General features: G+C 50.4%; 1 protein-coding gene across 1 annotated transcript; it reads right to left on the minus strand.

The window, feature by feature from the left end:
* Window positions 1-2,902: 2,902 nt before the first annotated feature.
* Window positions 2,903-60,200, minus strand: LOC132385621 (C-C chemokine receptor type 7-like). The gene is made up of 5 exons (XM_059957795.1): window positions 60,129-60,200; window positions 59,413-59,816; window positions 54,614-54,758; window positions 9,331-9,381; window positions 2,903-3,958 (listed from the first exon to the last, which is right to left on the minus strand). Exons 1-5 carry the CDS (start codon window positions 60,198-60,200, stop codon window positions 2,903-2,905), a joined length of 1,728 nt encoding a protein of 575 aa, XP_059813778.1.
* Window positions 60,201-72,089: the final 11,889 nt, after the last annotated feature.

The following is a 72,089-nucleotide window of genomic DNA, read 5'->3' on the forward strand; positions in this document are numbered from 1 at the left end:
TCAATAACTCTACTGGGTGTTCCTTACAGGCTGCCTAATAGTAACAGGGACATCGAGGAGCAGATAGGGAGACAGATCCTGGAAAGGTGTAATAATAACAGAGTTGTTGTGGTGGGAAATTTTAATTTTTCCAAATATTGATTGGCATCTCCCTACAGAGAGGGGTTTAGATGGGGTGGAGTTTGTCAGGTGTGTTCAGAAAGGTTTCTTGACACAACATGTAGATAAGTCTACAAGAGGAGAGGCTGTACTTGATCTGGTATTGGGAAATGAACCTGGTCAGGTATCTGGTCTCTCAGTGGGAGAGCATTTTGGAGATAGTGATCACAGTTTTATCTCCTTTACCATAGCATTGGAGAGGGATAGGATCAGACAAGTTAGGAAAGCATTTAATTGAAGTAAGGGGAAATAGGAAGCTATCAAGCAGGAACTTGGAAACATAAATTAGAAACAGATGTTCTCAGGGAAACGTACTGAAGAAATGGGGCAAATGTTCGGAGGTATTTGCATGATGTTCTACATTGGTATGTTCCAATGAGACGGGGAAAGGACGGTCGGGTACAGGAACTGTGGCATACAAAGGCTGTTGCAAATCTGGTGGTGAAGAAACGAAGAGCTTACAAAAAGTTTAAAAAACTAGATGATGATAGAGATCTAGAAGATTATAAGGCTAGCAGGAAGCTTAAGAAAGAAATTAGGAGAGCCAGAAGGGGCCAAGAGAAGGCCTCGGCGAGCAGGATTAAGGAAAACCCCAAGGCATTCTACAAGTATGTGAAGAGCAAGAGATTAAGACATGAGAGAATAAGACCAATCAAATGTGACAGTGGAAAAGTGTGTATGTAATCAGAGGAAATAGCAGAGGTACTTAATGAAGACTTTGCTTCAGTATTCACTATGGAAAAGGATCTTGGTGATTGCAGTGATGACTTGCAGCAGACGGAAAAGCTTGAGCATGTAAATATTAAGAAAGGGGAGGTGCTGGAGCTTTTCGAAAGCATCACGTTGGATAAATCACTGGGACCAGACAAAATGTACCCCAGGCTACAGTGAGAAGAGAGGGAAGAGATTGTTGAACCTCTGGCAATGATCTTTGCATTATCAATGGGGATGGGAGAGGTTCCGGAGGATTGGAGGCTTGTGGATTTTGTTCCATTATTGAAGAAAGGGAGTAACAGATAACCCAGGAAATTACAGATCAGTGAGTCTTACTTCAGTAGATGGTAAGTTCATGGAGAAGATCTGAGAGGCAGGATTTATGAACATTTGGAGAGGCATAATATGATTAGCAATAGTCAGCATGGCTTTGTAAAGGGCAGGTCATGCCTCACAAGTCTGTTTGAATTTTTTGAGGATGTGTCTAAACACATTGATGAATGAAGAGCAGTAGATGTAGAGTATGTGAATTTCAGCAAGGCATTTGATAAGGTACCCCATGCAAGGCTTATTGAGAAAGTAAGGAGGCATGGGATCCAAGGGGACATTACTTTGTGGATCCAGAACTGGCTTGCCCACAGAAAGCAAAGAGTGGTTGTAGACATGTCATATTCTGCATGGAGGTCGGTCACCAGTGGTGTGCCTCAGGGATCTGTTCTGGGACCCTTATTCTTCATGATTTTTATAAATGACCTGGATGAGGAATGGAGGGGGGGATGGGTTAGTAAGTTTGTTGATGACACAAAAGTTGGGGGTGTTGCGGATAGTGTGGAGGACTATCAGAGGTTACAGCGGGACATTGATAGGATGCAAAACTGGGCTGAGAAGTGGCAGATGGAGTTCAACCTAGATAAATGTGAGGTGGTTCATTTTGGTAGGTCAAATATAATGGCAGAATATAGTATTAAGGGTAAGACTCTTGGCAGTGTGGAGGACCAGCGGGATCTTGGGGTCCGAGTCCATAGGACACAAAAGCTGCTGTGCAGGTTGACTCTGTGGTTAAGAAGGTATACGGTGCATTGGCCTTCATCAATCGTGGGGTTGAGTTTAGGAGCCGAGAGGTAATGTTGCAGCTATATCGGACCCTGGTCAGACCCCACTTGGAGTACTGTGCTCAGTTCTGGTCGCCTCACTACAGGAAGGGTGAAAGCCATAGAAAGGATGCAGAGGAGATTTACAAGGATGTTGCCTGGATTGGGGAGCATGGCTTATGAGAATAGGTTGAGTGAACTTGGTCTTTTCTCCTCGGAGCAACGGAGGATGAGAGGTGACCTGATAGAGGTGTACAAGATGATGAGAGGCATTGATTGTGTGGATAGTCAGAGGCTTTTTCCCAGGGCTGAAATGACTAGAACAAGAGGACACAAGGTTTAAGGAGCTGGGGAGTAGGTACAGAGGAGATGTCAGGGGGTAAGTTTTTTACTCAGAGAGTGGTGAGTGCGTAGAATGGGGTGCCGGCAACGGTGGTGGAGGTGGATACGATAGGGACTTTTAAAGGATTCTTGGTTAGGTACATGGAGCTCAGAAAAATAGAGGGCTATGGGTAACCCTGGGTAATTTCTAAAGCAAGGACATGTTCGGCACAGCATTGTGGGGCTGAAGGGCCTGTATCGGTTAAATATGTTTCTGTGCTCCCTGAAAGGTACAGTGGGACACGACGTTTGCCCCAGCGGCCGACACAGCCCACAACTCGCAAACCCTAACCCGTCCGTCGCTGGGACGTGAGAGGAACCCGGAGCGCCAGTGTGGGGGAGTCAGAGGTGTGGGGTGGGATGGGAGGTTGGGCTGCGCGGTTTCACCGAAGGAGCAAACTCGTTTAGTTTTGGCCCCTCTGCTTTTCCATCGAGCGAGAGCAAGGGGTGAACTCCCTGGCACCCTGAAACTAAAGTGCACCTGCGCTGCCGCCCCCGGCCGGGGCCCTTTCGCGACTTTGACGAGTGCCCGGTGGCCGTGGCCCGGGGAGCGGTACCTACACGGTCATGGCGCTGCTGGTGTCGGTCAGCGTGAGCATCCGGCTCTGGCTGTTCACAGCCGATGCGTCCGCTCCCCGCCAGGGCCCGCCCCGGCAGCGCGCCAGCCTGGCCAGGTTGTTGCGGAACTTCACCCCGACGAAGGCGTAGAGGATGGGGTTGAGGCAGCAGCGCGTGTAGGCCAGGCAGCTGGCGGCCTGCAGGGCCACATCCCGGCGCTTGCTCTCCTCGCAGCCCATGGTCCGGCTGCCCACCGCCTTGAGCAGCAACAGCGCGTTGTAGGGTGCCTGCGACAGTACGAAGACCAGCACCACTGCCAGGACCACCCGGATGGCCTTGTGCTTCTCGAAGTTGCGGGCCTGCAGCAGGGTCTTAATGATGACGGAGTAGCAGAAGGTCATGACCAGCAGGGGCAGGAGGAAGCCGAGGACCGCCTGGACCAGCTGGGTGGCGCCGCGCATCAGGACGTGCAGGTTCTCCGGGTAACTGTCCATGCAGATGTCGGTGGCACCGTTGGGGTGCCGTTCCACCTTGGTGTAGATGAGCTCGGGGAGGCAGAGCACAAAGGAGGAGAGCCAGACCAGCAGGCAGATGTGGCGGCTGTACCGCAGGTGCCTGAGGCGGAGCCTGTGCGCGGTGGTGGCGCAGACGATGGCGAAGTAGCGGTCGACGCTAACGCACATCAGCAGCAGGAGGCCGCTGTACAGGTTGACTTTGTACAGTATCCGGACCAGCACGCAGAGGACGGTGCCAAACACCCAGCCTACCCGCGAGCTGGCCGCCAGCAGCGGGAGGCTGAAGACGAAGAGGAGGTCGGCGCTGGCCAGGTTCAGAAGGTACACGTCCGTCATGGCCAGCAGGCGCTGGTGGTGGAGGTACGTCACCAGCACCAGGCCGTTACCCAGCACGCCCAGAATGAAGACCAGAGAGAAAATGCAAGGCTGCAGCAGGCTGACCATCGCCTGCACCTCGCTCTTCTCGCAGACTGAAGGAAAGCCGGAAAGATCCATACTACTGACATTTAATTCGTCATAGTCTTCGGTTGTAAAAGACATCTGCAAAAGACCACAGCACAAGCAACCATGTTGACTATAGTTCAGTATGGGCAGCATCCCCACACAGACCAGCAGAGACCACCAGAAACCAGCACATCCCCACACAGACCAGCAGAGACCACCAGAAACCAGCCCATCCCCGCACAGACCAGCAGTGACTAACTAAAACCAGCACATCCCCACACAGACCAGCAGAGACCACCAGAAACCAGCACATCCCCACACAGACCAGCAGAGACCAACGGAAACTAGCACATTCCACACAGACCAGCAGTGACTAACTAAAACCAGCACATCCCCACACAGACCAGCATAGACCAACAGAAACCAGCACATCCCCACACAGACCAGCAGAGACTACCAGAAACCAGCACATCCCCACACAGACCAGCAAAGACCAACGGAAACTAGCACATCCAACACAGACCAGCAGAGACCACCAGAAACCAGCACACCCCCACACAGACCAGCAGAGACCACCAGAAACCAGCACATCCCCACACAGACCAGCAGAGACCACCAGAAACCAGCCCATCCCCGCACAGACCAGCAGTGACTAACTAAAACCAGCACATCCCCACACAGACCAGCATAGACCAACAGAAACCAGCACATCCCCACACAGACCAGCAGAGACTACCAGAAACCAGCACATCCCCACACAGACCAGCAGAGACCACCAGAAACCAGCACATCCCCACACAGACCAGCAGAGACCAACGGAAACTAGCACATCCCACACAGACCAGCAGTGACTAACTAAAACCAGCACATCCCCACACAGACCAGCAGAGACCACCAGAAACCAGCACATCCCCACACAGAGCAGCAAAGACCACCAGAAACCAGCACATCCCCACACAGACCAGCAGAGACCACCAGAAACCAGCACATCCCCACACAGACCAGCAGAGACCAATGGAAACTAGCACATCCCACACAGACCAGCAGTGATTAACTAAAACCAGCACATCCCCACACAGACCAGCAGAGACCACCAGAAACCAGCACATCCCCACACAGACCAGCAGAGACCACCAGAAACCAGCACATCCCCACACAGACCAGCAGAGACTACCAGAAACCAGCACATCCCCACACAGACCAGCAGAGACCAACAGAAACCAGCACATCCCCACACAGACCAGCAGACTACCAGAAACCAGCACATCCCCACACAGACCAGCAGAGACCAACAGAAACCAGCACATCCCCACACAGACCAGCAGAGACCAACAGAAACCAGCCCATCCCCGCACAGACCAGCAGTGACTACCAGAAACCAGCACATCCCCACACAGACCAGCAGAGACCACCAGAAACCGGCACATCCCCACACAGACCAGCAAAGACCAACGGAAACTAGCACATCCCACACAGACTAGCAGAGACCAACAGAAACCAGCAGATCCCCACACAGACCAGCAGAGACCACCAGAAACCAGCCCATCCCTGCACAGACCAGCAGTGACTACCAGAAACCAGCACATCCCCACACAGACCAGCAGAGACTACCAGAAACCAGCACATCCCCACACAGACCAGCAAAGACCAACGGAAACTAGCACATCCCACACAGACCAGCAGAGACCAACAGAAACCAGCACATCCCACACAGACCAGCAGAGACCTCCAGCAACCAGCACATCCCCGCACAGACCAGCAAACAATTACATTCCAGCACATCCCCACACAGACCAGCAGAGACCAACAGAAACCAGCACATCCCCACACAGACCAGCAGAGACCAACAGAAACCAGCACATCCCCTCACAGACCAGCAAACAATTACATTCCAGCACATTCCCACATAGACCAGCACTGCACTGCTTAGTTCCTGCCTTTATCTCCACACTTCTATTGGCATCCATTACAAACATCCAGCTCCACCCATCTGGAACACCCCTGCCCCTATCCCTGAACACACACTTCCCATCCCTCTCTCCCTCCTCATCAACTACCTCCCAAATTTTGCTCACCACAACATCCCCACCCCCCACGTTCCTCCCTGTCTTCCAAGCTCCCTCTCTTTGACCTTTGACCAGCGGCCAGTCCAGGCATCGGAAGTTTGGAAAGGAGGGGACTTCAATCGGATCCACTGACCGCATTAAGGAGTTGGAGCTGGAACTGGATGAACTCTGGATCATTCAGGAGGCTGACGGGGTGATAGATAGGACGTATAGAGAGAGGCAGTTACACCCAAGATGCAGGGCATGGGAAACTGGGTGACAGGAAGGGGAAGGGTTAAGGAGCCAGTGCAGAGTACCCCTGTGGCCGCCCCCCTCAACAACAGGTATATCTCTTTAGATACTGTCGGGGGAATGACCTAACAGAGAAAAGTCATGTCTCTGGCACTGTCTGCCTCTGCGACTCAGAAGGGAAGGGGGAGAATGTGGTGACAGGGGACTCGTTAGCTAGAGGAACAGAAAGGGGGTTGTGTGGGCGAGAACGAGATTCCCGGATGGTATGTTGCCTCCTAGGCTCAGGGTCCAGGATATCTTGGATCGAATTCCCAACATTAAGTGGAAGGGTGAACGGCCAGAAGCCATTGTCCACGTAGGTACCAATGACAAGGGTAGGACGAGTGACGAGGCTCTGCATCAGGAGTTTGGGGAGTTAAATTCAGGGTGCTAACTTAAAGGCCAGGACCTCCAGGGTTGTGATCTCAGGATCGCTACCCGTGCCACATGCTAGTGAGGCCAGAACTAGGAGTGTTATACAGTTCAATACGTGGCTAAGGAGTTGGTGTTGGAGGGAGGGCACAAGATTTTTGGGTCACTGGGCTCTCTTCAGGGAAGGTGGGAGCTGAACTGGAGGGAGACTAATATCCTAGTGGGAAGGTTTTTAAATGGGGTCCAAACTGGAGTTGCAGGGAGATGGGAACCAGAGTGCCGGAACAGTTAGTGGAGAGGTTGTGAAGGCAGATGTCGGTCAGACCTCAGACAGAGTCAGGAATCTAAAGGTTGAGCTCGGTGTGAGAAAACTGAAAAGGATGAATACGGGACTGAGGGTGTTGTGTCTGAATCTGTGCAGTTTAAGGAGCAAGGTAGATAACTGGCAGCACGGCTGGAGATTGGCAGGCTTGATGTTGTAGGCATCACTGAATCACGGTTGAAAGATTATAGCTGGGAGCTTGAAGTCCACATTGTATCGAAAGAATAGCAGAAGGGGCGGACAGGGTTACTGAAGGTGGCAGAGGGTGTGGCTCTGTTGGTAAAATGTGAAATCAAATAATTAGAAAGAGGTGACATGGGGTCGGAAGGCATTGAACCTTTGTGTACAGAGCTAGGGAACTGAAAGGGTGAAAAGACCCTGATGGGAGTTGTATACAGACCCCCAAACAGTAGTAAGGATGTGGTCCACAAACTACAATGGGAGATGGAAGATGCAATGCATGCCAAAATGCATGGGGGTGGTGGGATTGGTTTCAATATGCAGGTAGATTGGGGAAAATCAGGCTGGTGTGGGATTCCCGGGGGGGGGGGGGGATTTCTAGAGGACCTATGAGATGGATTTTTAGAGCAGATCATGATTGAGCCCACATGAGGATCTGGGTGCTGTGCCATGAACCGGAATTGATTAGAGACCCCTGAGGAGAAAGTGATTATAATATGATCCAATTCACCCTGAAATCTGAGAGGGAGAAGCTGCAGTCAGATGTGTCAGAATTACAGAGGCATGAGAGAGAGGAGTCGGCCAGAATTGATTGGAAAAGGACACTGGCAGGGATGACGGCAGAGCAGCGATGGCTGGAATTTCCGGAAGCAAATCGGAAGGCTCAGGATATATACATCCCAAAGAGAAAGAAGTATTCAGAAGGAAACATGACACAACCTTGGCTAACATAAAGCCAAGATGAAAGCCAAAGAGAGGGCACATCATAGAGTGAAAATTGGTGGGAAGTTTGAGGATTGGGAAGCTTTTAAAAACCAACCAAAGGTAACTAATTAAGTCATTAAGAAGGTGAAGAGGGAATGCGAAAATAAGCCAGCCAATAATATTAAAGAGGATACCAAAAGTTCCTTCAGATACATAAAGTGCAAAAAAGAGGTGAGAGTGGACATCGGACCACTGGTAAATGATGCTGGAGAGGTAGTGATGGGGGGACAACCGAATAGCAGACGGACTGAATAAGTATTTTGCAACAGTCTTCACTGTGGAAAACACAAGTGGCATGGTGGAAGTTCCGGGTGTCAGGGGTCATGAAGTGTGTGAAGTTACCATAACTAGAGAGAAGATTCTTGAGAAACTGAAAGGTCTGAAGGTAGATAAGTCACCTGGACCAGATGGTCTACACCCCAGAGTTCCGAAAGAGGTGGCTGAAGAGATTGTGGAGGCATTAGAAATGATCTTTCAAGAATGACTAAATTCTGGGATGATTCTGGAAGACTGGAAAATTGCAAAAGTCACTTCTCTCTTCAGGAAGGGTGAGAGGGAGAAGAAAGGAAACTACAGGCCAGTTAGCCTGACCTAGGTGGTTGGGAAGATGTTGGGATCGATTATTAAGGATGAGGTCTCAGGTTACTGGGACGCAGGTTGGAATTCTTTGAAGAAGTAACAAGCAGGATAGGTGAAGGAGAACTGGTTGATGCTCTGTACTCAGATATTCAGAAGGCCTTCGACAAAATGCCACACATGAGGCTGCTTAACAAGCTACACACCCGTGGTATTACAGGAAAGACACTAGCATGGATAAAGCAGGAGGCACAGAGTGGGAATAAAGGGAGCCTCTTCTGACCAGCTGTCGGTGACTAGTGGTGTTCCACAGGGGTCTGTGGTTGGGATCAATTCTTTTTATGTTACATGTCAATGATTTGGATGATGGAATTGACGGGTTTGTTGCATAGTTTACGGATGATACAAAGATAGGTGGAGGAGCGGGTATTTTTGAGAAAGTAGAGAGGCTGCAGGAGGGCATTGACAGATTCAGATTCAGAGAGTGGGCAAAGAAATGGCAGATGGAATACAGTGTTGGGAAGTGTATGGGCCTGCACTTTGGGAGAAAAAAATTGAAAAGGTAGGCTATTCTCCAAATGGAGAGAAAATACATGAAACTGAGTTTCAAAGGGACTTGGGAGCCCTTGCGCAGGATTTCCTGAAGTCTAATTTGTACGTTGAGTCTGTGGCGAGGAAGGCAAATGCAATGTTAGCATTTAAAGAGAACGAGAATATAAAAGCAAGGATATAATGTTGGACCTGGGTGAGGCCTCACTTTTGAGTATTATGAGAAGTTTTGGGCCCCTTGTCTTAGGGATGTGCTGAAACTGCAGGGGGTTCCAACGAGGTTCGCAAGAACGATTCCAGGATTCAAAGGCTTGTCAGTTGAAGAGCGTTTGCTGGCTCTGGGCCTGTCTCACTAGAACTCAGAGGAATGAGGAATTGAAAGTGAAAGACTTTGACAGAGTGGATGTGGAGAGGATGTTTCCTATAGTGGGGGAGATTAGGACCAGAGGACACAGATAGAGTGGATGTGGAGAGGATGTTTCCTATAGTGGGGGAGTCTAGGACCAGAGAACACAGATAGAGTGGATGCGGAGAAGATGTTTCCTATAGTGGGGGAGTCTAGGACCAGAGGGCACAGATAGAGTGGATGTGGAGAAGATGTTTCCTATAGTGGGGGAGTCTAGGACCAGAGAACACAGATAGAGTGGATATGGAGAGGATGTTTCCTATAGAGGGGGAGTCTAGGACCAGAGGACACAGATGGAGTGGATGTGGAGAGGATGTTTCCTATAGTGGGGGAGTCTAGGACCAGAGAACACAGATAGAGTGGATGTGGAGAAGATGTTTCCTATAGTGGGGGAGTCTAGGACCAGAGGACACAGATAGAGTGGATGTGGAGAAGATGTTTCCTATAGTGGGGGAGTCTAGGACCAGAGGACACAGATAGAGTGGATGTGGAGAAGATGTTTCCTATAGTGGGGAGTCTAGGACCAGAGAACACAGATAGAGTGGATGTGGAGAGGATGTTTCCTATAGTGGGGGAGTCTAGGACCAGAGGACACAGATAGAGTGGATGTGGAGAGGATGTTTCCTATAGTGGGGGAGTCTAGGACCAGAGGACACAGATAGAGTGGATGTGGAGAGGATGTTTCCTATAGTGGGGGAGTCTAGGACCAGAGGACACAGATAGAGTGGATGTGGAGAGGATGTTTCCTATAGTGGGGGAGTTTAGGACCAGAGGACACAGATAGAGTGGATGTGGAGAGGGTGTTTCCTATAGTGGGGAGAGTCTAGGACCAGAGGACACAGATAGAGTGGATGTGGAGAGGGTGTTTCCTATAGTGGGGAGAGTCTAGGACCAGAGGGGACAGATAGAGAGGATGTGGAGAGGGTGTTTCCTATAGTGGGGGAGTCTAGGACCAGAGAACACAGATAGAGTGGATGTGGAGAGGATGTTTCCTATAGTGGGGAGTCTAGGACCAGAGGACACAGATAGAGTGGATGTGGAGAGGATGTTTCCTATAGTGGGGAGTCTAGGACCAGAGAACACAGATAGAGTGGATGTGGAGAGGATGTTTCCTGTGGTGGGGGAGTCTAGGACCAGAGGACACAGATAGAGTGGATGTGGAGAGGATGTTTCCTATAGTGGGGAGTCTAGGACCAGAGAACACAGATAGAGTGGATGTGGAGAGGATGTTTCCTATAGTGGGGGAGTCTAGGACCAGAGAACACAGATAGAGTGGATGTGGAGAGGATGTTTCCTATAGTGGGGAGTCTAGGACCAGAGAACACAGATAGAGTGGATGCGGAGAGGATGTTTCCTGTGGTGGGGGAGTCTAGGAGCAGAGGACACAGATAGAGTGGATGTGGAGAGGGTGTTTCCTATAGTGGGGGAGTCTAGGACCAGAGGACACAGATAGAGTGGATGTGGAAAGGATGTTTCCTATAGTGGGGAGAGTCTAGGACCAGAGGACACAGATAGAGTGGATGTGGAGAGGGTGTTTCCTATAGTGGGGGAGTCTAGGACCAGAGGACACAGATAGAGTGGATGTGGAGAGGGTGTTTCCTATAGTGGGGGAGTCTAGGACCAGAGGACACAGATAGAGTGGATGTGGAAAGGATGTTTCCTATAGTGGGGAGAGTCTAGGACCAGAGGACACAGATAGAGTGGATGTGGAGAGGGTGTTTCCTATAGTGGGGAGAGTCTAGGACCAGAGGACACAGATAGAGTGGATGTGGAGAGGATGTTTCCTGTGGTGGGGGAGTCTAGGACCAGAGAACACAGATAGAGTGGATGTGGAGAGGATGTTTCCTGTGGTGGGCAGAGTCTAGGACCAGAGGACACGGATAGAGTGGATGTGGAGAGGATGTTTCCTATAGTAGGAGAGTCTAGGACCAGAGAACACAGATAGAGTGGATGTGGAGAGGATGTTTCCTGTGGTGGGGGAGTCTAGGACCAGAGGACACAGATAGAGTGGATGTGGAGAGGATGTTTCCTATAGTGGGGAGAGTTTAGGACCAGAGGACACGGATAGAGTGGATGTGGAGAGGATGTTTCCTATAGTGGGGGAGTCTAGGACCAGAGAACACAAATAGAGTGGATGTGGAGAGGATGTTTCCTGTGGTGGGGGAGTCTAGGACCAGAGGACACAGATAGAGTGGATGTGGAGAGGATGTTTCCTATAGTGGGGAGAGTCTAGGACCAGAGGACACAGATAGAGTGGATGTGGAGAGGGTGTTTCCTATAGTGGGGAGAGTCTAGGACCAGAGGGGACAGATAGAGTGGATGTGGAGAGGGTGTTTCCTATAGTGGGGGAGTCTAGGACGAGAGACAACAGATAGAGTGGATGTGGAGAGGATGTTTCCTATAGTGGGGAGTCTAGGACCAGAGGACACAGATAGAGTGGATGTGGAGAGGATGTTTCCTATAGTGGGGAGTCTAGGACCAGAGAACACAGATAGAGTGGATGTGGAGAGGATGTTTCCTGTGGTGGGGGAGTCTAGGACCAGAGGACACAGATAGAGTGGAAGTGGAAAGGATGTTTCCTATAGTGGGGAGAGTCTAGGACCAGAGGACACAGATAGAGTGGATGTGGAGAGGATGTTTCCTGTGGTGGGGGAGTCTAGGACCAGAGGACACAGATAGAGTGGATGTGGAGAGGATGTTTCCTATAGTGGGGAGAGTCTAGGACCAGAGGACACGGATAGAGTGGATGTGGAGAGGATGTTTCCTATAGTGGGGGAGTCTAGGACCAGAGAACACAGATAGAGTGGAAGTGGAGAGGATGTTTCCTGTGGTGGGGGAGTCTAGGACCAGAGGACACAGATAGAGTGGATGTGGAGAGGATGTTTCCTATAGTGGGGAGAGTCTAGGACCAGAGGACACAGATAGAGTGGATGTGGAGAGGGTGTTTCCTATAGTGGGGAGAGTCTAGGACCAGAGGGGACAGATAGAGTGGATGTGGAGAGGGTGTTTCCTATAGTGGGGGAGTCTAGGACGAGAGACAACAGATAGAGTGGATGTGGAGAGGATGTTTCCTATAGTGGGGAGTCTAGGACCAGAGGACACAGATAGAGTGGATGTGGAGAAGATGTTTCCTATAGTGGGGAGTCTAGGACCAGAGAACACAGATAGAGTGGATGTGGAGAGGATGTTTCCTGTGGTGGGGGAGTCTAGGACCAGAGGACACAGATAGAGTGGAAGTGGAAAGGATGTTTCCTATAGTGGGGAGAGTCTAGGACCAGAGGACACAGATAGAGTGGATGTGGAGAGGGTGTTTCCTATAGTGGGGAGAGTCTAGGACCAGAGGACACAGATAGAGTGGATGTGGAGAGGGTGTTTCCTATTGTGGGGGAGTCTCGGACCAGAGGACACAGATAGAGTGGATGTGGAGAGGATGTTTCCTATTGTAGGGGAGTCTAGGACCAGAGAACACAGATAGAGTAGATCTGGAGAGGATGTTTCCTATAGTGGGGGAGTCTAGGACCAGAGGACACAGAGAGAGTGGATGTTGAGAGGATGTTTCCTGTAGTGGGGGAGTCTAGGACCAGAGGACACAGATAGAGTGGATGTGGCGAGGATGTTTCCTGTGGTGGGGGAGTCTTGGACCAGAGAACACAGATAGAGTGGATGTGGAGAGGATGTTTCCTATAGTGGGGAGTCTAGGACCAGAGAACACAGATAGAGTGGATGTGGAGAGGATGTTTCCTGTGGTGGGGGAGTCTAGGACCAGAGGACACAGATAGAGTGGATGTGGAGAGGATGTTTCCTGTGGTGGGGGAGTCTAGGACCAGAGGACACAGATAGAGTGGATGTGGAGAGGATGTTTCCTATAGTGGGGAGAGTCTAGGACCAGAGGACACAGATAGAGTGGATGTGGAGAGGGTGTTTCCTATAGTGGGGAGAGTCTAGGACCAGAGGGGACAGATAGAGTGGATGTGGAGAGGGTGTTTCCTATAGTGGGGGAGTCTAGGACGAGAGACAACAGATAGAGTGGATGTGGAGAGGATGTTTCCTATAGTGGGGAGTCTAGGACCAGAGGACACAGATAGAGTGGATGTGGAGAGGATGTTTCCTATAGTGGGGAGTCTAGGACCAGAGAACACAGATAGAGTGGATGTGGAGAGGATGTTTCCTGTGGTGGGGGAGTCTAGGACCAGAGGACACAGATAGAGTGGAAGTGGAAAGGATGTTTCCTATAGTGGGGAGAGTCTAGGACCAGAGGACACAGATAGAGTGGATGTGGAGAGGATGTTTCCTGTGGTGGGGGAGTCTAGGACCAGAGGACACAGATAGAGTGGATGTGGAGAGGATGTTTCCTATAGTGGGGAGAGTCTAGGACCAGAGGACATGGATAGAGTGGATGTGGAGAGGATGTTTCCTATAGTGGGGGAGTCTAGGACCAGAGAACACAGATAGAGTGGATGTGGAGAGGATGTTTCCTGTGGTGGGGGAGTCTAGGACCAGAGGACACAGATAGAGTGGATGTGGAGAGGATGTTTCCTATAGTGGGGAGAGTCTAGGACCAGAGGACACAGATAGAGTGGATGTGGAGAGGGTGTTTCCTATAGTGGGGAGAGTCTAGGACCAGAGGGGACAGATAGAGTGGATGTGGAGAGGGTGTTTCCTATAGTGGGGGAGTCTAGGACGAGAGACAACAGATAGAGTGGATGTGGAGAGGATGTTTCCTATAGTGGGGAGTCTAGGACCAGAGGACACAGATAGAGTGGATGTGGAGAGGATGTTTCCTATAGTGGGGAGTCTAGGACCAGAGAACACAGATAGAGTGGATGTGGAGAGGATGTTTCCTGTGGTGGGGGAGTCTAGGACCAGAGGACACAGATAGAGTGGAAGTGGAAAGGATGTTTCCTATAGTGGGGAGAGTCTAGGACCAGAGGACACAGATAGAGTGGATGTGGAGAGGGTGTTTCCTATAGTGGGGAGAGTCTAGGACCAGAGGACACAGATAGAGTGGATGTGGAGAGGGTGTTTCCTATTGTGGGGGAGTCTCGGACCAGAGGACACAGATAGAGTGGATGTGGAGAGGATGTTTCCTATTGTAGGGGAGTCTAGGACCAGAGAACACAGATAGAGTAGATCTGGAGAGGATGTTTCCTATAGTGGGGGAGTCTAGGACCAGAGGACACAGAGAGAGTGGATGTTGAGAGGATGTTTCCTGTAGTGGGGGAGTCTAGGACCAGAGGACACAGATAGAGTGGATGTGGCGAGGATGTTTCCTGTGGTGGGGGAGTCTTGGACCAGAGAACACAGATAGAGTGGATGTGGAGAGGATGTTTCCTATAGTGGGGAGTCTAGGACCAGAGAACACAGATAGAGTGGATGTGGAGAGGATGTTTCCTGTGGTGGGGGAGTCTAGGACCAGAGGACACAGATAGAGTGGATGTGGAGAGGATGTTTCCTATAGTGGGGAGTCTAGGACCAGAGAACACAGATAGAGTGGATGTGGAGAGGATGTTTCCTATAGTGGGGGAGTCTAGGACCAGAGAACACAGATAGAGTGGATGTGGAGAGGATGTTTCCTATTGTGGGGGAGTCTAGGACCAGAGAACACAGAGAGCGTGGATGTTGAGAGGATGTTTCCTATAGTGGGGGAGTCTAGGACCAGAGGACAGTGATAGAGAGGATGCGCAGAGGATGTTTCCTATAGTGGGGTAGTCTAGGATCATGGGACACAGATAGAGTGGATGCGGAGATGATGTTTCCTTTCGTGTGTGAGTCTAGGACCAGAGGACACAGAAAGCGTGGATGTGAGAGTATGTTTCCTGTGCTGGGGGAGTCTAGGAGTAGAGGGAACAGATAGAGTGCATGCGGAGAGGATGTTTCCTATATTGGGGGAGTCTCGGACCAGAGGACACAGATAGAGTGGATGTGGAGAGGATATTTCCTAAAGTGGGGGAGTCTAGGACCAGAAGACACAGATAGAGTGGATGTGGAGAGGACGTTTCCTATAGTCGGGGAGTCTAGGTCCAGAGGACTGTGATAGAGTGGATGTGGAGAGGATGTTTCCTATATTGGGGGAGTCTCGGACCAGAGGACACAGATAGAGTGGATGTGGAGAGGATATTTCCTAAAGTGGGGGAGTCTAGGACCAGAAGACACAGATAGAGTGGATGTGGAGAGGATGTTTCCTACAGTGGGGGAGTCTAGGACCAGACGGCACAGGAAGAGTGGATGTGGAGAGGATGTGTCCTATAGTGGGTGAGTCTGGGACCAGAGGACACAGATAGAGTGGATGTGGAGAGGATATTTCCTAAAGTGGGGGAGTCTAGGACCAGAAGACACAGATAGAGTGGATGTGGAGAGGACGTTTCCTATAGTCGGGGAGTCTAGGTCCAGAGGACTGTGATAGAGTGGATGTGGAGAGGATGTTTCCTATATTGGGGGAGTCTCGGACCAGAGGACACAGATAGAGTGGATGTGGAGAGGATATTTCCTAAAGTGGGGGAGTCTAGGACCAGAAGACACAGATAGAGTGGATGTGGAGAGGATGTTTCCTACAGTGGGGGAGTCTAGGACCAGAGGACACAGATAGAGTGGATGTGGAGAGGATGTTTCCTATAGTGGGGGAGTCTAGGACCAGACGGCACAGGAAGAGTGGATGTGGAGAGGATGTTTCCTATAGTGGGGGATTCTAGGACCAGACGGCACAGGAAGAGTGGATGTGGAGAGGATGTGTCCTATAGTGGGTGAGTCTGGGACCAGAGGACACAGATAGAGTGGATGTGGCGAGGATGTTTCCTATAGTGGGGGAGTCTAGGACCAGAGGGCACAGATAGAGTGGATGTCGAGAGGATGTTTCCTATAGTGGGGGAGTCTAGGACCAGAGGACACAGATAGCGTGGATGTGGAGAGGATGTTTCCTATAGTGGGGGAGTCTGGGACCACTGGACACAGATAGAGTGGATGTGGAAAGGATGTTTCGCATAGTGGGGGAGTCTAGGACCAGAGGACACAGAGAGAGTGGATGTTGAGAGGATGTTTCCTGTAGTGGGGGAGTCTAGGACCAGAGGACACAGATAGAGTGGATGTGGCGAGGATGTTTCCTGTGGTGGGGGAGTCTTGGACCAGAGAACACAGATAGAGTGGATGTGGAGAGGATGTTTCCTATAGTGGGGAGTCTAGGACCAGAGAACACAGATAGAGTGGATGTGGAGAGGATGTTTCCTGTGGTGGGGGAGTCTAGGACCAGAGGACACAGATAGAGTGGATGTGGAGAGGATGTTTCCTGTGGTGGGGGAGTCTAGGACCAGAGGACACAGATAGAGTGGATGTGGAGAGGATGTTTCCTATAGTGGGGAGAGTCTAGGACCAGAGGACACAGATAGAGTGGATGTGGAGAGGGTGTTTCCTATAGTGGGGAGAGTCTAGGACCAGAGGGGACAGATAGAGTGGATGTGGAGAGGGTGTTTCCTATAGTGGGGGAGTCTAGGACGAGAGACAACAGATAGAGTGGATGTGGAGAGGATGTTTCCTATAGTGGGGAGTCTAGGACCAGAGGACACAGATAGAGTGGATGTGGAGAGGATGTTTCCTATAGTGGGGAGTCTAGGACCAGAGAACACAGATAGAGTGGATGTGGAGAGGATGTTTCCTGTGGTGGGGGAGTCTAGGACCAGAGGACACAGATAGAGTGGAAGTGGAAAGGATGTTTCCTATAGTGGGGAGAGTCTAGGACCAGAGGACACAGATAGAGTGGATGTGGAGAGGATGTTTCCTGTGGTGGGGGAGTCTAGGACCAGAGGACACAGATAGAGTGGATGTGGAGAGGATGTTTCCTATAGTGGGGAGAGTCTAGGACCAGAGGACATGGATAGAGTGGATGTGGAGAGGATGTTTCCTATAGTGGGGGAGTCTAGGACCAGAGAACACAGATAGAGTGGATGTGGAGAGGATGTTTCCTGTGGTGGGGGAGTCTAGGACCAGAGGACACAGATAGAGTGGATGTGGAGAGGATGTTTCCTATAGTGGGGAGAGTCTAGGACCAGAGGACACAGATAGAGTGGATGTGGAGAGGGTGTTTCCTATAGTGGGGAGAGTCTAGGACCAGAGGGGACAGATAGAGTGGATGTGGAGAGGGTGTTTCCTATAGTGGGGGAGTCTAGGACGAGAGACAACAGATAGAGTGGATGTGGAGAGGATGTTTCCTATAGTGGGGAGTCTAGGACCAGAGGACACAGATAGAGTGGATGTGGAGAGGATGTTTCCTATAGTGGGGAGTCTAGGACCAGAGAACACAGATAGAGTGGATGTGGAGAGGATGTTTCCTGTGGTGGGGGAGTCTAGGACCAGAGGACACAGATAGAGTGGAAGTGGAAAGGATGTTTCCTATAGTGGGGAGAGTCTAGGACCAGAGGACACAGATAGAGTGGATGTGGAGAGGGTGTTTCCTATAGTGGGGAGAGTCTAGGACCAGAGGACACAGATAGAGTGGATGTGGAGAGGGTGTTTCCTATTGTGGGGGAGTCTCGGACCAGAGGACACGGATAGAGTGGATGTGGAGAGGATGTTTCCTATTGTAGGGGAGTCTAGGACCAGAGAACACAGATAGAGTAGATCTGGAGAGGATGTTTCCTATAGTGGGGGAGTCTAGGACCAGAGGACACAGAGAGAGTGGATGTTGAGAGGATGTTTCCTGTAGTGGGGGAGTCTAGGACCAGAGGACACAGATAGAGTGGATGTGGCGAGGATGTTTCCTGTGGTGGGGGAGTCTTGGACCAGAGAACACAGATAGAGTGGATGTGGAGAGGATGTTTCCTATAGTGGGGAGTCTAGGACCAGAGAACACAGATAGAGTGGATGTGGAGAGGATGTTTCCTGTGGTGGGGGAGTCTAGGACCAGAGGACACAGATAGAGTGGATGTGGAGAGGATGTTTCCTATAGTGGGGAGTCTAGGACCAGAGAACACAGATAGAGTGGATGTGGAGAGGATGTTTCCTATAGTGGGGGAGTCTAGGACCAGAGAACACAGATAGAGTGGATGTGGAGAGGATGTTTCCTATTGTGGGGGAGTCTAGGACCAGAGAACACAGAGAGCGTGGATGTTGAGAGGATGTTTCCTATAGTGGGGGAGTCTAGGACCAGAGGACAGTGATAGAGAGGATGCGCAGAGGATGTTTCCTATAGTGGGGTAGTCTAGGATCATGGGACACAGATAGAGTGGATGCGGAGATGATGTTTCCTTTCGTGTGTGAGTCTAGGACCAGAGGACACAGAAAGCGTGGATGTGAGAGTATGTTTCCTGTGCTGGGGGAGTCTAGGAGTAGAGGGAACAGATAGAGTGCATGCGGAGAGGATGTTTCCTATATTGGGGGAGTCTCGGACCAGAGGACACAGATAGAGTGGATGTGGAGAGGATATTTCCTAAAGTGGGGGAGTCTAGGACCAGAAGACACAGATAGAGTGGATGTGGAGAGGACGTTTCCTATAGTCGGGGAGTCTAGGTCCAGAGGACTGTGATAGAGTGGATGTGGAGAGGATGTTTCCTATATTGGGGGAGTCTCGGACCAGAGGACACAGATAGAGTGGATGTGGAGAGGATATTTCCTAAAGTGGGGGAGTCTAGGACCAGAAGACACAGATAGAGTGGATGTGGAGAGGACGTTTCCTATAGTGCGGGAGTCTAGGTCCAGAGGACTGTGATAGAGTGGATGTGGAGAGGATATTTCCTAAAGTGGGGGAGTCTAGGACCAGAAGACACAGATAGAGTGGATGTGGAGAGGATGTTTCCTACAGTGGGGGAGTCTAGGACCAGACGGCACAGGAAGAGTGGATGTGGAGAGGATGTGTCCTATAGTGGGTGAGTCTGGGACCAGAGGACACAGATAGAGTGGATGTGGAGAGGATATTTCCTAAAGTGGGGGAGTCTAGGACCAGAAGACACAGATAGAGTGGATGTGGAGAGGACGTTTCCTATAGTCGGGGAGTCTAGGTCCAGAGGACTGTGATAGAGTGGATGTGGAGAGGATGTTTCCTATATTGGGGGAGTCTCGGACCAGAGGACACAGATAGAGTGGATGTGGAGAGGATATTTCCTAAAGTGGGGGAGTCTAGGACCAGAAGACACAGATAGAGTGGATGTGGAGAGGATGTTTCCTACAGTGGGGGAGTCTAGGACCAGAGGACACAGATAGAGTGGATGTGGAGAGGATGTTTCCTATAGTGGGGGAGTCTAGGACCAGACGGCACAGGAAGAGTGGATGTGGAGAGGATGTTTCCTATAGTGGGGGATTCTAGGACCAGACGGCACAGGAAGAGTGGATGTGGAGAGGATGTGTCCTATAGTGGGTGAGTCTGGGACCAGAGGACACAGATAGAGTGGATGTGGCGAGGATGTTTCCTATAGTGGGGGAGTCTAGGACCAGAGGGCACAGATAGAGTGGATGTCGAGAGGATGTTTCCTATAGTGGGGGAGTCTAGGACCAGAGGACACAGATAGCGTGGATGTGGAGAGGATGTTTCCTATAGTGGGGGAGTCTGGGACCACTGGACACAGATAGAGTGGATGTGGAAAGGATGTTTCGCATAGTGGGGGAGTCTAGGACCAGAGGACACAGATAGAGTGGATGTGGAGAGGATGTTTCCTATAGTGGGGGAGTCTGGGACCACTGGACACAGATAGAGTGGATGTGGAAAGGATGTTTCGCACAGTGGGGGAGTCTAGGACCAGAGGACACAGGTAGAGTGGATGTGGAGAGGATGTTTCCTGTGGTGGGGGCGTCTAGGACCAGATGACACAGATAGAGTTGATGTGGAGAGGATGTTTCCTATAGTGGGGGTGTCTAGGACCGGAGGACACAGATAGAGTTGATGTGGAGAGGATGTTTCCTATAGTGGGGGTGTCTAGGACCGGAGGACACAGATAGAGTTGATGTGGAGAGGATGTTTCCTATAGTGGGGGTGTCTAGGACCGGAGGACACAGATAGAGTTGATGTGGAGAGGATGTTTCCTATAGTGGGGGAGTCTAGGACCAGAGGACACCGATAGAGTGGATATGGAGAAGATGTTTCCTATAGTGGGGGAGTCTAGGACCAGAGGTCACAGATAGGGTGGATGTGTAGAGGATGTTTCCTATAGTGGGGCAGTCCAGCATGAGAGGACACAGATAGAGTGGATGTGGAGAGGATATTTCCTACAGTGGGGGAGTCTAGGTCCAGAGGACTGTGATAGAGTGGATGTGGAGAGGATGTTTCCTATATTGGGGGAGTCTCGGACCAGAGGACACAGATAGAGTGGATGTGGAGAGGATATTTCCTAAAGTGGGGGAGTCTAGGACCAGAAGACACAGATAGAGTGGATGTGGAGAGGACGTTTCCTATAGTGGGGGAGTCTAGGACCAGAGGACACAGATAGAGTGGATGTGGAGAGGACGTTTCCTATAGTGGGGGAGTCTAGGACCAGAAGACACAGATAGAGTGGATGTGGAGAGGACGTTTCCTATAGTGGGGGAGTCTAGGACCAGAGGACACAGATAGAGTGGATGTGGTGAGGATGTTTCCTATCGTGGGGGATTCTAGGACCAGACGGCACAGGAAGAGTGGATGTGGTGAGGATGTTTCCTATAGTGGGGGATTCTAGGACCAGACGGCACAGGAAGAGTGGATGTGGAGAGGATGTTTCCTATAGTGGGGGATTCTAGGACCAGACGGCACAGGAAGAGTGGATGTGGAGAGGATGTGTCCTATAGTGGGTGAGTCTGGGACCAGACGGCACAGGAAGAGTGGATGTGGAGAGGATGTTTCCTATAGTGGGGGATTCTAGGACCAGACGGCACAGGAAGAGTGGATGTGGAGAGGATGTGTCCTATAGTGGGTGAGTCTAGGACCAGAGGACACAGATAGAGTGGATGTGGAGAGGATGTTTCTCATAGTGGGGGAGTCTAGGATCAGAGGACACAGATAGAGTGGATGTCGAGAGGATGTTTCCTATAGTGGGGGAGTCTAGGACCAGAGGACACAGATAGCGTGGATGTGGAGAGGATGTTTCCTATAGTGGGGGAGTCTGGGACCACTGGACACAGATAGAGTGGATGTGGAAAGGATGTTTCGCATAGTGGGGGAGTCTAGGACCAGAGGACACAGATAGAGTGGATGTGGAGAGGATGTGTCCTATAGTGGGTGAGTCTGGGACCAGAGGACACAGATAGAGTGGATGTGGAGAGGATGTTTCTCATAGTGGGGGAGTCTAGGATCAGAGGACACAGATAGAGTGGATGTCGAGAGGATGTTTCCTATAGTGGGGGAGTCTAGGACCAGAGGACACAGATAGCGTGGATGTGGAGAGGATGTTTCCTATAGTGGGGGAGTCTGGGACCACTGGACACAGATAGAATGGATGTGGAAAGGATGTTTCGCATAGTGGGGGAGTCTAGGACCAGAGGACACAGATAGAGTGGATGTGGAGAGGATGTTTCCTATAGTGGGGGAGTCCCGGAGCACAGGACACAGGTAGAGTGGATGTAGAGTGGTTTTTTCCTGTTGTGGGGGATCTAGGACCTGAGGTCACAGAAAGAGTGGATGTGGCGAGGACGTTTCCTGTGGTGGGGGAATCTAAATCCAGAGGAAACAGATTGAGTGGATGTGGAGACAATGTTTCCTACAGTGGGGGAGTCTAGGACCAGAGGACACGGAACAATTTGATGTGGAGAGGATGTTTCCTATAGTGGGGGATTCGAGGACCAGACGGCACAGGAAGAGTGGATGTGGAGAGGATGTTTTCTATAGTGGGGGAGGATAGGACCAGAGGACACAGATAGAGCGGATGTGGAGAGGATTTTTCCTGTGGTGGGCGAGTCTTGGACCAGAGGATACTGATATAGTGGATGTTGGGAGGATGTCTCTTGAGGTGGGGGAGTCTAGGACCAGAGGACATAGGTAGAGTGGCTAAGGAGAGGATGTTTCCTGTGGTGGGGGAGTCTTGGAGCAGAGGACACAGATAGGGTGGATGTGGATGATGTTTCCTGTGGTGGTGGAGTCTAGGAGCACAGTACACAGATAGTGTGGATGTGGAGAGGATGTTTCTTGTGGTGGGGGAATCTAGGATCAGAGTAGACAGATAGAGTGGATGTGGAGAGGATGTTTCCTATAGTGGGGAAGTCTAGGACCAGAGGACACAGGTAGAGTGGATGTGGCGAGGATGTTTCCTGTGGTGGGGGAGTCTAGGGCCACAGGACACAGGTAGAGATGATGTGGAGAGGTTTTTTCCTGTGGTGGGGGAGTTTTGGACCAGAGGATACAGATATAGTGGATGTTGGGAGGATGTTTCCTGTGGTGGGAAAGTCTCGGACCACAGGACACAGATAGAGAGGATGTGGATAGGATGTTTCCTGTGCTGGGGGAGTCTAGGAACAGAGGGCAATGAGAGAGTGGATATGCAGAGGATGTATCCTGTGTTGGGGAGTCTAGGTCCACAGGACACAGATGGAGTGGATATGGAGAGGAGTTTTCCTATAGTGGGGGAGTCCAGCACGAGAGGACACAGATAGAGTGGATGTTGAGAGGATGTTTCCTGTGGTGGTGGAGTCTAGGATCAGAGTACACAGATAGTGTGGATGTGGAGAGGATGTTTCTTGTGGTGGGGGAGTCTAGGATCAGAGTAGACAGATAGTGTGGATGTGGAGAGGATGTTTCTTGTGGTAGGGGAGTCTAGGACCAAAGGACACAAAGACAGTGCATGTGTAGTGTATGTTTCCTGGGGTGGGGGAGTCCCGGAGCACAGGACACAGGTAGAGTGGATGTAGAGTGGTTTTTTCCTGTTGTGGGGGATCTAGGACCAGAGGTCACAGAAAGAGTGGATGTGGCGAGGATGTTTCCAGTGGTGGGGGAGTCTAGGACCAGAGGACACAGATAGAGTGAATGTGGAGAGGATGTTTCCTACAGTGGGGGAGTCTAGGACCAGAGGACACGGAAAAATTTGATGTGGAGAGGATGTTTCCTGTAGTGGGGGATTCTAGGACCAGAGGGCACATGTAGAGTGGATGTGGAGAGGATGTTTTCTATAGTGGGGGAGTCTAGGACCAGAGGACACAAAGACAGTGGATGTGGAGAGGATGTTTCCTGGGGTGGGGGAGTCCCGGACCACAGGACACAGGTAGAGTGGATGTGGAGAGGATGTTTCCTGTGCTGGGGGAGTCTAGGAGTAGAGGACACAGATAGAGTTGTTGAGGGGAGGATATTTCCTATATTGGGGGAGTCTCGGACCAGAGGACACAGACAGAGTGGATGTGGAGAGGATGTTTCCTATAGTGGGGGAGTCTGGGACCACTGGACACAGATAGAGTGGATGTGGAAAGGATGTTTCGCATAGTGGGGGAGTCTAGGACCAGAGGACACAGGTAGAGTGGATGTGGAGAGGATGTTTCCTGTGGTGGGGGCGTCTAGGACCAGATGACACAGATAGAGTTGATGTGGAGAGGATGTTTCCTATAGTGGGGGTGTCTAGGACCGGAGGACACAGATAGAGTTGATGTGGAGAGGATGTTTCCTATAGTGGGGGTGTCTAGGACCGGAGGACACAGATAGAGTTGATGTGGAGAGGATGTTTCCTATAGTGGGGGTGTCTAGGACCGGAGGACACAGGTAGAGTTGATGTGGAGAGGATGTTTCCTATAGTGGGGGAGTCTAGGACCAGAGGACACCGATAGAGTGGATATGGAGAAGATGTTTCCTATAGTGGGGGAGTCTAGGACCAGAGGTCACAGATAGGGTGGATGTGTAGAGGATGTTTCCTATAGTGGGGCAGTCCAGCATGAGAGGACACAGATAGAGTGGATGTGGAGAGGATATTTCCTACAGTGGGGGAGTCTAGGTCCAGAGGACTGTGATAGAGTGGATGTGGAGAGGATGTTTCCTATATTGGGGGAGTCTCGGACCAGAGGACACAGATAGAGTGGATGTGGAGAGGATATTTCCTAAAGTGGGGGAGTCTAGGACCAGAAGACACAGATAGAGTGGATGTGGAGAGGACGTTTCCTATAGTGGGGGAGTCTAGGACCAGAGGACACAGATAGAGTGGATGTGGAGAGGACGTTTCCTATAGTGGGGGAGTCTAGGACCAGAAGACACAGATAGAGTGGATGTGGAGAGGACGTTTCCTATAGTGGGGGAGTCTAGGACCAGAGGACACAGATAGAGTGGATGTGGTGAGGATGTTTCCTATCGTGGGGGATTCTAGGACCAGACGGCACAGGAAGAGTGGATGTGGTGAGGATGTTTCCTATAGTGGGGGATTCTAGGACCAGACGGCACAGGAAGAGTGGATGTGGAGAGGATGTTTCCTATAGTGGGGGATTCTAGGACCAGACGGCACAGGAAGAGTGGATGTGGAGAGGATGTGTCCTATAGTGGGTGAGTCTGGGACCAGACGGCACAGGAAGAGTGGATGTGGAGAGGATGTTTCCTATAGTGGGGGATTCTAGGACCAGACGGCACAGGAAGAGTGGATGTGGAGAGGATGTGTCCTATAGTGGGTGAGTCTGGGACCAGAGGACACAGATAGAGTGGATGTGGAGAGGATGTTTCTCATAGTGGGGGAGTCTAGGATCAGAGGACACAGATAGAGTGGATGTCGAGAGGATGTTTCCTATAGTGGGGGAGTCTAGGACCAGAGGACACAGATAGCGTGGATGTGGAGAGGATGTTTCCTATAGTGGGGGAGTCTGGGACCACTGGACACAGATAGAGTGGATGTTGAAAGGATGTTTCGCATAGTGGGGGAGTCTAGGACCAGAGGACACAGATAGAGTGGATGTGGAGAGGATGTGTCCTATAGTGGGTGAGTCTGGGACCAGAGGACACAGATAGAGTGGATGTGGAGAGGATGTTTCTCATAGTGGGGGAGTCTAGGATCAGAGGACACAGATAGAGTGGATGTCGAGAGGATGTTTCCTATAGTGGGGGAGTCTAGGACCAGAGGACACAGATAGCGTGGATGTGGAGAGGATGTTTCCTATAGTGGGGGAGTCTGGGACCACTGGACACAGATAGAATGGATGTGGAAAGGATGTTTCGCATAGTGGGGGAGTCTAGGACCAGAGGACACAGATAGAGTGGATGTGGAGAGGATGTTTCCTATAGTGGGGGAGTCCCGGAGCACAGGACACAGGTAGAGTGGATGTAGAGTGGTTTTTTCCTGTTGTGGGGGATCTAGGACCTGAGGTCACAGAAAAAGTGGATGTGGCGAGGACGTTTCCTGTGGTGGGGGAATCTAAATCCAGAGGAAACAGATTGAGTGGATGTGGAGACAATGTTTCCTACAGTGGGGGAGTCTAGGACCAGAGGACACGGAACAATTTGATGTGGAGAGGATGTTTCCTATAGTGGGGGATTCGAGGACCAGACGGCACAGGAAGAGTGGATGTGGAGAGGATGTTTTCTATAGTGGGGGAGGATAGGACCAGAGGACACAGATAGAGCGGATGTGGAGAGGATTTTTCCTGTGGTGGGCGAGTCTTGGACCAGAGGATACTGATATAGTGGATGTTGGGAGGATGTCTCTTGAGGTGGGGGAGTCTAGGACCAGAGGACATAGGTAGAGTGGCTAAGGAGAGGATGTTTCCTGTGGTGGGGGAGTCTTGGAGCAGAGGACACAGATAGGGTGGATGTGGATGATGTTTCCTGTGGTGGTGGAGTCTAGGAGCACAGTACACAGATAGTGTGGATGTGGAGAGGATGTTTCTTGTGGTGGGGGAATCTAGGATCAGAGTAGACAGATAGAGTGGATGTGGAGAGGATGTTTCCTATAGTGGGGAAGTCTAGGACCAGAGGACACAGGTAGAGTGGATGTGGCGAGGATGTTTCCTGTGGTGGGGGAGTCTAGGGCCACAGGACACAGGTAGAGATGATGTGGAGAGGTTTTTTCCTGTGGTGGGGGAGTTTTGGACCAGAGGATACAGATATAGTGGATGTTGGGAGGATGTTTCCTGTGGTGGGAAAGTCTCGGACCACAGGACACAGATAGAGAGGATGTGGATAGGATGTTTCCTGTGCTGGGGGAGTCTAGGAACAGAGGGCAATGAGAGAGTGGATATGCAGAGGATGTATCCTGTGTTGGGGAGTCTAGGTCCACAGGACACAGATGGAGTGGATATGGAGAGGAGTTTTCCTATAGTGGGGGAGTCCAGCACGAGAGGACACAGATAGAGTGGATGTTGAGAGGATGTTTCCTGTGGTGGTGGAGTCTAGGATCAGAGTACACAGATAGTGTGGATGTGGAGAGGATGTTTCTTGTGGTGGGGGAGTCTAGGATCAGAGTAGACAGATAGAGTGGATGTGGAGAGGATGTTTTCTATAGTGGGGGAGTCTAGGACCAGAGGACACAAAGACAGTGGATGTGGAGAGGATGTTTCCTGGGGTGGGGGAGTCCCGGAGCACAGGACACAGGTAGAGTGGATGTAGAGTGGTTTTTTCCTGTTGTGGGGGATCTAGGACCAGAGGTCACAGAAAGAGTGGATGTGGTGAGGATGTTTCCTGTGGTGGGGGAGTCTAGGACAAGAGGACACAAAGACAGTGGATGTGGAGAGGATGTTTCCCGGGGTGGGGGAGTCCCGGACCACAGGACACAGGTAGAGTGGATGTGGAGAGGATGTTTCCTGTGCTGGGGGAGTCTAGGATCAGAGGACACAGATAGATTGGATGTGGAGTGGTTGTTTCCAATAGTGGGGGAGTCTAGGACCAGAGGACATAGGTAGAGTGGCTAAGGAGAGGATGTTTCCTGTGCTGGGGGAGTCTAGGAGTAGAGGACACAGATAGAGTTGTTGAGGGGAGGATGTTTCCTATATTGGGGGAGTCTCGGACCAGAGGACACAGATAGACTGGATGTGGAGAGGATGTTTCCTGTGTTGGGGGTGTCTAGGATCAGAGGACACAGATAGATTGGATGTGGAGAGGATGTTTCCTACAGTGGGGGAGTCTAGGACCAGAGGACACAGATAGAGTGGATGTGGAGAGGATGTTTCCAATAGTGGGGGAGTCTAGGACCACAGGACACAGGTAGAGTGGATGTGGAGAGGATGTTTCCAATAGTGGGGGAGTTTAGGACCAGAGGACATAGGTAGAGTGGCTAAGGAGAGGATGTTTCCTCTAGTGGGGGAGTCTTGGAGCAGAGGGCACAGATAGAGTGGATGTGGAGAGGATGTTTCCTATGGTGGGGGATTCTAAGACCAGAGCGAACAGGTAGAGTGGATGTGGAGAGGATTTTTCCTGTGGTGGGGGAGTCTTGCACCAGAGGATACAGATATAGTGGATGTTGGGAGGATGTCTCCTGAGGTGGGGGAGTCTAGGACCAGAGAACATAGGTAGAGTGGCTAAGGAGAGGATGTTTCCTGTGGTGGGGGAGTCTGGGACCAGAGGACACAGTTAGAGTAGATGTGGAGAGGATGTTTCCTGTGGTGGGGGAGTCTTGGAGCACAGGACACAGATAGAGTGGATATGGTGAGGATGTTTCCTATGGTGGGTGTGTCTAGGACCAGAGGACAGAGATAGAGTGGATGTGGAGCGGATGTTTCCTGTAGTGAGGGAGTCTAGGACCAGAGGACACAGATAGAGTGGATGTGTAGAGGATGTCACCTGTGGTGGGTGAGTCTAGGACCAGAGGGCAGAAAGACAGTGGACGTAGGGAGGATGTATCCTGTGGTGGGGGAGTCTAGGACCAGAGGACACAGATAAGGCGGATGTGGAAAGGATGTTCCCTGTGTTGGAGGCGTCTAGGACCAGAGGACGCAGATAGAGTGGATGTGGAGAGGATGTTTCCTGTGGTGGGGGAGTCTAGGGCCACAGGACACAGGTAGAGTGGATGTGGAGAGGTTTTTTCCTGTGGTGGGGGAGTCTTGGACCAGAGGATACAGATATAGTGGATGTTCGGAGGATGTTTCCTGTGGTGGGGGAGTCTAGGACCACAGGACAATGAGAGAGTGGATATGCAGAGGATGTATCCTGTGTTGGGGAGTCTACGTCCACAGGACAGAGATGGAGTGGATATGGAGAGGGGTTTTCCTGTGGTTGGGTATCTGGTACCAGAGGTCACAGATAGGGTGGATGTGGAGAGAATATTTCCTATAGTGGGGGAGTCCAGCACGAGAGGACACAGATAGAGTGGATGTGGATGATGTTTCCTGTGGTGGTGGAGTCTAGGATCAGAGGGCACATGTAGAGTGGATGTGGAGAGGATGTTTTCTATAGTGGGGGAGTCTAGGACCAGAGGACACAAAGACAGTGGATGTGGAGAGGATGTTTCCTGGGGTGGGGGAGTCCCGGACCACAGGACACAGGTAGAGTGGATGTGGAGAGGATGTTTCCTGTGCTGGGGGAGTCTAGGAGTAGAGGACACAGATAGAGTTGTTGAGGGGAGGATATTTCCTATATTGGGGGAGTCTCGGACCAGAGGACACAGACAGAGTGGATGTGGAGAGGATGTTTCCTGTGGTGGGGGAGTCCAGGACCAGAGGACTCAGATAGAGTGGATGTGGAGAGGATGTTTCCTGTAGTGGGGGTGTCTAGGACCGGAGGACACAGAAAGAGAGGATATGGAGAGGATGTTTCCTATGGTGTGGGAGTCTAGAACCAAAGGGCACAGTTAGTGTGGATGTGTAGAGGATGTTTCCTGTGGTGTGGGAATCTTGGACCATAGGGAACAGATAGAGTGGATGTGGAGAGGATGTTTCCTGTGGTAGGGGAGTCTTGGAGCAGAGGGCACAGATAGAGTGGATGTGGAGAGGATGTTTCCTGTGGTAGGTGATTCTAGGACCAGAGGGAACAGGTTGAGTGGATGTGGAGAGGATTTTTGCTGTGGTGGGGGAGTCTGGTTACCAGAGGACACAGTTAGAGTGGATGTGGAGAGGATGTTTCCTGTGGTGGGGGAGTCTTGGAGCAGAGGACACAGATAGTGTGGATGTGGAGAGGATGTTTCTTGTGGTGGGGGAGTCTAGGATCAGAGTAGACAGATAGAGTGGATGTGCAGAGGATGTTTCTTGTGGTGAGGAAGTCTAGGACCAAAGGACACAAAGACAGTGGATGTGGAGTGTATGTTTCCTGGGGTGGGGGAGTCCCGGAGCACAGGACACAGGTAGAGTGGATGTAGAGTGGTTTTTTCCTGTTGTGGGGGATCTAGGACCAGAGGTCACAGAAAGAGTGGATGTGGTGAGGATGTTTCCTGTGGTGGGGGAGTCTAGGACAAGAGGACACAAAGACAGTGGATGTGGAGAGGATGTTTCCCGGGGTGGGGGAGTCCCGGACCACAGGACACAGGTAGAGAGGATGTGGAGAGGATGTTTCCTGTGCTGGGGGAGTCTAGGATCAGAGGACACAGATAGATTGGATGTGGAGTGGTTGTTTCCAATAGTGGGGGAGTCTAGGACCAGAGGACATAGGTAGAGTGGCTAAGGAGAGGATGTTTCCTGTGCTGGGGGAGTCTAGGAGTAGAGGACACAGATAGAGTTGTTGAGGGGAGGATGTTTCCTATATTGGGGGAGTCTCGGACCAGAGGACACAGATAGACTGGATGTGGAGAGGATGTTTCCTGTGTTGGGGGTGTCTAGGATCAGAGGACACAGATAGATTGGATGTGGAGAGGATGTTTCCTACAGTGGGGGAGTCTAGGACCAGAGGACACAGATAGAGTGGATGTGGAGAGGATGTTTCCAATAGTGGGGGAGTCTAGGACCACAGGACACAGGTAGAGTGGATGTGGAGAGGATGTTTCCAATAGTGGGGGAGTTTAGGACCAGAGGACATAGGTAGAGTGGCTAAGGAGAGGATGTTTCCTCTAGTGGGGGAGTCTTGGAGCAGAGGGCACAGATAGAGTGGATGTGGAGAGGATGTTTCCTATGGTGGGGGATTCTAAGACCAGAGCGAACAGGTAGAGTGGATGTGGAGAGGATTTTTCCTGTGGTGGGGGAGTCTTGCACCAGAGGATACAGATATAGTGGATGTTGGGAGGATGTCTCCTGAGGTGGGGGAGTCTAGGACCAGAGAACATAGGTAGAGTGGCTAAGGAGAGGATGTTTCCTGTGGTGGGGGAGTCTGGGACCAGAGGACACAGTTAGAGTAGATGTGGAGAGGATGTTTCCTGTGGTGGGGGAGTCTTGGAGCACAGGACACAGATAGAGTGGATATGGTGAGGATGTTTCCTATGGTGGGTGTGTCTAGGACCAGAGGACAGAGATAGAGTGGATGTGGAGCGGATGTTTCCTGTAGTGAGGGAGTCTAGGACCAGAGGACACAGATAGAGTGGATGTGTAGAGGATGTCACCTGTGGTGGGTGAGTCTAGGACCAGAGGGCAGAAAGACAGTGGACGTAGGGAGGATGTATCCTGTGGTGGGGGAGTCTAGGACCAGAGGACACAGATAAGGCGGATGTGGAAAGGATGTTCCCTGTGTTGGAGGTGTCTAGGACCAGAGGACGCAGATAGAGTGGATGTGGAGAGGATGTTTCCTGTGGTGGGGGAGTCTAGGGCCACAGGACACAGGTAGAGTGGATGTGGAGAGGTTTTTTCCTGTGGTGGGGGAGTCTTGGACCAGAGGATACAGATATAGTGGATGTTGGGAGGATGTTTCCTGTGGTGGGGGAGTCTAGGACCACAGGACAATGAGAGAGTGGATATGCAGAGGATGTATCCTGTGTTGGGGAGTCTACGTCCACAGGACAGAGATGGAGTGGATATGGAGAGGGGTTTTCCTGTGGTTGGGTATCTGGTACCAGAGGTCACAGATAGGGTGGATGTGGAGAGAATATTTCCTATAGTGGGGGAGTCCAGCACGAGAGGACACAGATAGAGTGGATGTGGAGAGGATGTTTCTTGTGGTGGGGGAGTCTAGGACCAGAGGACACAGAAAGAGTGGATGTGGAGAGGATGTTTCCTGTAGTGGAGTATTCTAGGACCAGAGGGCACAAGTAGAGTGGATGTGGAGAGGATGTTTTCTATAGTGGGGAAGTCTAGGACCAGAGGACACAGAAAGAGTGGATGTGGAGAGTATGTTTCCTGTGCTGGGGGAGTCTAGGAGTAGAGGACACAGATAGAGTTGAGGAGGAGAGGATGTTTCCTATATTGGTGGAGTCTCGGACCAGAGGACACAGATAGGGTGGATGTGGAGTGGATGGTTCCTATAGTGGGGGAGACCAGGACCAAAGGACTCTGATAGAGCGGATGTGGAGAGGTTGTGTCCTGTGGTGGGAGTGTCTAGGACCAGAAGACAGAGATAGAGTGGATGTGGAGTGGATGTTTCCTATAGTGGGGGAGTCTAGGACCAGAGGACATTGGTAGAGTGGATGTGGAGAGGATGTTTCCAATAGTGCGGGAGTCTAGAACCAGAGGTCACAGATAGTGTGGATGTGGAGAGGATGTTTCCTGTAGTGAGGGAGTCTAGGACCACAGGACACAGGTAGCGTGGATGTGGAGAGGATGTTTCCTGTGGTGGGGGATTCCAGGACCACAGGGCACAGATAGAATGGATGTGGAGAGGATGTTTCTTGTGGTGGAGGTGTCTAGGACCAGAGGACGTAGGTAGACTGGCTATGGAGAGGATGTTTCCTGTGGTGGGGGAGTCTTGGACCAGAGGACACAGATAGAGTGGATGTGGAGAGGATGTTTCCTATGGTGGGGGAGTCTAGGACCACAGGACACAGATAGAGTGGATGTGGAGAGGATGTTTCCTACAGAGGGGGAGTCCAGGAGTAGAGGACAGAGATAGAGTTGATATGGAGAGGAGTTTTCCTGTGGTGGCGGAGTCTAGGACCAGAGGACACAGATAGAGTGGATGTGGTCAGGATGTTTCCTATAGTGGGGGAGTCCAGGTCCAAAGGGTACTGGTAGAGCGAATCTGGAGGATGTTACCTACAGTGGGGGAGACTGTGAGCAGAGGACACAGATAGAGCAGATGTGGAGAGGATGTTTCCTGTGGTGGGGGAGTCCAGAACCAGAGGAATCAAGTGGACTGGATTTGGAGAGGATGTTTCCTATAGTGGGGGAGTCTAGGAACAGACGACACAGGTAGAGTGGATGTGGAGAGGATGTTTCTTGTGGTGGGGGAGTCTAGGACCAGAGGACACAGATAGAGTTGATGAGGGGAGGATGTCTCCTATATTGGTGGAGTCTCAGACCAGAGGACACAGATAGAGTGGATGTGCAGAGGATGTTTCCTGTGTTGGGGGAATCTAGATCCAGAGGACACAGATTGAGTGGATGTGGAGAGGATGTTTCCTTTGGTGGGTGAGTCTAGGACCAGAGGGCACGAAGACAGTGGATGTGGAGAGGATGTTCCCTGTTGTGGGGGAGTTTAGGACCAGAAGACACAGATAGACTGGATTTGGAGAGAATGTTTCCTATAGTCGGGGTGTCTAGGACCAGTGGACACAGATAGAGCGGATGTGGAGAGGATGTTTCCTGTGGTGGAGGCGTCTCGGACCAGAGGACGCAGATAGAGTGGATGTGGAGAGGATGTTTCTTGTGGTGGGGTTGTCTAGGACCAGAGGACACAGATAGAATGGATGTGGACAGGATGTTTCCTATAGTGGGGGAGTCTGGGACCAGAGGACACAGACAGAGTGGATGTGCAGAGCATGTTTCCTGTAGTGAGCGAGTCTAGGACCAGAGGACACAGATAGAGTGGATGTGGAGAGGGTGTTTCCTATATTGGGGGAGTCTAGGACCAGAGGACACAGATAGAGTGGATGTGGAGAGGATGTTTCCTATAGTGGAGGAATCTAGGACCAGAGGACACAGATAGAGTGGATGTGGAGAGGATGTTTCCTTGAGTGGTGGAGTCTAGGACCAGAGGACACAGATAGAGTGGATGTGGAGAGGGTGTTTCCTATATTGGGGGAGTCTAGGACCAGAGGACACAGATAGAGTGGATTTGGAGAGTACGTTTCCTATAGTGGAGGAATCTAGGACCAGAGGACACAGATAGAGTGGATGTGGAGAGTATGTTTCCTATAGTGGGGGAGTCTAGGACCAGAGGACACATATATAGTGGATGTGGAGAGGATGTTTCTTGTGGTGGAGGTGTCTAGGACCAGAGGACACAGGTAGAATGGATGTGGAGAGGATGTTTCTTGTGGTGGAGGTGTCTAGGACCAGAGGACACAGATAGAGTGGATGTGGAGAGGATGTTTCTTGTGGTGGAGGTGTCTAGGACCAGAGGACACAGGTAGAATGGATGTGGAGAGGATGTTTCTTGTGGTGGAGGAATCTAGGACCAGAGGACACAGATAGAGTGGATGTGGAGAGGATGTTTCTTGTGGTGGAGGTGTCTAGGACCAGAGGACACAGGTAGAATGGATGTGGAGAGGATGTTTCTTGTGGTGGAGGTGTCTAGGACCAGAGGACACAGATAGAGTGGATGTGGAGAGGATGTTTCTTGTGGTGGAGGTGTCTAGGACCAGAGGACGTAGGTAGAGTGGCTATGGAGAGGATGTTTCCTTTTCTTTTTTTGTCTTTCTTTTTCAATCTTTTTATTGAGTTTCATATATACATATAAAAAAAACATAACATAATAATGAGTAAATTATGAATACAATAGACTTGATGTCGTATTAATAATAAGATAACAATATCCTATTAAACATCAACAGAAGAAAATACCTTAATCAATCAAGTCCATATGATTATATATGAAAAAAAACAAAAATAACCGTTAAAAGAAGAAAAAATTTGAAAATATGTGAAAAAAAATATATATGAGAAAAAAAACACTAACCTAAACTAACATGGGCAATAATAATAGTTTACAAGTGTATGATAGTGTCAAAAAACTCCAGAACTCCATACCTGAACATGAATAAGCAGAAAGAAGGTCTGGAAAAGGCCAAATCAATTCATATGAAAATGTCGAATGAACGGTCTCCAAGTTACTTCAAATTTAATTGATGAGTCAAAAATAGTGCTTCTAATTTTTTCCAGGCTCAGATAAGAAATAGTTTGAGAAAACCACTGGAACGTGGTAGGAGGATTTACTTCTTTCCAGTTTTGTAATATAGACCTTCTGGCCATTAATGTTACAAAAGCAATCATTCGTCTAATTCAAGGGGAAAACTGATTACCATCCTCATTTGGTATACCAAAAATTGCAGTGATAAAATGAGGTTGTAAATCGATATTCCAAATTGAGGAAATGGTAGCAAATATGTCCTTCCAATAGTTATGTAAAGTGGGACATGACCAAAACATATGGGTCAATGAAGCCACTTCTGAATGACATCTGTCACATTGAGGGTTAATATGAGAATAGAATCGAGCAAGTTTATCTTTAGACATATGAGCTCTATGTACAATTTTAAATTGTATTAAAGCATGTTTAGCACATATAGAAGAGGAATTAACCATTTGTAAAATTTTTTCCCATTTATCTGTTGATATATTATATCGAAGTTCTTTTTCCCATTCTTGTTTAATTCTAACTGATATTTCTGGTTGTATCTTCATAATCATATTATAAATAAAAGCTACTAATCCCTTCTGACAAGGGTTTAAGGTAAAAATCAAATCTACAAAATCCACTAAAGTTGAATTAGGAAAAGATGGTAAAACTTTATGTAAGAAATTTCTAATTTGTAAATATCTGAAAAAATTAGATTTAGGTAATTCAAATTTGTTGGAAAGTTGGTCAAAGGACATCAAAGTATCTTCAAAAAAGAGATCACGAAAACATTTTATACCTTTCCTTTTCCATATGTTAAAAGCTTGATCTGTCCAAGAGGGTTTGAAAAAGAAATTAAGTAAGATAGGGCTATCAAGAACAAAGTTTTTCAAAGTAAAAAACTTACGAAATTGAAACCAAATTCGTAATGTATGTTTAATAACAGGATTAAATATTTGTTTATTAAATTTAACTAAATCCGCAGGAAGACAAGAACCAAGAACAGAGAATAGAGAATATCCCTTTACCTCATTACATTCCAAATTTACCCACTGTGGGCACAATGGTGAATCCAAATCTAGTTTCCAATACATTAAGTTACGAATATTATTTGCCCAATAATAAAATCTAAAGTTAGGTAAAGCTAAACCACCATCTTTTTTAGATTTTTGTAATTGCCTTTTACTTAACCTAGGGTTTTTATTTTGCCACACAAATGAGGAAATTTTTGAATCAATGTTATCAAAAAAAGATTTAGGAATAAAAATTGGTAAGGCTTGAAATAAGTATAAAAATTTCGGTAAAATCATCATTTTAATAGCATTGATCCGACCAATTAATGATAAAAATAAAGGAGACCATCTTGTAGTAAGTTGTTGAATTTGATGAAGCGTAGGTAAAAAATTCAGTCTAAATAAATCTTTATATTTCTTGGTAATTTTTATACCTAAATAGGTAAAGTTATCAGTAACAACTTTAAATGGTATCCTATCACTCAATAAAGTTTGTGCATTTAAGGGAAATAATTCACTCTTATCTAAGTTTAGTTTATAACCAGAAAAACTACCAAATTGAAACAACAAGGATAAAATAGCGGGAATAGACCTATCAGGGTCAGAAATATATAACAGCAAGTCATCAGCATAAAGTGATAATTTGTATAACTTCTCATTACGGGTAATACCAAAAATATTAGGAGATTCACGAATAGCAATGGCTCAAGGTTCTAATGCGATATTAAATAATAAAGGACTTAAGGGACAACCTTGTCTCGTACCACGAGATAATTGAAAAAAAGAGGATCTATAGTTATTTGTAAGAACAGAAGCAACAGGTTTATAATATATTAATTTAATCCATGATATAAAGTTGGGACTAAAATTAAAATTTCTCAATGTATTAAATAAGTATGTCCATTCAACTCTATCAAAAGCTTTTTCAGCATCTAATGAGATAACACATTCTGGGATTGTGGGTGATGAAGTATAAATTATATTAATCAATTTTCTAACATTAAAAAAGGAATACCGATTCCTCATAAATCCAGTTTGATCTTCTGAAATAATCTGTGATAGTACCTTTACTAATCTAATGGCTAAAATTTTTGTAAGAATCTTAGAATCTACATTTAATGGTGATATAGGGCGATAAGATGTACATGAAGTAGGATCTTTATCTTTTTTAAGAATTAGAGAGATATTAGCTTCATAAAAAGATTGAGGTAATCTCTTCTTAGCAAACGCATCATTAAAAATTTCACATAACCAAGGAGAGAGCAAAGAAGAAAAAGTTTAAAAAAATTCTACTATATAACCATCAGGACCAGGAGCTTTCCCTGAATTCATTGATGAGATAGCCTCTCCTATTTCCACCATAGAAATAGGAGCATCTAACAGGCTATGGTCTTCATCTATCAGTTTAGGAATATTCAGATTGTTAAAAAAATTATCCATCATGGACCGGTCACCATCAAATTCTGATTGATATAAAGATTTATAAAAATCTTGAAAAGTATTATTGATTTCTTTATGATCAGTAGTTAAATTACTGTCTTGTTTACAAATTTTAATAATTTGTCGCTTAGTCGAAATAGATTTTAATTGATTAGCTAACAGTTTGCCAGTTCGATCACTGTGAATATAGAATTGAGCCCTGGTCTTAATTAATTGAATTTCAATTGAAGAAGATAATAGTAAACTATGTTCCATTTGAAGCTCAACTCTCTTCTTATAAAGTTCTTTGGTAGGAGTCACGGAATAAATTTTATCAATTTCCTTAATTTTATCCACTAATAAAGCAATATCTAAATATCTTTGTTTTCTAGGACCAGAGGACATAGGTAGAGTGGCTAAGGAGAGAATGTTTCCTGGAATGGGGGAGTCTTGGACCAGAGGACACAGATAGAGTGGATGTGGAGAGGATGTTTCCTATAGTGGGGGAGTCTAGGACCGGAGGACAAAGATAGAGTGGATGTGGAGAGGATGTTTCCAATAGTGGGGGAGTCTAGGAACAAAGGACACAGGTAGCGTGGATGTGGAGAGGATGTTTCCTGTGGTGGGGGAGTCCAGGACCAAAGGACTCTGATAGAGTGGATGTGGAGAGGTTGTGTCCTGTGGTGGGAGTGTCTAGGACCATAAGACAGAGATAGAGTGGATGTGGAGTGGATGTTTCTTCTGGTGGAGGAGCCTAGGACCAGAGGACACAGATAGAGTGGATGTGGAGAGGATGTTTCCTGTGGTGGGGGAGTCCAGGACCACTGGGCACAGATAGAGTGGATGTGGAGAGGATGTTTTCTGTGGTGGGGGAGTCTTGGACCAGAGGACACAGATAGAGTGGATGTGGAGAGGATGTTTCCTGTGGTGGGGGAGTCTCAGACCAGAGGACACTGATAGAATGGATATGGAGAGGATGTTTCCTATAGTCGGGGAGTCTAGGACGAGAGGACACAGATAGAGTGGATGTGGAGAGGATGTTTCTTGTGGTGGGGGAGTCTAGGACCAGAGGACACAAAGACAATGGATGTGGAGAGGATGTTTCCTGGGGTGGGAGAGTCCCGGACCACAGGACACAGGTAGAGTGGATGTGGAGAGGATGTTTCCTGTGGTGGGGGAGTCTTGGAGCAGAGGACATAGATAGAGTGGATGTGGAGAGGATGTTTCCTATAGTGGGAGAGTCTAGGACCAGAGGACACAGATAGAGTGGATGAGGGGAGGATGTTTCCTATAGTGGGGGAGTCTCGGACCAGAGGACACAGATAGAGTGGATGTGGAGAGGATGTTTCCTGTGGTGGGGGAGTCTTGGAGCAGAGGACATAGATAGAGTGGATGTGGAGAGGATGTTTCCTATAGTGGGAGAGTCTAGGACCAGAGGACACAGATAGAGTGGATGTGGAGAGGATGTTTCCTGTAGTGGGGGAGTCTAAGACCAGAGGGCACAAATACAGTGGACGTGGAGAGGATGTTTCCTGTTGTGGGGGAGTCTAGGACCGGAGGACACAGATAGAGTGGATGTGGAGAGGATGTTTCCTGTGGTGGGGGAGTCTCAGACCAGAGGACACTGATAGAGTGGATATGGAGAGGATGTTTCCTATAGTGGGGATGTCAAGGACCAGAGGACACAGATAGAGTGGATGTGGACAGGATGTTTCTTGTGGTGAGGAAGTCTCGGACCAGAGGACACAGATAGAGTGGATGTAGCGAGGATGTTTCCTATAGAGGGGGAGTCTAGGACCAGAGGACACAGATAGAGTGGATGTGGAGAGGATGTTTCCTATAGTGGGGGAGTCTAGGACCGGAGGACACAGATAGAGTGGATGTGGAGAGGATGTTTCCTGTGGTGGGGGAGTCTCAGACCAGAGGACACTGATAGAGTGGATATGGAGAGGATGTTTCCTATAGTGGGGGAGTCTAGGACCAGAGGACACAGATAGAGTGGATGTGGAGAGGATGTTTCCTGTAGTGGGGGAGTCTAGGACCAGAGGACACAGATAGAGTGGATGTGGAGAGGATGTTTCCTCTGCTGGGGGAGTCTAGGACCAGAGGACACAGATAGAGTTGATGAGGGGAGGATGTTTCCTATAGTGGGGGAGTCTCGGCCCAGAGGACACAGATAGAGTGGATGTGGAGAGGATGTTTCCTGTTGTGGGGGACTTTAGGACCAGAGGACACAGATATAGTGGGTATGGTGAGGATGTTTCCTATGGTGGGGGTGTCTAGGACCAGAGGACAGAGGTAGACTGGATGTGGAGAGGATGTTTCCTACAGTGGGGGAGTCTAGGACCAGAGGACACAGATAGAGTGGATGTGGAGAGGATGTTTCTTGTGGTGGGGGAGTCTAGGACCAGAGGACAGAATGTCAATGGATGTGGAGAGGATGTTTCTTGGGGTGGGGGAGTCCCGGAACACAGGACACAGGTAGAGTGGATGTGGAGAGGATATTTCCTCTGCTGGGGGAGTCTAGACCAGAGGACACAGATAGAGTTGATGAGGGGAGGATGTTTCCTATAGTGGGGGAGTCTCGGACCAGAGGACACAGATAGAGTGGATGTGGAGAGGATGTTTCCTGTGGTGAGGGAGTCTAGGACCAGAGGACACAGATAGAGTGGATTTGGAGAGAATGTTTCCTATAGTCGGGGTGTCTAGGACCAGAGGACACAGATAGAGCGGATGTGGAGGGAATGTTTCCTGTGGTGGAGGCGTCTCGGACCAGAGGACGCAGATAGAGTGGATGTGGAGAGGATATTTCTTGTGGTGGGAATGTCTAGGACCAGAGGACACAGATAGAGTGGATGTGGACAGGATGTTTCTTGTGGTGAGGAAGTCTCGGACCAGAGGACACAGATAGAGTGGATGTGGAGAGGATGTTTCCTATAGTGGGGGAGTCTAGGACCAGAGGACACAGATAGAGTAGATGTGGAGAGGATGTTTCCTACAGTGGGGGAGTCTCGGACCGGAGGACACAGATAGAGTGGATGTGGAGAGGATGTTTCCTGTGGTGGGGGAGTCTCAGACCAGAGGACTCTGATAGAGTGGATATGGAGAGGATGTTTCCTATAGTGGGGGAGTCTAGGACCAGAGGACACAGATAGAGTGGATGTGGAGAGGATGTTTCCTATAGTGGGGGAGTCTCGGACCGGAGGACACAGATAGAGTGGATGTGGAGAGGATGTTTCCTGTGGTGGGGGAGTCTAGGACCAGAGGACACAGATAGAGTGGATGTAGCGAGGATGTTTCCTATAGTGGGGGAGTCTAGGACCAGAGGACACAGATAGAGTGGATGTGGAGAGGATGTTTCCTATAGTGGGGGAGTCCCGGAACACAGGACACAGGTAGAGTGGATGTGGAGAGGATATTTCCTCTGCTGGGGGAGTCTAGGACCAGAGGACACAGATAGAGTGGATGTGGAGAGGATGTTTCCTATAGTGGGGGAGTCTAGGACCAGAGGACACAGATAGAGTGGATGTGGAGAGGATGTTTCCTATAGTGGGGGAGTCTAGGACCAGAGGACACAGATAGAGTGGATGTAGCGAGGATGTTTCCTATAGTGGGGGAGTCTAGGACCAGAGGACACAGATAGAGTGGATGTGGAGAGGATGTTTCCTATAGTGGGGGAGTCTCGGACCGGAGGACACAGATAGAGTGGATGTGGAGAGGATGTTTCCTGTGGTGGGGGAGTCTCAGACCAGAGGACTCTGATAGAGTGGATATGGAGAGGATGTTTCCTATAGTGGGGGAGTCTAGGACCAGAGGACACAGATAGAGTAGATGTGGAGAGGATGTTTCCTACAGTGGGGGAGTCTAGGACCAGAGGACACAGATAGAGCGGATGTGGAGAGGATGTTTCCTGTGGTGGGGGAGTCTCAGACCAGAGGACACTGATAGAGTGGATATGGAGAGGATGTTTCCTATAGTGGGGGAGTCTAGGACCAGAGGACACAGATAGAGTGGATGTGGAGAGGATGTTTCTTGTGGTGGGGATGTCTAGGACCAGAGGACACAGATAGAGTGGATGTGGACAGGATGTTTCTTGTGGTGAGGAAGTCTTGGACCAGAGGACACAGAAAGAGTGGATATGGAGAGGATGTTTCCTATAGTGGGGACTCTAGGGCCACAGGACACAGAAAGAGTGGATATGGAGAGGATGTTTCCTATAGTTGGGCAGGCTAGAACCAAAGGGCACCGATAGAGCGGACGTGGAGTGGTTGTTTCCTGTGGTGGGGGTGTCTAGGACCAGAAGACATAGATAGAGCGGATTTGGAGAGGATGTTTCCTGTGGTGGGAGTGTCTAGGACCAGAGGACATAGGTAGAGTGGATGTGGAGAGGATGTTTCCAATAGTGGGGGAGTCTAGGACCACAGGACGCAGGTAGAGTGGATGTGGAGAGGATTTTTCCTGTGGTGGGGGAGTCCAGGACCACAGGGCACAGATAGAGTGGATGTGGAGAGGATGTTTCTTGTGGTGGGGGAGTCTTGAACCGGAGGACAGTGATAGAGTGGATGCGGAGAGGATGTTTCCTATAGTGGGGGAGCTAGGACCAGAGCTCACAGATAGAGTGGATGTGGAGAGGATATTTCCTATAGTGGGGGAGTCCAGCACGAGCGGACACAGATAGAGTGGATGTGGATGATGTTTCCTGTGGTGGTGGAGTCTAGGATCAGAGTAGACAGATAGAGTGGATGTGGAGAGGATGCTTCTTGTGGTGGGGGAGTCTAGGACCAGAGGACATAGAGTGGATGTGGAGAGGATGTTTCCTATAGTGGGGGATTCTAGGACCATAGGACACAGATAGAGTGGATGTGGAGTGGATGTTTCCTATAGTGGGGGAGTCTAGGGCCAGAGGACACAGATAGAGTGGATGTGGAGAGGATGTTTCCTATAGTGGGGGAGTGTAGGACCAGAGGACACAGATAGAGTGGATGTGGAGAGGATATTTCCTATAGTGGGGGAGTCTCGGACCGGAGGACACTGATAGAGTGGATGTGGAGAGGATGTTTCCTGTGGTGGGGGAGTCTCAGACCAGAGGACGCTGATAGAGTGGATATGGAGAGGATGTTTCCTATAGTGGGGGGAGTCTAGGACCAGAGGACACAGATAGAGCGGATGTGGAGAGAATGTTTCCTATAGTCGGGGTGTCTAGGACCAGAGGACACAGATAGAGTGGATGTGGAGGGAATGTTTCCTGTGGTGGAGGCGTCTCGGACCAGAGGACGCAGATAGAGTGGATATGGAGAGGATATTTCTTGTGGTGGGGATGTCTAGGACCAGAGGTCGCAGATAGAGTGGATGTGGAGAGGATATTTCTTGTGGTGGGGATGTCTAGGACCAGAGGACACAGATAGAGTGGATGTGGAGAGGATGTTTCCTATAGTGGGGGAGTCTAGGACCAGAGGACACAGATAGAGTGGATGTGGAGAGGATGTTTCCTATAGTGGGGGAGTCTAGGACCAGAGGACACAGATAGAGTGGATGTAGCGAGGATGTTTCCTATAGTGGGGGAGTCTAGGACCGGAGGACACAGATAGAGTGGATGTGGAGAGGATGTTTCCTGTGGTGGGGGAGTCTCAGACCGGAGGACGCTGATAGAGTGGATATGGAGAGGATGTTTCTTGTGGTGGGGGAGTCTAGGACCAGAGGACACAATGTCAATGGATGTGGAGAGGATGTTTCTTGGGGTGGGGGAGTCCCGGAACACAGGACACAGGTAGAGTGGATGTGGAGAGGATACTTCCTCTGCTGGGGGAGTCTAGACCAGAGGACACAGATAAAGTTGATGAGGGGAGGATGTTTCCTATAGTGGGGGAGTCTCGGACCAGAGGACACAGATAGAGTGGATGTGGAGAGGATGTTTCCTGTGGTGAGGGAGTCTAGGACCAGAGGACACAGATAGAGTGGATTTGGAGAGAATGTTTCCTATAGTCGGGGTGTCTAGGACCAGAGGACACTGATAGAGCGGATGTGGAGGGAATGTTTCCTGTGGTGGAGGCGTCTCGGACCAGAGGACGCAGATAGAGTGGATGTGGAGAGGATATTTCTTGTGGTGGTGATGTCTAGGACCAGAGGACACAGATAGAGTGGATGTGGACAGGATGTTTCTTGTGGTGAGGAAGTCTCGGACTAGAGGACACAGATAGAGTGGATGTGGAGAGGATGTTTCCTATAGTGGGGGAGTCTAGGACCAGAGGACAGTGATAGAGTGGATGTGGAGAGGATGTTTCCTATAGTGGGGGAGTCTCGGACCGGAGGACACAGATAGAGTGGATTTGGAGAGAATGTTTCCTATAGTCGGGGTGTCTAGGACCAGAGGACACAGATAGAGCGGATGTGGAGGGAATGTTTCCTGTGGTGGAGGCGTCTCGGACCAGAGGACGCAGATAGAGTGGATGTGGAGAGGATATTTCTTGTGGTGGGAATGTCTAGGACCAGAGGACACAGATAGAGTGGATGTGGACAGGATGTTTCTTGTGGTGAGGAAGTCTCGGACCAGAGGACACAGATAGAGTGGATGTGGAGAGGATGTTTCCTATAGTGGGGGAGTCTAGGACCAGAGGACACAGATAGAGTAGATGTGGAGAGGATGTTTCCTACAGTGGGGGAGTCTCGGACCGGAGGACACAGATAGAGTGGATGTGGAGAGGATGTTTCCTGTGGTGGGGGAGTCTCAGACCAGAGGACTCTGATAGAGTGGATATGGAGAGGATGTTTCCTATAGTGGGGGAGTCTAGGACCAGAGGACACAGATAGAGTGGATGTGGAGAGGATGTTTCCTATAGTGGGGGAGTCTCGGACCGGAGGACACAGATAGAGTGGATGTGGAGAGGATGTTTCCTGTGGTGGGGGAGTCTAGGACCAGAGGACACAGATAGAGTGGATGTAGCGAGGATGTTTCCTATAGTGGGGGAGTCTAGGACCAGAGGACACAGATAGAGTGGATGTGGAGAGGATGTTTCCTATAGTGGGGGAGTCCCGGAACACAGGACACAGGTAGAGTGGATGTGGAGAGGATATTTCCTCTGCTGGGGGAGTCTAGGACCAGAGGACACAGATAGAGTGGATGTGGAGAGGATGTTTCCTATAGTGGGGGAGTCTAGGACCAGAGGACACAGATAGAGTGGATGTGGAGAGGATGTTTCCTATAGTGGGGGAGTCTAGGACCAGAGGACACAGATAGAGTGGATGTAGCGAGGATGTTTCCTATAGTGGGGGAGTCTAGGACCAGAGGACACAGATAGAGTGGATGTGGAGAGGATGTTTCCTATAGTGGGGGAGTCTTGGACCGGAGGACACAGATAGAGTGGATGTGGAGAGGATGTTTCCTGTGGTGGGGGAGTCTCAGACCAGAGGACTCTGATAGAGTGGATATGGAGAGGATGTTTCCTATAGTGGGGGAGTCTAGGACCAGAGGACACAGATAGAGTAGATGTGGAGAGGATGTTTCCTACAGTGGGGGAGTCTAGGACCAGAGGACACAGATAGAGCGGATGTGGAGAGGATGTTTCCTGTGGTGGGGGAGTCTCAGACCAGAGGACACTGATAGAGTGGATATGGAGAGGATGTTTCCTATAGTGGGGGAGTCTAGGACCAGAGGACACAGATAGAGTGGATTTGGAGAGGATGTTTCCAACAGTGGCAGAGTCTAGGACCAGAGGACACAGATAGAGTGGATGTGGAGAGGATGTTTCTTGTGGTGGGGATGTCTAGGACCAGAGGACACAGATAGAGTGGATGTGGACAGGATGTTTCTTGTGGTGAGGAAGTCTTGGACCAGAGGACACAGAAAGAGTGGATATGGAGAGGATGTTTCCTATAGTGGGGACTCCAGGGCCACAGGACACAGAAAGAGTGGATATGGAGAGGATGTTTCCTATAGTTGGGCAGGCTAGAACCAAAGGGCACCGATAGAGCGGACGTGGAGTGGTTGTTTCCTGTGGTGGGGGTGTCTAGGACCAGAAGACATAGATAGAGCGGATTTGGAGAGGATGTTTCCTGTGGTGGGAGTGTCTAGGACCAGAGGACATAGGTAGAGTGGATGTGGAGAGGATGTTTCCAATAGTGGGGGAGTCTAGGACCACAGGACGCAGGTAGAGTGGATGTGGAGAGGATTTTTCCTGTGGTGGGGGAGTCCAGGACCACAGGGCACAGATAGAGTGGATGTGGAGAGGATGTTTCTTGTGGTGGGGGAGTCTTGAACCGGAGGACAGTGATAGAGTGGATGCGGAGAGGATGTTTCCTATAGTGGGGGAGCTAGGACCAGAGCTCACAGATAGAGTGGATGTGCAGAGGATGTTTTCTATAGTGGGGGAGCTAGGACCAGAGCTCACAGATAGAGTGGATGTGGAGAGGATATTTCCTATAGTGGGGGAGTCCAGCACGAGCGGACACAGATAGAGTGGATGTGGATGATGTTTCCTGTGGTGGTGGAGTCTAGGATCAGAGTAGACAGATAGAGTGGATGTGGAGAGGATGCTTCTTGTGGTGGGGGAGTCTAGGACCAGAGGACATAGAGTGGATGTGGAGAGGATGTTTCCTATAGTGGGGGAATCTAGGACCATAGGACACAGATAGAGTGGATGTGGAGTGGATGTTTCCTATAGTGGGGGAGTCTAGGGCCAGAGGACACAGATAGAGTGGATGTGGAGAGGATGTTTCCTATAGTGGGGGAGTGTAGGACCAGAGGACACAGATAGAGTGGATGTGGAGAGGATATTTCCTATAGTGGGGGAGTCTCGGACCGGAGGACACTGATAGAGTGGATGTGGAGAGGATGTTTCCTGTGGTGGGGGAGTCTCAGACCAGAGGACGCTGATAGAGTGGATATGGAGAGGATGTTTCCTATAGTGGGGGAGTCTAGGACCAGAGGACACAGATAGAGTAGATGTGGAGAGGATGTTTCCTACAGTGGGGGGAGTCTAGGACCAGAGGACACAGATAGAGCGGATGTGGAGAGAATGTTTCCTATAGTCGGGGTGTCTAGGACCAGAGGACACAGATAGAGTGGATGTGGAGGGAATGTTTCCTGTGGTGGAGGCGTCTCGGACCAGAGGACGCAGATAGAGTGGATATGGAGAGGATATTTCTTGTGGTGGGGATGTCTAGGACCAGAGGTCGCAGATAGAGTGGATGTGGAGAGGATATTTCTTGTGGTGGGGATGTCTAGGACCAGAGGACACAGATAGAGTGGATGTGGAGAGGATGTTTCCTATAGTGGGGGAGTCTAGGACCAGAGGACACAGATAGAGTGGATGTGGAGAGGATGTTTCCTATAGTGGGGGAGTCTAGGACCAGAGGACACAGATAGAGTGGATGTAGCGAGGATGTTTCCTATAGTGGGGGAGTCTAGGACCGGAGGACACAGATAGAGTGGATGTGGAGAGGATGTTTCCTGTGGTGGGGGAGTCTCAGACCGGAGGACGCTGATAGAGTGGATATGGAGAGGATGTTTCTTGTGGTGGGGGAGTCTAGGACCAGAGGACACAATGTCAATGGATGTGGAGAGGATGTTTCTTGGGGTGGGGGAGTCCCGGAACACAGGACACAGGTAGAGTGGATGTGGAGAGGATACTTCCTCTGCTGGGGGAGTCTAGACCAGAGGACACAGATAAAGTTGATGAGGGGAGGATGTTTCCTATAGTGGGGGAGTCTCGGACCAGAGGACACAGATAGAGTGGATGTGGAGAGGATGTTTCCTGTGGTGAGGGAGTCTAGGACCAGAGGACACAGATAGAGTGGATTTGGAGAGAATGTTTCCTATAGTCGGGGTGTCTAGGACCAGAGGACACTGATAGAGCGGATGTGGAGGGAATGTTTCCTGTGGTGGAGGCGTCTCGGACCAGAGGACGCAGATAGAGTGGATGTGGAGAGGATATTTCTTGTGGTGGTGATGTCTAGGACCAGAGGACACAGATAGAGTGGATGTGGACAGGATGTTTCTTGTGGTGAGGAAGTCTCGGACGAGAGGACACAGATAGAGTGGATGTGGAGAGGATGTTTCCTATAGTGGGGGAGTCTAGGACCAGAGGACAGTGATAGAGTGGATGTGGAGAGGATGTTTCCTATAGTGGGGGAGTCTCGGACCGGAGGACACAGATAGAGTGGATGTGGAGAGCATGTTTCCTGTGGTGGGGGAGTCTCAGACCAGAGGACGCTGATAGAGTGGATATGGAGAGGATGTTTCCTATAGTGGGGGAGTCTAGGACCAGAGGACACAGATAGAGTAGATGTGGAGAGGATGTTTCCTACAGTGGGGGAGTCTAGGACCAGAGGACACAGATAGAGTGGATGTGGAGAGGATGTTTCCTACAGTGGGGGAGTCTAGGACCGGAGGACACAGATAGAGTGGATGTGGACAGGATGTTTCTTGTGGTGAGGAAGTCTCGGACTAGAGGACACAGATAGAGTGGATGTGGAGAGGATGTTTCCTATAGTGGGGGAGTCTAGGACCAGAGGACATAGGTAGAGTGGATGTGGAGAGGATGTTTCCAATAGTGGGGGAGTCTAGGACCACAGGACGCAGGTAGAGTGGATGTGGAGAGGATTTTTCCTGTGGTGGGGGAGTCCAGGAAAAACAGGGCACAGATAGAGTGGATGTGGAGAGGATGTTTCTTGTGGTGGGGGAGTCTTGAACCGGAGGACAGTGATAGAGTGGATGCGGAGAGGATGTTTCCTATAGTGGGGGAGCTAGGACCAGAGCTCACAGATAGAGTGGATGTGCAGAGGATGTTTTCTATAGTGGGGGAGCTAGGACCAGAGCTCACAGATAGAGTGGATGTGCAGAGGATATTTCCTATAGTGGGGGAGTCCAGCACGAGAGGACACAGATAGAGTGGATGTGGATGATGTTTCCTGTGGTGGTGGAGTCTAGGATCAGAGGACATAGAGTGGATGTGGAGAGGATGTTTCCTATAGTGGGGGATTCTAGGACCATAGGACACAGATAGAGTGGATGTGGAGAGGATGTTTCCTATAGTGGGGGAGTCTAGGGCCAGAGGACACAGATAGAGTGGATGTGGTGAGGATGTTTCCTATAGTGGGGGAGTGTAGGACCAGAGGACACAGATAGAGTGGATGTGGAGAGGATATTTCCTATAGTGGGGGAGTCTCGGACCGGAGGACACTGATAGAGTGGATGTGGAGAGGATGTTTCCTGTGGTGGGGGAGTCTCAGACCAGAGGACGCTGATAGAGTGGATATGGAGAGGATGTTTCCTATAGTGGGGGAGTCTAGGACCAGAGGACACAGATAGAGTAGATGTGGAGAGGATGTTTCCTACAGTGGGGGAGTCTAGGACCAGAGGACACAGATAGAGCGGATGTGGAGAGAATGTTTCCTATAGTCGGGGTGTCTAGGACCAGAGGACACAGATAGAGTGGATGTGGAGGGAATGTTTCCTGTGGTGGAGGCGTCTCGGACCAGAGGACGCAGATAGAGTGGATATGGAGAGGATATTTCTTGTGGTGGGGATGTCTAGGACCAGAGGTCGCAGATAGAGTGGATGTGGAGAGGATATTTCTTGTGGTGGGGATGTCTAGGACCAGAGGACACAGATAGAGTGGATGTGGAGAGGATGTTTCCTATAGTGGGGGAGTCTAGGACCAGAGGACACAGATAGAGTGGATGTGGAGAGGATGTTTCCTATAGTGGGGGAGTCTAGGACCAGAGGACACAGATAGAGTGGATGTAGCGAGGATGTTTCCTATAGTGGGGGAGTCTAGGACCAGAGGACACAGATAGAGTGGATGTGGAGAGGATACTTCCTCTGCTGGGGGAGTCTAGACCAGAGGACACAGATAAAGTTGATGAGGGGAGGATGTTTCCTATAGTGGGGGAGTCTCGGACCAGAGGACACAGATAGAGTGGATGTGGAGAGGATGTTTCCTGTGGTGAGGGAGTCTAGGACCAGAGGACACAGATAGAGTGGATTTGGAGAGAATGTTTCCTATAGTCGGGGTGTCTAGGACCAGAGGACACTGATAGAGCGGATGTGGAGGGAATGTTTCCTGTGGTGGAGGCGTCTCGGACCAGAGGACGCAGATAGAGTGGATGTGGAGAGGATATTTCTTGTGGTGGTGATGTCTAGGACCAGAGGACACAGATAGAGTGGATGTGGACAGGATGTTTCTTGTGGTGAGGAAGTCTCGGACTAGAGGACACAGATAGAGTGGATGTGGAGAGGATGTTTCCTATAGTGGGGGAGTCTAGGACCAGAGGACATAGGTAGAGTGGATGTGGAGAGGATGTATCCAATAGTGGGGGAGTCTAGGACCACAGGACGCAGGTAGAGTGGATGTGGAGAGGATTTTTCCTGTGGTGGGGGAGTCCAGGACCACAGGGCACAGATAGAGTGGATGTGGAGAGGATGTTTCTTGTGGTGGGGGAGTCTTGAACCGGAGGACAGTGATAGAGTGGATGCGGAGAGGATGTTTCCTATAGTGGGGGAGCTAGGACCAGAGCTCACAGATAGAGTGGATGTGCAGAGGATGTTTCCTATAGTGGGGGAGTGTAGGACCAGAGGACACAGATAGAGTGGATGTGGAGAGGATATTTCCTATAGTGGGGGAGTCTAGGACCAGAGGACACAGATAGAGTGGATGTGGAGAGGATGTTTCCTATAGTCGGTGAGTCTAGGACCAGAGGACACAGATAGAGTGGAAGTGGAGAAGATGTTTCCTATAGTGGGGGAGTCTAGGACCAGAGGACACAGATAGAGTGGAAGTGGAGAAGATGTTTCCTATAGTGGGGGAGTCTAGGACCAGAGGACACAGATAGAGTGGATGCGGAGAGGATGTTTCCTATACTGGGGGAGTCTGGGACCAGAGGACACAGATAGAGTGGATGTGGAGAGGATGTTTCCTATAGTGGGGGAGTCTAGGACCAGAGGACACAGATAGAGTGGATGTGCAGAGGATATTTCCTATAGTGGGGGAGTCCAGCACCAGAGGACACAGATAGAGTGGATGTGGATGATGTTTCCTGTGGTGGTGGAGTCTAGGATCAGAGTAGACAGATAGAGTGGATGTGGAGAGGATGCTTCTTGTGGTGGGGGAGTCTAGGACCAGAGGACATAGAGTGGATGTGGAGAGGATGTTTCCTATAGTGGGGGATTCTAGGACCATAGGACACAGATAGAGTGGATGTGGAGTGGATGTTTCCTATAGTGGGGGAGTCTAGGGCCAGAGGACACAGATAGAGTGGATGTGGAGAGGATGTTTCCTATAGTGGGGGAGTGTAGGACCAGAGGACACAGATAGAGTGGATGTGGAGAGGATATTTCCTATAGTGGGGGAGTCTCGGACCGGAGGACACTGATAGAGTGGATGTGGAGAGGATGTTTCCTGTGGTGGGGGAGTCTGAGACCAGAGGACGCTGATAGAGTGGATATGGAGAGGATGTTTCCTATAGTGGGGGAGTCTAGGACCAGAGGACACAGATAGAGTAGATGTGGAGAGGATGTTTCCTACAGTGGGGGAGTCTAGGACCAGAGGACACAGATAGAGCGGATGTGGAGAGAATGTTTCCTATAGTCGGGGTGTCTAGGACCAGAGGACACAGATAGAGTGGATGTGGAGGGAATGTTTCCTGTGGTGGAGGCGTCTCGGACCAGAGGACGCAGATAGAGTGGATATGGAGAGGATATTTCTTGTGGTGGGGATGTCTAGGACCAGAGGTCGCAGATAGAGTGGATGTGGAGAGGATATTTCTTGTGGTGGGGATGTCTAGGACCAGAGGACACAGATAGAGTGGATGTGGAGAGGATGTTTCCTATAGTGGGGGAGTCTAGGACCAGAGGACACAGATAGAGTGGATGTGGAGAGGATGTTTCCTGTGGTGGGGGAGTCTCAGACCGGAGGACGCTGATAGAGTGGATATGGAGAGGATGTTTCTTGTGGTGGGGGAGTCTAGGACCAGAGGACACAATGTCAATGGATGTGGAGAGGATGTTTCTTGGGGTGGGGGAGTCCCGGAACACAGGACACAGGTAGAGTGGATGTGGAGAGGATACTTCCTCTGCTGGGGGAGTCTAGACCAGAGGACACAGATAAAGTTGATGAGGGGAGGATGTTTCCTATAGTGGGGGAGTCTCGGACCAGAGGACACAGATAGAGTGGATTTGGAGAGAATGTTTCCTATAGTCGGGGTGTCTAGGACCAGAGGACACTGATAGAGCGGATGTGGAGGGAATGTTTCCTGTGGTGGAGGCGTCTCGGACCAGAGGACGCAGATAGAGTAGATGTGGAGAGGATATTTCTTGTGGTGGTGATGTCTAGGACCAGAGGACACAGATAGAGTGGATGTGGACAGGATGTTTCTTGTGGTGAGGAAGTCTCGGACTAGAGGACACAGATAGAGTGGATGTGGAGAGGATGTTTCCTATAGTCGGGGTGTCTAGGACCAGAGGACACTGATAGAGCGGATGTGGAGGGAATGTTTCCTGTGGTGGAGGCGTCTCGGACCAGAGGACGCAGATAGAGTAGATGTGGAGAGGATATTTCTTGTGGTGGTGATGTCTAGGACCAGAGGACACAGATAGAGTGGATGTGGACAGGATGTTTCTTGTGGTGAGGAAGTCTCGGACTAGAGGACACAGATAGAGTGGATGTGGAGAGGATGTTTCCTATAGTGGGGGAGTCTAGGACCAGAGGACAGTGATAGAGTGGATGTGGAGAGGATGTTTCCTATAGTGGGGGAGTCTCGGACCGGAGGACACAGATAGAGTGGATGTGGAGAGCATGTTTCCTGTGGTGGGGGAGTCTCAGACCAGAGGACGCTGATAGAGTGGATATGGAGAGGATGTTTCCTATAGTGGGGGAGTCTAGGACCAGAGGACACAGATAGAGTAGATGTGGAGAGGATGTTTCCTACAGTGGGGGAGTCTAGGACCAGAGGACACAGATAGAGTGGATGTGGAGAGGATGTTTCCTACAGTGGGGGAGTCTAGGACCGGAGGACACAGATAGAGTGGATGTGGACAGGATGTTTCTTGTGGTGAGGAAGTCTTGGACCAGAGTACACAGGAAGAGTGGATATGGAGAGGATGTTTCCTATAGTGGGGAGTCTAGGGCCACAGGACACAGAAAGAGTGGATATGGAGAGGATGTTTCCTATAGTGGGGCAGGCTAGAACCAAAGGGCACCGATAGAGCGGACGTGGAGTGGTTGTTTCCTGTGGTGGGGGTGTCTAGGACCAGAAGACATAGATAGAGCAGATTTGGAGAGGATGTTTCCTGTGGTGGGAGTGTCTAGGACCAGAGGACATAGGTAGAGTGGATGTGGAGAGGATTTTTCCTATAGTGGGGGAGTCTAGGACCAGAGGACACAGATAGAGTGGATGTGGAGAGGATGTTTCCTGTGGTGGGGGAGTCCAGGACCACAGGGCACAGATAGAGTGGATGTGGAGAGGATGTTTCTTGTGGTGGAGGAGTCTTGGACCAGAAGACGAAGGTAAACTGGCTGTGGAGAGGATGTTTCCTGTGGTGGGGGAGTCTTCAACCAGAGGACAGTGATAGAGTGGATGCGGAGAGGATGTTTCCTATAGTGGGGGAGCTAGGACCAGAACTCACAGATAGAGTGGATGTGCAGAGGATATTTCCTATAGTGGGGGAGTCCAGCATGAGCGGACACAGATAGAGTGGATGTGGATGATGTTTCCTGTGGTGGTGGAGTCTAGGATCAGAGTAGACAGATAGAGTGGATGTGGAGAGGATGCTTCTTGTGGTGGGGGAGTCTAGGACCAGAGGACATAGAGTGGATGTGGAGAGGATGTTTCCTATAGTGGGGATTCTAGGACCATAGGACACAGATAGAGTGGATGTGGAGAGGATGTTTCCTATAGTGGGGGAGTCTAGGGCCAGAGGACACAGATAGAGTGGATGTGGAGAGGATGTTTCCTATAGTGGGGGAGTCTAGGACCAGAGGACACAGATAGAGTTGATGTGGAGAGGTGTTTCCTGTTGTGGGGGAATCTTGGACCAGAGGATACAGATACAGTGAATGTGAAGAGGATGTTTCTTGTGCTGGGGGTGTCTAGGACCACAGAACACAGATATAGTGGATACGGAGAGGGGTTTGCCTGTGGTGGGGGATCTAGGACCAGAGGACACAGATAGAGCGGATGTGGAGGGAATGTTTCCTGTGGTGGAGGCGTCTCGGACCAGAGGACGCAGATAGAGTGGATGTGGAGAGGATATTTCTTGTGGTGAGGAAGTCTCGGACCAGAGGACACAGATAGAGTGGATGTAGCGAGGATGTTTCCTATAGTGGGGGAGTCTACGATCAGAGGACACAGATAGAGCAGATGTGGAGATTAGTTTTCCTGTGGTGGGGGAGTCTAGGACCAGAGGACACAGATAATGTTGATGTGGAGAGGATGTTTCCCATAGTGGGGAATGTGGGACCAGAGGACACAGATAGAGTGGATGTGTAGAGGATGTTTCCTATCGTGGGGGAGTCTTGGACCAGAGGACACAGATAAAGTTGGTGTGGAGAGGATGTTTCCTATAGTGGTGGCTTCTAGGGCCAGAGGGCACAGATAGATTGGATATGGAGTGGATGTTTCTCATAGTGGGGGAGTTTGGGACCAGAAGACACAGATAGAGTGGATGTGAAGAGGATGTTTCCTATAGTTGGGGAGTCTAGGACCGGAGGACACAGATAGAGTGGATGTGGAGAGGGTGTTTCCTATAGTGGGGGAGTCTAGGACCAGAGGACACAGATAGAGTGGATGTTGAGAGGATGTTTCCTGTGTTGTGGGAGTCTGGAATCAGAGGGCACAGGCTCAGAAAAGAGGGATGTCCATTAAGAACAGAGATGAGGAGGAATTTCTTTCGCCAGGGGTTGATGAATCTGTAGAATTTGTTGCCGTGGAGGTTGTGCAGGTCACTGGATGCATTTAGGATGGAGTTTGATGGTTTCTTGATTTGTCAGGCCATGGAAGGTTACAGAGGGAAAGGCAGGAGAATGGGGTTGAGAGGGATAATAAATCAGCCATGATGAAATGCCAGAACAGACTCGATGGGCTGAATGACCTAATTTTGCCTCTTTGTCTGATTGTCTTCAGCACAGATGCAGCAAGCGGCATTGGACCCGAAACCAGTCTCTGCGCCATTCCCGCGCACAGATTCTGCCAGAGAAGGAGAGGTTTGAGACGTCAAACACCAGAGGGCAGATGATCAATGCGACAGGGTGTTTAGTGGAGGAGATTTATGAGTCTGGTATTTTTTTTTGTGATCATAGAGAGCAATGGAGAGAGAGAAGACTGCATGTAGACAGAGAGATAACAGGCAGGAAGTGGGCACTGGGAAGTACGACAGACTGAGCAGAGGCTGAGACAGATTGAACGTACAGCACAGGAAGAGGCCCTTCGGCCCAGAAAGCCGTGCTGAAAACCCCCAAACACTAACCTCTCCTCCCCACACACTAACCTCTCCTCCCCACACAGAGCCCCTATCCCTCCATCTTCCTGACATCCGTCTGCCTGTCTTAAAAGCCTCCAATGCATTTGCCTGTCCCACCATCCCAGGCAGAGCATTCCGCCGCACTCCGAGTAAAAAACTTACCCCTCACATCCCCACCCCCCACCCTCTACGCATTCCCTCTGGTATCAGGCATTTGAACCCTGGGGAACAGATTCTCTGTGTCCACTCTATCTGTGCCGCTGATAACCCTATAAACCTCCCTCAGCCTCCGACACCCTGGAGAAAACAACCCAAGATTGTTTGGCCTCTCGTGATAGCACGTGCACTCTAAACCAGACAGCATCGTGATAAACCTCTTCTGCACCCTCTCCAAAACCTAAACGTCCTTCCCATAGCGGGGCAACCAGAACTGTGAGCAATACCCCAGACGTGGCCTCACCAGAGTAGTATAAAGCTTCAACATGTCCTCCTCAGTTTTGAACTCCGTGCCTTGACTCATAGAGGGGAGCATCCCAGCGGCCTTCTGAACCAGCTTCAGAAGGAGCGGCGAAACTGGATCCCGAGATCCCTCTGCCCAGCAACACCTTTAAGGGTTAAAAAATGGGATTAGTTCAATCGGGAATCACAACCATCACAGACCTAATGGGCTGAATGGCCAGTTGCTGTGCTGCGCTGTTCGATGTTACAGAGACATAGTGTCACGAAACACGACAGCACACACAGACAGACCTCTCGGCCCATCTAGTCAGTGCTGAACCATTTAACCTGGGACCACAGCCCTCCGCACCCGCCCTCACCCCCCCCCACCCATCCATGTACCTATCTAAATTTCTCTCAAATGTTGAAATTAAAACAGCTCGTTCCACATTCCCTCCACCCTCATGAGTGGAAAATGATCCCCCCTCATGTTCCCTTTGAGCATTTCACTCAGCTTTCACCCTTAACCCATGACATCCAGCTCTGGCCTCACTTTACCTCAATGGAAAAAGCCTGCTTCAAAACCCCGGTCAAGTCTCCTCACTGTCTTCTACGCCGTGTGGAATGAAGTCCTCACCTATTCAACTTTTCCCCATAACTCGTGTCCAACAACATCGTTGTAATTTTTCCCTGACATCTTTCCTGCAGGTGGGCGACTGCCCACAATATCTCTAATTGGGCCTCACCCACATCATCAACTTAACATCCTAACTTCTGTACTCAATGCATTGATTTACGAAGGCCAATGTGCCAAAGGCTTTCTTTAGACCCTGTCTTCCTGTGATGCCACTTTCAAGGAATTGCAGGTCTCTATTCCCAGATCCCTGTGTTCTACCACACTCCCCCGTGGATGGTACTCCCAAAGTACCACCGCTCGCACTTGTCGGCATTAAACTCCATCCGCCAATTTCCTCACTAGGTTTCCTACACCCCCAACCCTGGTGTCATCCCAAGATCCACCGATCCGATGAACCACATTATCATGCAGATCGATGACAACCAGCAAGGGACCCCGCACCTTTTGGCCTCCACTCAGAGAGGCAACCATCTATAACTGCACGCTGGCTTCTCCCGAGAAGCCAATGCCGAGTCCAGTTTACTACCTCATCTGGAATGTCCAGAGACTGAACCTTCCTGACCAACCTCCCGTGCCAAATGCCATTTAGACAACATCCACTGCCTTGTCTTCATCCACTTTCTTGCAACTTCTTCAGAAAACTTCAGCAGTTGGGGCTAGACATGACCCACCATGCACAAAGCCATGCCGGCTATCCCTAACCTGTCTGTCCAAATACTAATTTCTCTGGTCCCCCACAAAACCTTCCAATAACTTCCGCACAACTGATGACTGCACGCTGACTGTGATATCCTGGCCTTCCTTGAACAACTGAATAACTTTAGATCTTGTCCAATTCTCTGGCCCCTCATCCATGGCTAAGGACGTTAGACCACGAGACCATAAGGATCCAGGAGCAGAATCAGGCCGTTCGGCCCATCGAGTCCGTTCCGCCATTTCATCAGGGCCGATCCATTTCCCTCTCAGCCCCAAATCCTTCACCTTCTCCCTGCAACCTTTCACGCCCTGACTAATCAAGAGTCTGCCTTAAATATACCCAATAACAGCCTCCACAGCCAAAATCCCCAGACTTGCCACGTTCTGGCTGAAGAAATTCCTCCTCATCTCTGTTCTAAATGGACGCCTCTCTACCCTGAGCCTGTGCCCTCTGGCCCTACACCACAAGAGACATCCTCTCCACATCTACTCCTACGCAGACTTTCAACGTTCGCTAGGTTTTGAGGAGATCCACACCCACATTCTTCTGAATTTCAGTGGGTACAGTCCCAGAATCATCAAACACTCCTCATATGAGAAGAGTTTCATTCCCGGAACCATGCTGAGTGAACCTCCTTTGAGCCCGCTCCAATGTTAGCACATCCTTTCTCAGACGAGGGGCCCAAACCTCATCGACAAGACTCCTCACCCAGTGCCTGATGAAGCCTCAACGTTACATTCTCGCTGTTGGAGTCCGGAATTTTAAAAACCTCTGCTCGGGGCCCCTGCAATTTTTACACTTCCATCCCACAGGGTCCAAAGGAACACATTGTCAGGCCCTGGGGATTTATTCACCTTAATCAACATCGAGACAGCAAAGACCTCCTCCTCTGTGGTCTGCCCAGGGTCCATGACCTCACCTCTACAGACTCGTGGGTAAATGCAGATGCAAAAAAAAAAAAAAATCCATTTACAATCTTCTCCCATCTCTTTCGGCTTCAGGCATAAACCACCGCTCTGATTTCCAAGGACAATTTTGTCCATTGCTATCCCTTTGATCTTAACATATCTGTGGAGTCCGTTAGGGGTCTCCTTCCCCTTGTCTGCCAGAGCAACCTCACGCTGACTTTTCGCCCTCCTGATTTCCTTATAAAGTGTTCCCCTCGCAATTCTTGAACTTCTCAAGTACCCCGCTTGTTCCTGCCTGCCTAAACCTGCTGTGCACCAGCTTTTCCTCAATCAGGGCCTCAAAAACCAATGTTCCCCAAATCTGCTATCCTGGCCTTTTATTCTGACAGGAACACACAAGCTCTGTACTCTCTCTAGAAGTTTCACTGCTGAATGCCTCCCACTTACCAACTAGACAGACCAGCCCGTCAGAAACCAGCCCGTCCCAGCCCACATTTGCCAGGTACCATCAAGATCGGCCTTTCTCCACTTCAGAAACTTGACCCGTGGGCCAGAGCTATCGGTTTCCTTACTCACTTTGAAACTAATGAGATTGTGAACACTGGATGCAAAGTGTTCCCCTGCACAGACTTCTGCCACCTGCCCCGTCTCATCCCCCTGACAGCAGATCGAGTGTCACACGCTCTCCCGTCGGGAATTCTATCAAGGAGAATGTTGGGATGAAGGAAACTTCCCCCGGACGCAAACTCGATCCCATGCAGTTTGTGAGTCCCGGCCCACACGTGGGAAGTTAAAAATCACTTACTATCACAACCTCATGTTAAAAAAACAAAGAAAGTGCTTTCCCGGCACATGTATTGAAGAAACTTCTCCTGGGCTTCCAGCCAGCGATTGTAACCAACATTTCGCTGATAAATTTAACGTTTCTTGCAACGGTCTGAGCTCCCTCTACAAATTTGCCCCTTCTGATTCCCCCAGACGGTCAGGTGGTCTGTAATATTACCCCATTAACGTGGGCATACCTCTCTCCCCATAATGCCTCACTAGTTGTGTTCTCCAGTCTGCCCTGACATTTCCCCTGACTAGTAACACCACCCTCATCCCCTCCCACTCTGTCACACCTAAAACACCAGAAACCTGGAAATCTGAGCTGCCATCCTGCCCCTCCTACAACCAAGTCTCACTAATGGCTACGGTATCATAATTCCAGGTGTTGATTCACGACCTCAGCTCACCTGCCTTCCCTATGGTACCCCCATGCATTGAAAATACACACAGCTCAGGTCTCCCCAATGCCATTCGGCTCTACAATCCAACCACCAGGGGCAAGACATGTTAAAGTGCCGGGGTTAGGACTGAGCTTAAGTTACCACTCAATGCACTTTAGTAAACTATTTAAGAACTTTTTAAAAGCTATTTATTAATGCTTTTTGGGAGGGTGATTTTAGATGCATATCATATTTATACTGAGTTAAATACTTATGTAATTAGTTTTGCTACAATAAGTGTATGGGACACTGGAAAAATGTTGAATTTCCCCTTAGGGATGAATAAAGTATCTATCTATCTATCTATTAGACCCACCGTCCTGACTTTATCTGTAGGCTGCACACCATCTTTCCAAGTCACCTGTTCTGGCGCTCTAGTTTAAATGTTTAAACTACCTCCCCCCCCCCACCCCACCCCAAACCCTGGGCATAGGTTTTCCCGCTGGGACATCAGTCTCCCTCCAGTGCAGGTGCAAATCGTCCCTTCTGTCCAAAAATCCCACGCCCTCCCTCCTTCGCCACTTGTTAAAATGTGTAATCTTCCTGGTTCCCGACGCGTGGCGCGGGTGGAGATCCTGAGGTCGCTGCCCTGGAGGTCTGAGCACCCAACTCCCTCAACCTCGTCACTCGCTCGCTACCCACGGGCACGGTACCGAGTTGAGCCACGACCTCCGGCTGCTCAGCCTCGGCGGTTCGGTTCAATTTCGGAGAGCGCGTACCGTGCGCAACCCGAGATTCTCGCTCCCCGCAGACGCCCACCAAACAGACGAGAAACCTCGAAGAACCTCAAACTCCCCCTTTCCCACGCACAGGCAGCATCAATTCCCCCCCCCCCTCAGGATCAGTCATCTGAATTCCCCCCCCCACCCCCGCCATGAAAGCAACAGCGGCCCCCCAGTGTGGACTCGATCAGAGACGTCCCTGCTCCTGGCACCCATGGGTGGGGAATCTCGTTCTCATTTCACAGCACCTGTCTCCCCCGTCACTACAGCTCGCCTCTTCCCCTACGCCCCCCCCCCCCCCCCGATTCACAGAGCCAGACTCAATACCAGGGGCTTTCCTGTGCTAGGTAACACTTTCGTTTCCCACCCACCCCCTTCCCCCGCCCCGCTCCGTCAACAGCGCCCCTTGTGTACTCTGCACTGGCCCCCTGCCACCCCTTTCCCCCTTTCCTCGGGTGTGACCGCCTCCCTTGCGCCCTCCCCCCGAATGGATCCGGAGCCCACCCAGCGCCAGCTCCGACTCCGTACCCAGATGGAAGGGGAGAGGGAGGGAGGGAGGGAAGGGTAGGGTCGGCACAGCATCGCGGGCCGAAGGGCCTCTCCTGCTCGCTGTCCGAAGTCCTGAGACGGCCGTGCAACACGCTTGGCCGCCTTTCCGCCCACCGCGTTCCGGGAAGGGTGCGGAGACCGCGGCGAGGACTGCTTCTTTCCGCCCGACCCGCTGAGTTCATCCGGCTTGTTCGTCCGTCCAAGTTTACCGAGAAGCGGCTGGACAGACTCCGGAGGCCGAGGAGAGAATTGTTCGGGTCTCAGAAGATGATCCGAAGCGCCACATCGTTCCCCGCCGCTTCGTGTCCTCTCCCCGCCATCTCCCTTGTTCTCGGTAGTAGTGAAGGGGCACAACCGGGACCGACGCGTTGGCCGCCCCTCTTCCCAGGTGCTGACGGTGAAAGTTCCCAGGACTTTCCTTTTCCGTTTTCGGGCATCTGTAGGCTGTTTGAGGGTAACGGCACCCGGCGTGTGAAACCGCCAAGAAACCCCTGCCACTCTCCGGCGTCATAAATCAATCTCAGAAGTCCCGAAAGGTCTGCATCCGTTTTCCTGTTATTCCTTCCCGTTCCGTCCTCAAAATCCCGGAATTACTCGCCGCTGGTCCCGATCCACTTGGTCAATGGGTAATGCCTCTGGTCTACCGCCTGGTGCCTGAACCAATTCCTTATTCGCGTTATTTTAGAGGCACTCCCTTCCCCGTGAAGGTAAATTTAAAAAGAGGAGGGGGGGGGGGAAAAAAACCCGATTTGGTACTTTAAGGCCATTTCCAGCTTCGTCGAGCCAGACGCCGCTCGTCTCCGCCTGGGGCGTCTCTGCGATTCCCATCGGCGATCTCCGCCAACCTGCTCTCGCTCACTCACTGTTTCTCTCTTGTTTTTCTTCTTAAAATTGTTTCAGTGAACGCTCTGGCTTTCTCGCCCTTTCCCTCTCTCCCCACACTTCTTACCCCCACCCTCACCCTCCTCTCCCCTCTTTCCTCCCACCTTTACGACTCCCCTCTCTATCTCTCCATTCCTCTCGCCCCACTTTATTCCCCCCTCCCCTGAGGAACAGCTTCTCCCCCTCTGTTATCCGGTGTTTTTATATATATATATATTATTTATGTTTATATATATAATTATATGTTTATATTATATATACATTATTTGAGTTTTGAAGTAATCTAACTTTTTCTTTTTCTGCTATATTATCATGTAGCGTATTGTACTGTTGAGCGAGCAAATCTCGCCACCTGATTCTGAACTCCGCTCTCTCGTCCCCTTCACTCTCTCTCCAGCTTCTTTCCTCTCTATCCCCTACCTCTCGCCCTCTCTCCCTCCCGCTCCCCCAGTGCCCGCGGTCACACTCGCCCCGTTACCGGCCCCGCCGTCGCTCTGTCCCGCCGGCCGCTGAAGTACAGACGCTCTCAGGGTGAGTGAACCGCCCGCGGGTCTGTGAACACACCCCTTGCAGCGGCTGTCACAGCCTCGGGGTACACCCCAACGCGGAACTCTCTCTCTCTCACACACACACACATAGCCCTAACCCTCGGTGTACACCCCAACGCGGAACTCTCTCTCTCTCACACACACATAGCCCTAACCCTCGGTGTACACACCAACGCGGAACTCTCTCTCTCACACACACACATAGCCCTAACCCTCGGTGTACACCCAAACGCGGAACTCTCTCTCTCACACACACACACATAGCCCTAACCCTCGGTGTACACCCCAACGCGGAACTCTCTCTCTCTCACACACACACATAGCCCTAACCCTCGGGGTACACCCCAACGCGGAACTCTCTCTCTCACACACACATAGCCCTAACCCTCGGGGTACACCCCAACGCGGAACTCTCTCTCTCTCTCTCTCACACACACATAGCCCTAACCCTCGGTGTACACCCCAACGCGGAACTCTCTCTCTCACACACACACATAGCCCTAACCCTCGGTGTACACACCAACGCCGAACTCTCTCTCTCACACACACACATAGCCCTAACCCTCGGGGTACACACCAACGCGGAACTCTCTCTCTCTCTCTCACACACACATAGCCCTAACCCTCGGTGTACACCCCAACGCGGAACTCTCTCTCTCACACACACACACATAGCCCTAACCCTCGGTGTACACCCCAACGCGGAACTCTCTCTCTCTCTCACACACACACATAGCCCTAACCCTCGGTGTACACACCAACGCCGAACTCTCTCTCTCACACACACACATAGCCCTAACCCTCGGTGTACACCCCAACGCGGAACTCTCTCTCTCTCACACACACACATAGCCCTAACCCTCGGTGTACACACCAACGCGGAACTCTCTCTCTCACACACACACACACATAGCCCTAACCCTCGGTGTACACCCCAACGCGGAACTCTCTCTCTCTCTCTCACACACACACATAGCCCTAACCCTCGGTGTACACACCAACGCGGAACTCTCTCTCTCTCACACACACACATAGCCCTAACCCTCGGTGTACACACCAACGCGGAACTCTCTCTCTCACACACACACACATAGCCCTAACCCTCGGTGTACACCCCAACGCGGAACTCTCTCTCTCTCTCACACACATAGCCCTAACCCTCGGTGTACACCCCAACGCGGAACTCTCTCTCTCACACACACACATAGCCCTAACCCTCGGTGTACACCCCAACGCGGAACTCTCTCTCTCACACACACACATAGCCCTAACCCTCGGGGTACACCCCAACGCGGAACTCTCTCTCTCACACACACACACATAGCCCTAACCCTCGGGGTACACCCCAACGCGGAACTCTCTCTCTCTCACACACACACATAGCCCTAACCCTCGGGGTACACCCCAACGCGGAACTCTCTCTCACACACACACACACACATAGCCCTAACCCTCGGGGTACACCCCAACGCGGAACTCTCTCTCACACACACACACACATAGCCCTAACCCTCGGGGTACACCCCAACGCGGAACTCTCTCTCACACACACACACACATAGCCCTAACCCTCGGTGTACACCCCAACGCGGAACTCTCTCTCTCTCTCACACACACACATAGCCCTAACCCTCGGTGTACACACCAACGCGGAACTCTCTCTCTCACACACACACACACATAGCCCTAACCCTCGGTGTACACCCCAACGCGGAACTCTCTCTCTCTCACACACACACATAGCCCTAACCCTCGGTGTACACACCAACGCGGAACTCTCTCTCTCACACACACACACACATAGCCCTAACCCTCGGTGTACACCCCAACGCGGAACTCTCTCTCTCTCACACACACACATAGCCCTAACCCTCGGTGTACACACCAACGCGGAACTCTCTCTCTCTCACACACACACATAGCCCTAACCCTCGGTGTACACACCAACGCGGAACTCTCTCTCTCACACACACACACATAGCCCTAACCCTCGGTGTACACCCCAACGCGGAACTCTCTCTCTCTCTCACACACATAGCCCTAACCCTCGGTGTACACCCCAACGCGGAACTCTCTCTCTCACACACACACATAGCCCTAACCCTCGGTGTACACACCAACGCGGAACTCTCTCTCTCACACACACACATAGCCCTAACCCTCGGTGTACACACCAACGCGGAACTCTCTCTCTCTCTCACACACACACACATAGCCCTAACCCTCGGTGTACACCCCAACGCGGAACTCTCTCTCTCACACACACACATAGCCCTAACCCTCGGTGTACACCCCAACGCGGAACTCTCTCTCTCACACACACACATAGCCCTAACCCTCGGGGTACACCCCAACGCGGAACTCTCTCTCACACACACACACACATAGCCCTAACCCTCGGGGTACACCCCAACGCGGAACTCTCTCTCTCTCTCACACACACACATAGCCCTAACCCTCGGGGTACACCCCAACGCGGAACTCTCTCTCACACACACACACACATAGCCCTAACCCTCGGTGTACACACCAACGCGGAACTCTCTCTCTCTCTCTCACACACACACACATAGCCCTAACCCTCGGTGTACACACCAACGCGGAACTCTCTCTCTCTCTCACACACACACACATAGCCCTAACCCTCGGTGTACACCCCAACGCGGAACTCTCTCTCTCACACACACACATAGCCCTAACCCTCGGTGTACACACCAACGCGGAACTCTCTCTCTCACACACACACATAGCCCTAACCCTCGGTGTACACCCCAACGCGGAACTCTCTCTCTCACACACACATAGCCCTAACCCTCGGTGTACACCCCAACGCGGAACTCTCTCTCTCTCACACACACACACACATAGCCCTAACCCTCGGTGTACACACCAACGCGGAACTCTCTCTCTCTCACACACACACATAGCCCTAACCCTCGGTGTACACACCATCGCGGAACTCTCTCTCTCACACACACACATAGCCCTAATTTTCGGTGTACACCCCAACGCGGAAATACAAATACACATACACAAACACACGCACACAAATGGTTAAAGGAGAGGGTTTAGGAATGGTTAAAGGAGAGGGTTGGGAATGGTTAGAGAGGGTTGGGAATGGTTAAAGGAGAGGGTTTAGGAATGGTTAAAGGAGAGGGTTGGGAATGGTTAAAGGAGAGGGTTTAGGAATGGTTAAATGAGAGGGTTGTGAATGGTTAAAGGAGAGGGTTGGGAATGGTTAAAGGAGAGGGTTGGGAATGGTTAGAGAGGGTTGGGAATGGTTAAAGGAGAGGGTTTAGGAATGGTTAAAGGAGAGGGTTTGGGAATGGTTGAAGGAGAGGGTTTGGGAATGGTTGAAGGAGAGGGTTTAGGAATGGTTAAAGGAGAGGGTTTAGGAATGGTTAAAGGAGAGGGTTGGGAATGGTTAAAGGAGAGGATTTGGGAATGGTTAAAGGAGAGGGTTTGGGAATGGTTGTAGGGGGTTTGGGAATGTTTGAAGGTGAGGGTTTGGGAATGGTTGAAGGAGAGGGTTTGGGAATGGTTAAAGGAGAGGGTTTGGGAATGGTTAAAGGAGAGGGTTTGGGAATGGTTGAAGGGGGTTTGGGAATGTTTGAAGGTGAGGGTTTGGGGATGGTTGAAGGAGAGGGTTTGGGAATGGTTGAAGGAGAGGGTTTGGGAATGGTTAAAGGAGAGGGTTTGGGAATGGTTGAAGGGGGTTTGGGAATGTTTGAAGGAGAGGGTTTGGGAATGGTTAAAGGAGAGGGTTTGGGAATGGTTGAAGGGGGTTTGGGAATGGTTGAAGGAGAGGGTTTGGGAATGGTTGAAGGGGGTTTGGGAATGGTTGAAGGAGAGGGTTTGGGAATGATTGAAGGAGAGGGTTTGGGAATGGTTGAAGGGGGTTTGGGAATGGTTGAAGGAGGAGGTTTAGGAATGGTTGAAGGGGGTTTGGGAATGGTTGAAGGAGAGGGTTTGGGAATGATTGAAGGGGAGGGTTTGGGAATGGTTAAAGGAGAGGGTTTGGGAATGTTTGAAGGAGAGGGTTTGGGAATGTTTGAAGGGGAGGGTTTGGGAATGTTTGAAGGTGAGGGTTTGGGAATGGTTGAAGGAGAGGGTTTGGGAATGTTTGAAGGAGAGGGTTTGGGAATGATTGAAGGGTGGGGTTTGGGAATGGTTGAGAAGAAGAGTTCACAAATGTTTTGCCGTTTGCTTCCTGGGACCTATGATCGAACAAAGCCATTGAGTTCAAGGTCTGAATGTTGTGGCATTGACGCTCTTCCCTTTAGCTCATTGCCCAGCTCCAAGTGCAAGTGAAAAGTGTGGCGTCAGCTGACAAATGCCCATTTGCTGGTGGTGAGTTCCCTCTTTCAGTGGGTCATGGCTTTGTGCAAGTTCCTGCTGCAGGGACTGAGCTGTTGAGTTGAGGACCGCGAGCTGAATTTGTGGGAATCGAGGTTTGTGGAACCGAGTGAGGGGAGCAGATCCGATGTCGACTGTTTATTCATCTCCTTAGATGTGGCCCGACCTGCTGAGTTCCTCCAGTATTCAGTGTGTGTTGCTGATGATCAGATATTGTGTTTCACACATACTACTACCACACACACACACACACACAAACACAAACATACACACTACATATATACACACACAAACATACACACTACATATATACACACACAGACACATACATACTACATATATACACACACAAACATACACACTACATATATATATACACACACAAGCAGACACAAACACACAAACATAAATACACTACAGACACACATACACACTACATATATACACACACAAACATACACACTACATATATATATACACACACACACACAAACACAAACATACACACTACATATATACACACACAAACATACACACTACATATATATATACACACACACACACAAACACAAACATACACACTACATATATACACACACAAACATACACACTACATATATATATACACACACACACACAAACACAAACATACACACTACATACACACACACAGAGACACACTACATATATATATACACACACACAAACACAAACATACACACTACATACACACACACAGAGACACACTACATATATATATACACACACAAGCAGACACAAACACACAAACATAAATACACTACAGACACACAAACACACTACATATATACACACAAATACACACAGACAGACAGACACACATACACACACACACACACAAACACACATATACACAGACAGACAAACACACACATATACACAGACACAAACACACTCACACACACACATACAGACACAAACATACTCACACACACACATAAATACACTACAGACACACACTACATATATACACACAAATACACACAGACACAAACACACATATACACAGATACAAACTCACACATATAAATACACTACAGATTCAGAAACACACTACATATGTACACACAAATACACACAGACAGACACACACAAACACACATATACACGGACACACACACACACATATATACACACACACACATAAATACACTACAGACACATATGTACACACATATGTACACACAAATACACAGACAGACAGACACACACACATATACACGGACACACACACACACACACACACACACACATACTCCTGCACTCACTGTCGCACTGACACAGAGCTGAGGGGCCTCTGTGACAGTAACTGGACAGGGGTGTGCTTGATGGAGGTCGGGCAGTGGATGTGGGGATTAGGAGGCACCCGAATGCAGAAGGAAACATGCCCGTACGCATTCAGAATTGACTTTCCTCCAGAAGGCAGAGTGTGGTTGAGGGTGGAGTGTACCCTGCCTTGGGCAAGGTGAGCATTGGTGTTCCGTGGGTATCTGTTCTGCAATTTGCAGCTCAGATGAGGAAGTGGACGGGTGGCTTCGTCAGTTTGCAGAGGTAGGTAGTGTTACCGGAGGCTACAACAGAAGGTTGATAGGATGCAGAGCTGGGCAGGGAACTGGCAGAGGAAAATTGTGAAGTGATTCACTTTGCGTTGGTTGAACTCGAAGGCAGGTTTAGTGCAGAGTGCAGAAACAGAAAGATCCCGGGGTCCACGTCAATAGGTCCGTCGACATTTCCGTGCAGTAGATTACTCAGAGCTGCCGAGCTGTTTGAAGGTGTACAGTATCGAGTCGAATGGCCTGATTTAGTGACTTCATTCCTAGTCCCGCGCCGCCCAGTCAGGTGATGAGCACAGCTCAGGTAAGAGAAACGAGTGGGGCTTGCCCCTCCACGCAGCGAGCTTGGGGCTGGTTCTGGGCCCTGTGTCCCCCGACTGGACTGACCCAGACACCACCCCCCCCACCCCCCACTCCCCACTGTCTCACCCGAAGGTGCCTGCAGCTGGCCAGGAGGTAAACTTTATTCAGCCCTGCTTCTTTTGGCCGTGAGAAGGTGCAGCCTCTGACATCCTGTGTCAGGTCCTCTGGAACCCGTATCAGGGCTCGCCATCACCGAGAGAGGTCCCACCCATTCTCCTGGTGGTCTCTGCTGCAGAGAACCAAAGCTGTCTTCAGCCACATTGTGGTTAAGAGAGCAAAGCAGGAGCTGGGTAGTTTGTAGAAGACTGTTGCACTTCAACCCCAAAACCCTTTCACTGTCAGTTAGACAAGATAAAAGAGAATCTTAAAATCTGTGGTTGGTGATCAGAGCCAATAGTTACAACATATAACATGGCTCAACAGATATATGAGCAGGTAAAGGGTTACGCTGGTGTGGGTGCAGGTCCCCTGAAGGTTATAGAGACATAAAAAAAAAACCAGGCCATTCGGCCCATCTAGTCTGGCCCAGGCCATAATACTATCCAGCCCCATCGGCCTGCTCCTGGACCATAACCCTCCAGGCCACTCCCATCCGTTCACCGACTCACATTTGCTTTGAAAAAGCTGATGTTCAAACCCACAACCATCACATCCGCTGGCAGCTCATTCCACGCCCCGTGGGAAGAAGTTCCTGCTCGTTCTCCCCTTAAGTACTTCACCTCTCACCCTTGACCTATGAACAACCCCCCCCAACCCCAGTTCTCGCCGTGAAACCACCTCAGCTTCTGTTTCCATTTCCCACACCAACCTGTCGATCCGCGGCCCCGTCTCCATTGCCACGGAGGTGCCGGAGGCGGACCAGAACGACGCTGTATCTTCCCACCAAAAAACCAGGAGCGCAATCAGGCCATTCAGCCCATCGAGTCCGTTCCGCCACTTCATTGTGGCTGATTCATTTCCCTGTCAGCCCTCATCTCCTGACTTCACCCCCCGATCCCTTCCCGCCCCACACAAAGGGACGTGTTACACCCGAACCCGAGGCGGGGGGGACCAATATCCTTGCGGGCAGGTTTGCTAGAGTTGTTCAGGAGGGTTTGAACTAATTTGGTAGGAGTATGGTGCTGAGGATGAGGGAGCCGTGTACAGTGAGGAGGGACTGATGAACGAGGTGTGCAATGAAAAATGAATAGACTCCTCTTGGGCTTCTCATTGAAACCCATCAGATGTCGAACAGCCACAATAGAGTGAACATGGAGAAGGTTCCTACAGTGGGGGAGTCTAGGACCAGAGGACACAGACAGAGTGGATGTGGAGAGGATGTTTCCTGTAGTGTGGGAGTCTAGGACCAGAGGACACAGGTAGAGTGGATGTGGAGAGGATGTTTCCTATAGTGGGGGAGTCTAGGACCAGAGAACACAGATAGAGTGGATGTGGAGAGGATGTTTCCTATAGTGGGGGAGTCTAGGACCAGAGGGCACAGATAGAGTGGATGTGGAGAGGATGTTTCCAGTAGTGGAGGAGTCTAGGACCAGAGGACACAGATAGAGTGGATGTGGAGAGGATGTTTCCAGTAGTGGAGGAGTCTAGGACCAGAGGACACAGATAGAGTGGATGTGGAGAGGATGGATGTGGAGAGGATGTTTCCTATAGTGGGGGAGTCTAGGACCAGAGGACACAGATCGAGTGGATGTGGAGAGGATGTTTCCTGTAGTGGGGGAGTCTAGGACCAGAGGACACAGATCGAGTGGATGTGGAGAGGATGTTTCCTATAGTGGGCGAGTCTAGGACCAGAGGACACAGATAGAGTGGATGTGGAGAGGATGTTTCCTATAGTGGGGGAGTCTAGGACCAGAGGCACAGATAGAGTGGATGTGGAGAGGATGTTTCCAGTAGTGGAGGAGTCTAGGACCAGAGGACACAGATAGAGTGGATGTGGAGAGGATGTTTCCAGTAGTGGAGGAGTCTAGGACCAGAGGACACAGATAGAGTGGATGTGGAGAGGATGTTTCCTATAGTGGGGGAGTCTAGGACCAGAGGACACAGATCGAGTGGATGTGGAGAGGATGTTTCCTGTAGTGGGGGAGTCTAGGACCAGAGGACACAGATCGAGTGGATGTGGAGAGGATGTTTCCTATAGTGGGGGAGTCTAGGACCAGAGACACAGATAGAGTGGATGTGGAGAGGATGTTTCCTATAGTGGGGGAGTCTAGGACCAGAGGACACAGGTAGAGTGGATGTGGAGAGGATGTTTCCTATAGTGGGGGAGTCTAGGACCAGAGGACACAGATCGAGTGGATGTGGAGAGGATGTTTCCTATAGTGGGGGAGTCTAGGACCAGAGGACACAGATAGAGTGGATGTGGAGAGGATGTTTCCTATAGTGGGAGAGTCTAGGACCAGAGGACACAGATAGAGTGGATGTGGAGAGGATGTTTCCTATAGTGGGGGAGTCTAGGACCAGAGGGCACAGATAGAGTGGATGTGGAGAGGATGTTTCCAGTAGTGGAGGAGTCTAGGACCAGAGGACACAGATAGAGTGGATGTGGAGAGGATGTTTCCAGTAGTGGAGGAGTCTAGGACCAGAGGACACAGATAGAGTGGATGTGGAGAGGATGTTTCCTATAGTGGGTGAGTCTAGGACCAGAGGACACAGATCGAGTGGATGTGGAGAGGATGTTTCCTGTAGTGGGGGAGTCTAGGACCAGAGGACACAGATAGAGTGGATGTGGAGAGAATGTTTCCTATAGTGGGGGAGTCTAGGACCAGAGGACACAGATAGAGTGGATGTGGAGAGGATGTTTCCTATAGTGGGGGAGTCTAGGACCAGAGGACACAGATAGAGTGGATGTGGAGAGGATGTTTCCTATAGTGGGGGAGTCTAGGACCAGAGGACACAGATAGAGTGGGATGTGGAGAGGATGTTTCCTATAGTGGGGGAGTCTAAGGACCAAGAGGACACGGATAGTGGATGTGGAGAGGATGTTTCCTATAGTGGGGGAGTCTAGGACCAGAGGACACAGATAGAGTGGATGTGGAGAGAATGTTTCCTATAGTGGGGGAGTCTAGACCAAGAGGGACAGATAGAGTGGATGTGTGAGAGGATGTTTCCATATAGTGGGGAGTCTAGGACCAGAGGACACGGATAGAGTGGATGTGGAGAGGATGTTTCCTATAGTGGGGGAGTCTAGGACCAGAGGACACGGATAGAGTGGATGTGGAGAGGATGTTTCCTATAGTGGGGGAGTCTAGGACCAGAGGACACGGATAGAGTGGATGTGGAGAGGATGTTTCCTATAGTGGGGGAGTCTAGGACCAGAGGACACAGATAGAGTGGATGTGGAGAGGATGTTTCCTATAGTGGGGGAGTCTAGGACCAGAGGACACGGATAGAGTGGATATAGGATTCCAGTGAGAGGAGACCCAGAGCCATCAAATGCTCTTCATATGAGAAGCTATTCAATCCCGGAATCATCTTTTTTGAACATCTTTGCTCCCTCTAATATCAAAACATCCTCACAATTCTCCCAAGTGAGGCGTCAACGGTGCTTTATAAATCCTCAGCTTCACATCCTTGCTCTCGTATTCTGGTCCTCTCGAAATGAATGCTCACATTGCATTTGCCCTGCTCACGGCTGGGTCCACCTGCAAATTATCATTCAGGAATCCTGCACAAAGACCCCCAAGTTCTGTTGCCCCTCAGAATTTCCAATTTTCTCTCCACCTAGAAAATAAGTCAACCCTTTATATCTCTTCAACCAAAGTGCACGACAGACACTTTCATCTGCCACGTCTTCGTCCACACTCCTCATCTCTCTGAGTCCTTCTGTCGCCTCTCGACTTCCTCAAAACTACCCGCCCCTCCTCTTCCTTGGCCGCAGAGTCATTAGTTCCATCATCCACATCACTGAGGTATAACGGACCAAGAAGCAGTTTCAGCCTGTGTTCAAAAAGAGAAAATTGGAGAACAGCTCAGATACAGGTGAGTCAGATTTCCCTGATAGAAAGAGAAAAAGATAGGGAGGAGTGAGGAGGGAGGGGAGTGAGAATGAGAGAGAGTGAGAGTGAGAGTGTGTGAGCGAGAGGGAGAGAGTGAGAGAGAGAGAGCGGTGGAGAGATAGACAGGGAGAGAGAGACATTGTGAGGGGGAGAGTGTGTGTGGGGGAGGATTGGTGGAGGGAGGGGGAGAGAAAGAGGGAAAGAAATTGGAGAAAGGGGGTTGGTGAGAGAGAGAATGGAGGGGGGTGGAGAGAGAGAATGAGGGCCGGGGAGGACGAGGGTGAGGGAGAGTGAGAGGCTTGAGTATGAGGGAAAGGGAAAAGGTGAGGGAGAGGGGAATGGGCGTGGCGGGGGGGGGTGATTGTGACAGGATAAGGGAGAGAAGGGACAGGAGGGAGAGTGAGAGAGGGGGCATAGAGGGGGAGAGAGGAAGTCCAGGAACGAATCCATTTACCCTCAGAGCACATTGTCCCGACATTCAGAGTCAGTAACCTTCTCTCCGATCTGCACACCCGGGACACAGGCAGGACAGAGGCTGAGAGGAGCTGTCTGAGCCTCCGCAGCATGCCTGCCTCTGTGGGGCCGTTAGAGACTCACCTCCCGTGGATGAATGGAACGCAGGGGCTCTGCTCGATAGGCTGATGGAGGGCACTTCCACATTGTATTGTCAGCCGAATGGAGGGCATTCACCTGCCGCTGCACTGGAGCGAGATGAGGGACTGCTACAGGCCCCAGGATAACCTCCACGCACTGCCCCGACCGGGCCCGTATCATTTATATATTATGGAACCCGACAGGCCAGGCAGGTCGAAACCGTCAGGACTGGAAGGGAAGGGGAGAAGTGGGTGGGAGGGGGAGGGAGGTGACAGACAAAACAGGGATAGGGGGCAGAATAAAGAGCAGGGGAAGCTGACTGGTGAAAGAGATAAAGGGCTGGAGAAGTGGTAAGTCTGGCAGGAGAGGACAGAAGCCGTGGGGTAA

The sequence above is a fragment of the Hypanus sabinus genome, assembly GCF_030144855.1.
Source record: "Hypanus sabinus isolate sHypSab1 chromosome X1 unlocalized genomic scaffold, sHypSab1.hap1 SUPER_X1_unloc_2, whole genome shotgun sequence".
In the NCBI taxonomy this organism is placed as follows: domain Eukaryota; kingdom Metazoa; phylum Chordata; class Chondrichthyes; order Myliobatiformes; family Dasyatidae; genus Hypanus; species Hypanus sabinus.

Excerpts from the sequence above, each read along its gene's own strand:
- LOC132385621 (XM_059957795.1), bottom strand. The coding sequence starts at position 60,200 with ATGGGAATCGCAGAGACGCCCCAGGCGGAGACGAGCGGCGTCTGGCTC. Across the intron at positions 59,817-60,128 it reads AAGCTGGAAATGGCCTTAAA|CCTACAGATGCCCGAAAACG; the intron begins GTACCAAATCGG and ends ACCCTCAAACAG. Across the intron at positions 3,959-9,330 it reads CTTTCACTTTCAATTCCTCA|ATGTCTTTTACAACCGAAGA; the intron begins TTCCTCTGAGTT and ends GGTCTTTTGCAG.